Source organism: Gadus macrocephalus, chromosome 22, assembly GCF_031168955.1.
Source record: "Gadus macrocephalus chromosome 22, ASM3116895v1".
Taxonomy (NCBI): domain Eukaryota; kingdom Metazoa; phylum Chordata; class Actinopteri; order Gadiformes; family Gadidae; genus Gadus; species Gadus macrocephalus.
Window position 1 is genome coordinate 3645512 of NC_082403.1, and position 71232 is coordinate 3716743.

The 71232-nt window shown below is 42.4% G+C and overlaps 4 protein-coding genes and 2 long non-coding RNA genes across 9 annotated transcripts in view; 5 read left to right on the top strand and 1 right to left on the bottom strand.

The window, feature by feature from the left end:
- The first annotated feature begins 1366 nt into the window (after positions 1-1366).
- On the top strand, positions 1367-3481 carry LOC132451111 (sperm acrosome membrane-associated protein 4-like). Its single transcript, XM_060043403.1, has 3 exons — positions 1367-1481; positions 2003-2116; positions 3069-3481. Exons 1-3 carry the CDS (start codon positions 1430-1432, stop codon positions 3281-3283), a joined length of 381 nt encoding a protein of 126 aa, XP_059899386.1. The 5' UTR covers positions 1367-1429; the 3' UTR covers positions 3284-3481.
- Positions 3482-20140: 16659 nt separating this feature from the next.
- Positions 20141-30518, top strand: LOC132450833 (sperm acrosome membrane-associated protein 4-like). 3 transcript variants are annotated; one of them, XM_060042958.1, is made up of 3 exons: positions 20141-20289; positions 20723-20836; positions 21327-22161. In XM_060042958.1, the coding sequence occupies exons 1-3, from the start codon at positions 20238-20240 to the stop codon at positions 21536-21538; spliced, it is 378 nt and encodes a 125-aa protein (XP_059898941.1). In that variant the 5' UTR covers positions 20141-20237; the 3' UTR covers positions 21539-22161. The 3 variants fall into 3 exon arrangements, with proteins under 3 accessions (XP_059898941.1, XP_059898940.1, XP_059898939.1); XM_060042957.1 differs by lacking the exons at positions 20723-20836; positions 21327-22161 and adding exons at positions 28493-28606; positions 30065-30518 and having other exon boundaries at positions 20147-20289; XM_060042956.1 differs by lacking the exons at positions 20141-20289; positions 20723-20836; positions 21327-22161 and adding exons at positions 27837-27972; positions 28493-28606; positions 30065-30518.
- A 1783-nt stretch (positions 30519-32301) lies between these two features.
- On the top strand, positions 32302-39522 carry clic1 (chloride intracellular channel 1). Of its 2 annotated transcripts, none has more exons than XM_060042954.1 (7): positions 32302-32429; positions 32702-32767; positions 34037-34146; positions 34815-34940; positions 35776-35882; positions 36714-36895; positions 37251-39522. In XM_060042954.1, the coding sequence occupies exons 1-7, from the start codon at positions 32313-32315 to the stop codon at positions 37410-37412; spliced, it is 870 nt and encodes a 289-aa protein (XP_059898937.1). In that variant the 5' UTR covers positions 32302-32312; the 3' UTR covers positions 37413-39522. The 2 variants fall into 2 exon arrangements, with proteins under 2 accessions (XP_059898937.1, XP_059898938.1); XM_060042955.1 differs by having other exon boundaries at positions 32365-32522.
- Positions 39523-59593: 20071 nt separating this feature from the next.
- Positions 59594-63969, bottom strand: zgc:114119 (Mediator of RNA polymerase II transcription subunit 30-like). Its single transcript, XM_060043591.1, has 5 exons — positions 63790-63969; positions 62825-63174; positions 62190-62348; positions 61162-61251; positions 59594-60256 (listed from the first exon to the last, which is right to left on the bottom strand). Exons 2-5 carry the CDS (start codon positions 63047-63049, stop codon positions 60161-60163), a joined length of 570 nt encoding a protein of 189 aa, XP_059899574.1. The 5' UTR covers positions 63050-63174; positions 63790-63969; the 3' UTR covers positions 59594-60160.
- Positions 63970-67775: 3806 nt separating this feature from the next.
- On the top strand, positions 67776-70384 carry LOC132451261 (uncharacterized). Its single transcript, XR_009524019.1, has 2 exons — positions 67776-68080; positions 69064-70384. It is a non-coding gene; the product is annotated as an uncharacterized LOC132451261 (long non-coding RNA).
- A 90-nt stretch (positions 70385-70474) lies between these two features.
- LOC132451262 (uncharacterized) overlaps positions 70475-71232 on the top strand; it is a 1444-nt gene continuing 686 nt past the window's right edge. Inside the window, exons 1-2 of the long non-coding RNA XR_009524020.1 lie at positions 70475-70870; positions 71145-71232. The exon at positions 71145-71232 is cut by the window's right edge and continues 686 nt beyond it. This is a non-coding gene — a long non-coding RNA (uncharacterized LOC132451262). The remainder of the gene's footprint in view (positions 70871-71144) is intronic.

Sequence of the window (71232 nt, forward strand, 5' to 3'; positions counted from 1 at the left end):
ATACAGTATAGGCCTTACTACGGAAATAGGTTATGCTTTACAAAGTCTGTTTCTTCCTAAAAAGTCTTCATTTTGAATGATTAGACGTAAAATGTGTGGTTGTGCAGTATTTCTTTCACCTGGTGGAACGCCCGGGTAATGCAGGTGGCTCATGGGATTTTATTCTTTACGTACCCATTAACGACACCTGGGCATTTGTAATCATGAAAAATTGAAAATGAGTTATCAAGGTTCTACGTCTGTTTAATTTATTTCCCAATTCATGACATCACCCTTTCCCCTCTTTAGATTTGACCAGTTTTGTTTACAGAACTAAAGGCTGCGTGGACAACAACCAGTGCGATAGGTCGGGACTCCTGACCGGTTTCAACGCCACTGTTAGATTGAGCACCTCATGCTGCACGACAGACCAATGTAATGGAGCCACCTCCCTTGATGTTGGGCTGCCAGCTGTGATCATCGCCGCCCTGGTGGCAGTGTGGAGCAGCTAAAAGCAGTGGAACAAGAAGCTGCATCGCTGTGAGAGTCATGAAACAAGATTGACTCCATTTTCTGATTAGTAAATTAATGTTAATGCTCTGTTTTATTGCATATCAATGCAAAGGCAAATTGTAGCCCATTGTTAGCTTCGGGATCATGTGGTTTTCTTAAATCTTAAAAAATCTTTAAAATCTTGCTTTTATGTCTGAAGGAAAGACGATTTCCATCTAAAACAGATATATATATTAATGTTTCATTCACCATCTTTATTTGTGTTCATATTTGTATCTTTGGTGTCGTTCTGCATGCAAAAGGTACTTATTTTTGCTCCCTTAAAAAAATCAAACAATAAAGAGAAATTCTAAAACAAAGGCTCCTGTCATAAGCATCAAATAGTAACCAGACATCTCATACATATTGGGTTAAAAGCACGCAGCAGGCACTTTCATTCAAAGTCAATGTTCAGGTGGTTTATGGTCAATTGTGCTGTAAAACATAAAAAAGAGTAAAGCCATTCTGTACACTGAAACTCCACTGAGACGGTGAGGGTCATCTTGCCTTGTGAGACCCTCCTGATCTCCTGAGCTCCCATTCTGTCTCTCTGCAGATCAGTCTGGCCTCAAGCCTATGAAAGCGTCACAGTTTATCTTTAAAGATCTGTCCAATCAGCCCTCAGGGGAGGTTGTTTCAGTTCACGAAGGAGCAAGGAGTGCCCAAGAAAACGTAGAAATTGAAGGAGCAATCAAAACAGTTTTTTCACTGTGATAAGGACGGGTTGTCCCTCATTCCAATAAACCTGATTACCTTCATTCCTATATATTTTGTTTAATCTGTCTTTACTTCCTCGATGCGGGATAATAAATACAGAGACGAGCTGTTGAGCACCAGACTGTTGATCCTCTGAGTCCTGTTTGTGTCCAAGCCGTCGTCTTCTGATCTGCTGGGAAAAATGGCCGCTGTTTGGACCAGACTTCTTCTCCTGGGAGTGATTGTTGCCGTCGGTGAGCAAAGAATTCGGTTTTTGACTCAAAACCCTGGTCTGTATAAACAGACTTGGGGAATTAATATTCAGTATAATTTAAGATAATATTGAAATGTAATATTCAGATTTTTTTTTTCGAGGTGATCTACGTTGTATTTCATGAATATATTGTACCTTAATTCAGTGACAATTCTCTCAAAGTTAAATATATGTGGCCGTTGTTGGATGTTATTGAGATCTTTATATATAAGGTTCATCATTGGGGGAACAGGTAAGCTACAGGTAGTCCTTCTTCTTTTTCTGTTTACGGTTGTAAAAACTTTAAGAAGGAGTTTCTAGACTTGACCCCGGCCCGGTTAACCCTCTTTTGAGACAGTCTCTCCTAACTAGACTAACTAACTACGCGCCGCCTAACATTCCCCCCGTTGTCCTCATACAGCCTTTTGGTTCTCCGTTCACGGAGCACTCAGCAGGTATGCAGCCGGGCGCGTGCCATGCCGACAACGTTTCCTCTGATCTCTTCTTCTCTCTGTGCCGCAGCACACGGGCTGACGTGCCGCCGCTGTCCGATCGGGATCTTGGGGCGATGTCTGATCCCCAGCGATGATGTCCAATGCGACAACTCAACCAGCAGCTGCTTCAGCGGGTCTACGTGTAAGCGGCCCCCCACACATGCTACACACAAATCTGACTGAGTATGATATATATATATATATATATATATATATATTAGAGCTGTCAAGCGATTAAAATATTTAATCGTGATTAATCGCATTAATGTCATAGTTAACTCACGATTAATCGCGATTAATCGCAAATTATTTTTCTATGCTAAATATCCCATTATTTTTTTGTCCCATAATTCTTCTCATTTTAATTCTCTTATCAACATGGTGAAGTGCATCGGCTTGCCTTGTGCATATGATTTTTTATTGATAACAACATTGGCATATACTGATCAAAACAGGACGATACAAAAAAATAGCCTATAGTGCAATTAAACGACTGCTTTGAACAAATGTCATTTGAACATAGCAGTCAGGCTACTGCTTCTTTGTTTTGAGCCAAAGAATTTTTTATTTTTTTTTTATAAAATAATTACGTTAATCGCGCGATAAATTTTTTAACGCCGTTAAATTTGGTTTGCGTTAACGCCGTTAATAACGCGTTTAACTGACAGCTCTAATATATATATATATATATGTATATGTATATATGTATGTAGATCTACATACATAGAGATCTACATCCATATACATGGATGTATGTATCCTTTGATTTACTCGACAACCTCACCTTTAAGACGCAACAAAAAATCAAATCCAACAATAGGCCTATTGATGCAATGCATGCTTTCCGTGCCTGATTTGTTTTGCCGAAAGCGAAACTAAAGTACCAACACCTCAGTAGGGTCAAACTTTACAGGAGACAAGCCCAAGGAGAGAGAACATTAACTAAGTTAAGTAACCCAGTTAACTGACCAGTCGTAGAGTCGAGATAGGCCCACGTGTCCGTTTCCCAGCATGCAGTAGGGCAGACCATTGAGTTGTTGTTGTTGTGTTTTAAACTGATGTTTCAGCCTCTTTTACGTTTTTAATCTTGACAGCGTTCAATGGCACCTCTAGTGCATTCCGACTTCAAACCCGGGGGTGTGTGATTACTGCCGCCTGTGACCGGACAGTGGCCGGCACCTTCCTGGGAATCGGTTTTACCACCTCCATCGCCTGCTGCAGGACGGACCTGTGCAACGGAGGGACATCGGTGCAGCTGTCGCTCGCTGCCGCGTGCGCTGCCGTGCTGGCGTCACTGTGGGCTCGTTAGACGACTACTACGATGCTACACTGCGTTCTCTGCAGATAGAGCTATGAATAAATACATAACTGATTAAAGAGACCATAATATGGATTTGGATTTAAATGTGTTGATTTAAGTGTGCGGCATGTCAGAATATTGGTTTTATAAAGTTGACTATTGGTAACTGGTTTAAATAATATTGAAGAATTAAAGGGTGAAAACGTTTTTACCTGTGTCAAATTAATTGAACTCTTCCTATAATCTGTAATATATTTTAAGCCATTCTTTCAGAGCGCATTCTGAATTTAAAGCTCTTATCAGTAGGCCTATGTAGGGTGTGGGGCGCACGATGCAAAATCCCCGAACGGAATGCATACATTGACATTTAGGGCATTTAGCAGACGCTTTTATCCAAAGCGACTTACAATAGGTACATTTGTCATAAGAAGTGAAACAATATATCGCTGTCGGTACAGTAAGGATGTTAATGGAACCAAGTGCATGTGCTAACGATCGCTAGGCTAACCCGTTCCCCCGTGTACAGCAGTGAGAGCAGCTACTGCAGACGCTACACAATTAAGTACGATGAATAAATGCAATGTCGATTAAGTGCGTACAATAAGTGCGTACATTAAGTGTAAGCACGTACAACATACAATGGTGGCCACTGGCCGGAAGGGGCTGGGTGGATATGCTGAGTCGAGGTGAACTCTGAACAGGTGAGTTTTGCGTCTTTTGCGGAAGCCGGTGAGCGACTCTGCGGTCCTGACATCGGCAGGCAGCTCGTTCCACCACTGAGGTCCCAAAACAGAGAAGAGTTGTGACTTAGCTGACGGACCTTTGCTAGCTCTTAGCGATGGCGGTATCAGACGTCCAGCTGAGGTAGTTGAGCGGAGGGATCGAGCTGGGGTGTGTGGCTTTACCAACGCTTGGAGGTAGGCAGGGGCAGTTCCATCGACCGCCTTGTATGCCAGTACCATCATCTTGAATCTGATGCGAGCTACTACAGGGAGAACATGATGCACGCTGCCGCATTCTGGATGCGCTGCAAAGGTTTAATCGCAGAGGCAGGGAGTCCAGCCAGGAGCGAGTTGCAGTAGTCGAGGCGGGAGATGACCAGCGATTGGACTAGGTCTCTAGGACTCACGCAGGTCTGGAGTAGAAGGAACAGAGGGAGTCCAAAGGGGAGGAGAGGGAGGATTCCTCGGTGGATAGTTGAGAGAATCGTTCGACAGAAGGTAGTGAAGACAGAACAGTTGAGGCAAACGTAGAGGGAGGGAGAATGACGATGACGATGTGGCGCTGACGTTCATGACGTTTTGCCGATTTCCTGTCGGCCTCACCTCATTGGGACATCCTTCTCTCGTCCCCGCCAATGATATGAGGTTTGTAGCCTCCCTTCTGCCTGAATCGATAAGCTGTATTTTGTGCCAGTAACCTTGAATTCACACTACATGCACCCATCAACGGATCTCATTGACTTTGCATTGGGCGCTCTCGAAATGCATTGTGGGTCTGTCCGTTCTGTCGGCTCCGTGGCCTGCGTCAAAAGTTGATAAATGTTCAGACTTTTCGGGCAGCGACTGATCCGTCGTCCAATCAGATCGCGTTTTGCAAACATACGCAAATACACAGTCCAATGAAATCGCCTTTGTCATACAACCCGGGAAAACACATTGATATGCCAAAAAGCCTCCATACGTCGACGGACGCAAGTAGTCTGACGGTAGGGTAAGGCTGTAGGAAGTCAGGTGCCGAAGTATAAAGTCGTGGATGGTGGAATTTGGATAGGTTTAGGCAACACAACTACTTGGTAAGATTTAGGCAAGGAATTAGGAATTAGTTAGGAATAATAGTTATTTAGGAATAATTAGACCAATAGTTTCCCAAACCTTTTTGTTCTTCCCTTCCCAGCATTGCAACCGTATTAAATACTATTTCCTTGTCACTTTATACCAGGCCCATTATATTACAGACTTTGATTTAATGAACCCTAGAAGGATACTTTTTCTTTTTCAAAACTTAATGTTTTTGCCCTCATTATTGCTAAATGCATTTAGGCAGGCTTTACCTTTCATTTCGGTAACCGGCTGAAATTGTTTAACAGTAAAAAAATGTAGGTAACATATCAAATACAAATGTTATATATTCAATCTTATACAATGGGGGACCTAAATCCAGCGATCTGATTGGTTCCCAACTGTTGTATAAAGAGCGTATACATAACTGCTATGACGCCCGATCATTTTGTGAAAGTATCACTCCGCGCCTTGAAGAGGAAACCGTTACAAAGTATCGTAAGAAACTTTATCACACGGAGATTTAGCTTGACCATGGAGGAGGTCGTATTTTTACTAGTGTGTGTGTGAAGTCATTTTGCCATAATTTTAACAGTTGTATAAAAGCAATAGCACAGTTCACTGAAGTCTAAAATCGGCGAGTGAACTGCTCCATAGGATAAATTGCCGGCGAACCGCTCTATAATAATAATAATAATAATAATACATTTTATTTATACTGCACTTTATATTCAAGAATCTCAAAGTGCTTCAGAGAAAAAAATACCAAAAAACTATTAAAAAAGGGGGAACCTCAAAGAAAGTTTAGCTGAATGCTCTTTTAAAGAGATGGGTTTTGAGGTTCAGTTTAAAAAGAGCTGTAGTCTGTGGAGCCCTCAGGTGGTCAGGGAGGGCGTTCCATAGTCTAGGGGCAGCAGCAGAAAAGGCCCGATCACCCATGGTGCACAGCTTCGTATGTCGGATTTGGAGGGTGTGAGTGGATCCTGAACGGAGTGTACGTGAGTTTGTCGGGGGGGTGAGGAGTTCCTGAAGGTAGAGGGGGGCAAGTCCGTGAAGGCACTGGTGGGTGAGGAGGGAGACCTTGTACTCAATTCTGAGTGAGACAGGGAGCCAGTGCAGTGATTTCAGGATGGGGGTGATGTGGTCATGCTTGCGCACCCTCATCAGGACCCTGGCAGCACTGTTTTGAATGTATTGGAGCCTCTGGATGCTCTTGCCAGGGATCCCAATGAGGAGTGCATTGCAGTAGTCCAACCTGGAGGAGACAAAGGCATGGACGAGCTTCTCTGCATCAGCCAGGGTGAGTGATTGGCGGAGTTTGGCGATGTTCCTGAGGTGGTATAAAGCTGTCTTACAGAGGTGTTTGATGTGGGTGTCAAAATTAAGTTGTGGGTCCATTTTAACACCGAGGTTGGTGACGGATGTGGAAAGGGGGACGTTTTTGCCAGAGAAGGTGATATTGGTGATGGTGGGGGAGCGGAGCTGATGTGGCGTGCCAACAAGGATGGCTTCCGTTTTATGGCTGTTAAGTTGTAGGAAGTTGAGCTTCATCCACGCCTCTATCTCCTCCAGGCAGGTGGTCAGTGTGGATGTTGGCAGAGGGGCAGAAGAAGTGGGGGTTGTCCTGATGTAGAGCTGTGTATCATCAGCATAGCAGTGGTAAGACAAGCCATGCCTGCTAATGACACTACCCAGGGGGAGCATGTACAGTGAGAACAGTGTGGGGCCCAACACCGAGCCCTGGGGGACACCGCAGGTGACGTTGTTGGTGTGTGATTTTGCTTTGCCCAGGGCAACGTGCTCAGTTCTGTCAGTGAGGTACGAGGTGAACCAGTTCTTTACATTTCCTGATAGTCCAATGGTGTATTGCAGGCGGTGAAGGAGAATATTGTGGTCAACCGTATCAAAAGCAGCTGTTAAGTCCAGGAGGATGAGGAGAGATGGGGAGCCGGTGTCTGCTGCCATCAGGAGGTCATTTGTGACCCTGACCAAGGCTGTTTCTGTACTGTGGCCATAGCGGAAACCAGACTGGAATTTTTCAAACAAGTGATGTTGTATGAGGTGATCCTGGAGTTGTGCTGCAACTGTTTTTTCCAGAACTTTTGACAGAAATGGGAGATTTGAGATGGGCCTGTAGTTGGAGAGGACTTCTGGATCAAGGGTAGGTTTTTTTAATGTTGGTCTGATGACAGCAGTTTTTAATGCAGATGGGATATGGCCGGCCAGGAGGGAGTGGTTAATGATATTGGTGATGAGTGGAGAGACAGCAGAGATGTTGGCCTTCAGCAGAGCTGTAGGGAAGGGGTCTAGTGCACAGGTGGATGGCTTCATTTTCCTGATGACGTCCTCCACCTCTTCCTTTGTGATGCTGGAGAAGGAGCAGAGGGTCTGGACAGAGTCAATCGGTGGGTCAGCAGTTTGAAGGGGCAGGGCAGTAGTGATGGAGAGGTGTGAGCGGATGTTATTCACTTTTTGTTTAAAAAAGTTGATGTGCATGTTGCACCTCTCCGTGGTGACATCAGATTGGGATGGTAAAGGGGGTTTGAGAAGGTGATGGACAGTTGAAAAGAGCTGTTTGGAGTTACCAGGGCTATTGTTGATTATTGCGGAATAGAACCTGGACCGTGCATTATTCAGGGCTTCAGCATATGCCCTCCTGTGTTCCCTGTATGCCTGTTTGTGAACGGTCAGACCAGAGGCCTTGAGTCGCCGCTCAAGGACACGCCCAGCAGCCTTCATTGTACGTAGTTCACTGGTGTACCAGGGTGCGGAGCGCGAGAAGGAGACTGACCTCGATGTTAAGGGGGCGTGGAGATCCAGGAGACTGCTCAGGGACTGGTTGTATAAGTCCACTGAGTCAGCAACAGAGAGGGAGTCAGTTGAGCCAGAGGAGAGATGTTGAAGGTCCAGGGCCAGGGCATCCATGTTGATATTTTTCACATTCCTGAAGTGGATCTGCCGCTTTGGTTTGGTGTGGGAGGAAGGAAAAGGGAGCTCCATTGACACAACTCTGTGATCCGAGACGCCAAGATCATAGACCTGTAGGTTGCTGATGGGGGCGGAGTTTGAGATGACCAGGTCAATTGTGTGTCTATCGGAGCCTCTCTCGGAGGGACGCTAAAGTGTGTTGCATAGCGACCGTCGGCGTCGATGCATAGCGGCAGCCAGGAGGGACTACTTTTTTGTATTCTTTAACAAAACGGCTACTTTGACTTTCTTTGTTTCTTTTTAAATGTAGTGTGTCTATGACTTTCGTTTCGCCATAACAGTAACCATTGTATAAAAGCAATAGATCACTTCAGTCAGTGGTATGTGCTCACATTATACCACTGTGAAGGGGGTCGCCCAGTGTTGCCAGGTGGGAAATGTAGGATTATCATACCAGAGACATAAAATTATCGTATTTTGAGGGAAATTATCGTACACCCGTCATAATCAAAATAACAAGTCTATTGATGCGCTATATAGTCACTTGAGTGTTGAATAGCATCTAACAGGCACTCACGGCTTTACGTTGGTACGGAATGGATTGGAATGGAATGGAATGGAAACGGAATGGATTCATCAGCAGCCCCACAGTTGCGTTAGGCTAACGTGTCCCCCATAAACAATGACGGGTGGGAACTAATGAGCCAAATCATGAGGCCTGGAGGCCACCCACTGTTAGGAAATAGACATAGCACCAGGTTTAAAAGGGAAATAGTATTCATGATAACTGACAAGAAAATAAATATCTGGTTTCACATATTGAAATTTTATTTTCAGAGAAACAACATTGTCTCTGTCCTCAAAATGACAACAATTCATAAAATAAACAAAAACTGCACTTATGAAAACTTAAAAGTGCCTACACCAGGTTCTAACTTAAAATAAAGTGCAGTTCTATGTGATTTTTTGTTTTATGTTCTGTTCTGAACATAGTAAGGCAGCTAATTATGTTGACATGTTGCAGGAATGTCAAAGACCGTATTTCTCTTTGCTATGGTGCTTAAAACTCAAATAAAGATATTGTGGAAAAAATTAATAAAATAAAGTGCATATATAACCTGGCTATATAATAACCTGGAAAAGAGGTAGCCAAGATAACAAATGAATAGTAAAAAACAACAACAACACTCCAAGGGGTACATGTTTTTTTCCTGAGTTGTCTGTCCAGTCTGTGTCAGTCTCCGTCTTTGGCAGTTTTCTGAATGAAATGAAGAAGAGCGAGAGGAGACTATTGTTTGGATTAATTACATATTACATTTATGATAGATGACTAGAACTCTCCAGGTTCTTTCATTTTCTTTTCCGCGCTTCTCCAGACCGGGCCGAGCCGTCTCTGCTTCTTCTTCTTTTTTTTTTTTTTCTTTTTTTTCCTGGGGCGGGCGCAGCGGACTATTCAGCCAATCATTGCCGTTGTTCTGAGACAAGCTCACATTTAGAAAAGCACGATTGGCTTGAAATTTGTCACATGGAAAGAGATGCCTTCAGGGTTCACAAAAAAACAGTTGCGACAGGCTGATTACAACCGATTACAACCACACATTCACTGAATGGTCAAATTATCGTATTTTTGGCCTTTTTTGGGATTATTGATCGTACATCGTACAGAGGGCCAAATTATCGTACAAATACGATAATTATCGTACACCTGGCAACACTGGGGTCGCCGGCCCTCCGCTGCGCGTCGGGGCCGGACAACGCCCCTTAACAGTGGTATAATGAGCACATACCACAGCCTGGCGGGATCTATTGCTTAAAAATAATTTCAATGGAAAGAATCTAAAGCAGCCTTTTAAATTCGGTAAGCAGGCTCTGCTTCGTCTTCCTCCAGAAGTGGCTGCTCGGGTGCTTGATCCAAGATTACCCTTCAATCTCTATTTGCTCCTAAACGACAAATGATTTGACTGTAAGGAGCTTTGGATGAGAGCGATTGCTTTCAGTCAACAGTCAGTCGCTTGTCAAAAGTGCGACGGAGGATGTGTGTTTTTTTTATACCGCACGTTTTTTTTTACTGGAGGCGTGTATTTCTGAAAACACCGCCACCCAGTGGATGTATGGAGGACCACACATCAGCTAAATCTACCTAATTTGGCAGACGTGGTGACAAGCAAGTTATTCTTACTGGTAATTTGGGAGTGAATTGAAATAATAATTAATAAATCCTCCTAACCCTTTACATTCACTAAAATGGAAGGCTTAAAAAGGCATAGTCACGAACACAGGCCTATGTAGCAATGTAGAAGCATTTCTAAATAGTGTTGAACATAGTGCTCTTGAACACAGCATGAAAATGGCCCAGTCCCCTAATCAAGCCCCTTATATAAAGCAGGTGTGATGTGCCTCAGTATGGCTTTGTCTCTGCTGTGGCTGGTGACCATCTTTAGGATAGCCCCCCCTGTGACCGAGTGACTTTCATGCTTACCCCCAAACCCGTGGTGGTGAGTAGTTTGTAGTAGTGATGTTACGTTTTGCGTCGAGGCATCGAGGCGTGTGTCGAGTATCTCGGCTCCTCCCCCAGCGAAGCTCCGCTTCGAGTAGGATTCACGTTGGCAAAATGACGTAGGGTGTGACGTTCGAGGCTTCGCCTCGGGCTTCTGCTTCGAAATATGGGTTCAGTATTGGCGGGAGATTTCGACTATAAAGATGTCCCGTATACGATCCCAACCTTGTGGTATATTCAATATACCACTAGTCTGTGATCGTAGTAGTTTGAGCATTGCATTTTCTGTAGTATCAATCGAAACATCACACATTGTGTAAACATCACGTAGGGAGCTACGTGAAACATTACCCCCCCTGCACCTCCCTCCAAAGTTACACAAAACACTGTCCCCCACATCTCATCCACATTTCCCCTTTTACAAAATCAGTTCTATCATTCTGCCAAAAAAAATGCAATAACCACTGTCGGCTTAGCTCAGGAGGTAAAGTAGTTGACCTGTAGGTTGCTAGTTCAATCCCCAGCTAGCTCAGTGTTGTCTTCACCCTGTCACTTTGCTCCTGACAGCTGACTGTCGCCTTGCATGGTTGACTCTCCCGTCAATGTGTGTATTTACCGATGTAAGTCGCTTTGGATAAAAGCGTCTGTTAAGACACACTTGCCAAATGATTTATTTTCTAGCAGGAGCTCTGTGCCATTTTATGAATGTCACACTCACACACATGTATCACTGAAATGACTTCAATTCTCAAATGATTTAATGTTGTATCGGCACACGAAGCAAAAATCACATTTTGGGTTGGGTTGTCATAATTTCATTCACCACTAGATGTCCCTAGCGTACTCATTTGAAGCTTCGAGCACGAACCACTTTGGTGGTTCATCTGGCTTTGAGGCTTTGACGTTTCATGAGGCATCATCTCGGCACCACTAGTTTGTAGGCCACACCAATTGATCTACGTATGCAGCATAGTGAGCCGTACTTAATTATATTTTCCTCCATTTTGTAGGTTCACTTGCTGCTGTTTTGCCCTGTTTTGCTTTGCCTTATGGTTTTGTTTTGAGTATTTCAATAGTTATTGTTTATTTAGGCTGGAGCTGGGTGCCAAACTGTAAGGAGGCTAGGCACCCCTGGTGAGGTCCCGTCACTTGCATGTGAGTTAAAGCCCAGGGATATAACACGTTTTTCACCAGTTTTAGTGTGTAGTGACTGTTGATGTGAGGCACTTGTGGTGAGTGGTAGCACCCCTAGGCACTCTGCGTAGTTTGCCTCTCAGCAGTTGGCCTCAGCTTTAGTCTGGTTGGTTTTGTTTAAGTTTGGGACTGCTATTTTAGATATTGTGACTTTTAGACGTTCTATATAAATGAGTTTTAGCTGTTTGTAATAAAGATTTGGTTTATTTTGAATTCCCGTCTCTATCAGTTAAACGAATATGTTTGCCTTATCAACATTGTAAATATTATTTAACACAAAAGTTACATCTCTTTTATTATACTTTATTTCCAGGGGTGTAATTCCCCTGGTGGCGTTGTCGGTCCTCCCTCCCCCTAGACTTATCCCATGCAATATCGCCCCACGCGCTACACCTTGGTGATTGTAATGGCAGAGTATGGGCAATTAGATAGCAATTATCAATCATTAGTCAATAAGTCACGACCCAAAAATAAGAAATGTACTAATATTTCACCTATCAACAATGCCATCATGTAGGCCTACTGTTAAAAACCTTGAGAGAACAAAAATTCTGCAACAATCTATCCATCACCAAGCTTGTCACGTTGACACTAAGTTATTTCATGGGCTTCTTTCTCCGGATTAAGGTTTGCTCTCACCACCCACTTACAGGTCTCGACCCAACAGCCGGAGATCGCTGGTTGTTTGTATGCGGCCTACGATTGTATACTGTACCACTTGTTTGAGTACCACTGGAATACACTATAGTAGCACGGATAGCTTGAGAACAACCGGGGTCTACTGTAGTCTGTGTGTCTGTCTGTCTCTCAGCACTACGTGAGTGGAGCAATAGACCTCTAAGGAATAAGTCCCGCTTCCGAGGCTCTGGTTCCCTCGGCAAAATGTCCATGGTAAATAACATGTTTTTTTTAATGATCGTACAGAACAAACTCTGTAGGTGGCGAAAACGTAAAATCGACGTCATGTTTTGAACTACAAGCTTTTCCCATCTAGTTTCCACTCGTTTTTTTTTTTCGACCAGCAAGGCAGGCGATTGCTTTCATTCGAGCAGGGGAGAAGCCTAAGCCCAAGCCAAGGGGGGCAGCGGGACTCCTTGGAACCGCACCGGACTGGCAGATGAAGGCCGACCTGGGGAAGCAGCTCAGATTCCCAGAGCACATCGTGGAAACCACCCTGAGACCAGACATAGTTCTGTTCTCAGATTCAACCAAACAGGTGGTCCTACTGGAGCTGACAGTTCCCTGGGAGGAGCGCATGGAAGAGGCCAATGAGAGGAAGCGTGCCAAGTATGCCAACTTAGTGGAGGAGTGCCGCAGACGGGGGTGGCGTGCCCGGTGTGTGCCAATAGAGGTGGGCTGTAGAGGCTTTGCAGCGCGATCTCTCTGCAAAGCATACAGCATGCTTGGAGTCACAGGTGCACGTCAGAGAAAGGCCATCAAGACCACCACAGAGGCAGCTGAGAAGGCCTCTAGATGGCTGTGGATCAAGAGGGGCGATCCGTGGGTACATGCTACTGAGACACAAGTTGGGACTTGATCAATCCCGGCTGGGTCGCCTGGTTGAGGGTGTATGATGTTGCGAGACCCGAAACACCCACTGACCCCAGGTACCATCACTGGTGATGTGTCTAAGTGCTTCAATAGATGTATGTTAATCTAACTTGGAACGTGGTGTCGTTAAAGTAGCATTAATAATCGTTAACTACTTTAACGTCACCGACGATCCAAAAACCCATTCGAAACTACACTTCTCACACCAAAAAGAACCAAGAGCCAGTTCCGGGGTGGGGCTAGGGCCAGTTCAAAACTGGTTCCAGCCTTATCCCAGTTATGAACCAGTTGGTTTCACACCGGCCAGAGCCAGCCATGGAGCCGGCGAGAGCAACGTCATGACGTCACTGCAAACGTCTGCATACGTCTCCCCTTACAATAAACTTTTATTACGTCTTGTTTTTTAGGATTCCCTGCTGCTGTTTTTGTACGGTTTTAGTTGTTCTGTTGTAGCTGTGCTGTTTCGTACGGTTTTAGTTCTGTTTTAGCTGTGCTGTTTTGTTATGGTTCTGTTTTGGTTATTCTTTCCTATTTTGTTTTGATTATTTTAGTTCAGTTTGCTTTTGTGTTATTTCCCCTTTTTCTGTTTCATTGTTTGACCATTGGGTTGCTGGGTTACATAACTGCTGTTTGGTTTGGTTTTGCTCAAGTTTTCTTTATTTAGTTATTATTATTGTAATAAAAGAAACAATTAGTATATTTATTGTCTCTGCCTCTTTAGTTCTCGAACCTGTCCTTATTATTTCTGTAATATCATAGTTTAATTTTCTTTGTTCTATATTTCCTGGGGTGTAATTCCCCAGGTGGCGTTGTCGGCCCCTCTTTAGTTATTTCCCCCTCCCCCCGTTCATATTGACTTTTACACTGAGCCCCGCCTAGCCTAGAAATTTAGTTGCCCCTAGTATGGAGCCAGTTTCCTGCCATAATTCAAACCTGGAAAAAAAAAGTTTCAAAGGCTTGTAAGTCTGGGTTTGAAAACTCAACACCTTGTAAAAAAGGTTTTGCAACACTGAAAAAAGACCTAACCTGAAAAAAATTCAAACTGTAAACATGATTTTGTGTTCTATTTTATCTTCATCATTTTCACCACATTTTCAAAGTATTTTTCTTTTTCACAAACATGTTTTCAAAGTTCAAACAATATCACCAGCGCATTTGCAGAGTTTCAAATCTGGCACTGTTCTAATAGTATTTCATTGTTTCCCGGGTTTGAAACCTTGTAAATGGGATTCTGCAAACAGGTGTTCATACATTGAGAAATAAGTTTTGAAAGGTTGAATATTTATTTTTTAAAACTTGTAAAGGTGTACGTTTACGCCATTGCAATGTATTTTTTCAGAAGTGACTTTTCAGCACTGACTTTTCAGAGATTTGACCACACAGGCGCAAGCTTTGAGTCACGTGAATATTGGCAGTGTTCTGTCGCGCATTTGTTTTGAAACTCCTGACAGTCAAAGTCTGAAGAAAAAAAAAACCTTCCTGGGGGCGGGAGGACCATTTAGCTCTAAACCTATTGGTTGCTCTCGGCTGACGTACATTCCAATCACATTCTTGTCATCGGCAGAGCACTGTCAATCACGCACAGCCCGGTGAACGGCACATGTACATCTTTCGTCCCTCCCCATGCGGGTGTTGGCGCGGATGGGGGAGTCTGGGCGGTGGACTGCGACGGTATGATAGTTGTCTGACCCCTTGGAATGTACTGACGTACTGACGTACATTCCAATCACATTCTTGTCATCGGCAGAGCACTGTCAATCACGCACAGCCCGGTGAACGGCACATGTGATTAGAATGTACGTCAGCCGAGAGCAACCAATAGGTTTAGAGCTTAATGGTCCCGCCCCCAGGAACGTTTTTTTTTTTCTTCAGACTTTGACTGTCAGGAGTTTCAAAACGAATGCGCGACAGAACGCTGCCAATATTCACGTGACTCAAAGCTTGCGCCTGTGTGGTCAAATCTCTGAAAAGTCAGTTCTGAAAAAATACATTGCAATGGCGTAAACGTACACCTTTACATGTTTTTAAAAATAAATATTCAACCTTTCAAAACTTATTTCTCAATGTATGAACACCTGTTTGCAGAATCCCATTTACAAGGTTTCAAAACTGGGAAACAATGAAATACACTGTTAGAACAGTGCCAGATTTGAAACTCGGCAAATGCGCTGGTGATATTGTTTGAACTTTGAAAACATGTTTGTGAAAAAAAAATACTTTGAAAATGTGTTGGTGAAAATGATGAAGATAAAATAGAACACAAAATCATGTTTACAGATGTTTGAATTTTTGTTAGATTTTTTTTCAGGTTATAATCTCTTTTTTCAGTGTTGCAAAACCTTTTTTACAAGGTGTTGAGTTTTCAAACCCAGACTTACAAGCCTTTGAAACTTTTTTTTTCAGGTTTGAATTATGGCAGGAAGCTGGCTCCATACCCTAGCGGCAGCTAATTTAATTTGCAGCCAGGGAGGTCTAGCCAGAGCCCGTCTACTATCTCATATTAGACATTCTCTGGTCTAGCCTTCTGTCGTCGTTTTTCGCTGCTGGAAACAGAAAATGGGACAGGCCAATCAGATCGTCAGGGGCGGTATCGAGCCGAATGACGACAGAGCTGTGACGGTTCCTTGTTAAAGGTAAACAATAATGGCTGCTGCTTTTCGACTCGGCTTTGGCCGCGACTCTTCAAGACTTGAAGTTATCATTTTCTTTGAGCAATGAACAAAGAACTGCACTGAAGTCTTTCCTGGAAAAGAGATGTATTCAGAGTTTTGCCGACCGGATACGGTAAAAGTTTCGTCGTTGGTCTCCATTCTCTCAATCCACCATTCGCAACACTTCCCCATGGAAATTTCCGTCGCTCTGACTACGTCACCTTCTTCGTTGCTCTGATTGGTTGTAGCGCTATCCTATTGCGTGCAGAGGGAACTTGAAAGACAACCGTTTATCCCGCCCACACTGCCACCGTACGAGACCAGACCCAATATCTCTCCGATATGGGTCTGGCTTGCCAGTTGCCAGGCTATATGGAAGCATATATGTAGCAAAATTCAAATGGCAATGCAATTTGCAATTTGCAATTCAATAAGTAATTACGTTATGCAATTGACAATGCATTATGCAATTTCATAATGTAATTTGTAAATACGTTATTCAAAGTGTATTTTAATATGCAAAGTGACAATGCAATCCTCAATTAAATTTGCAAAAGTTATAACAATAAAAATACAATAACATTTGGTCAAATTCTTTGAGTTCCTTTATTCAAATTGAAAAGCTATAGCGTCCCCGTGATTGCAATCCACTTCGCCACGCTCCGTGTGTTGCGATATTCAAATGACATTTCAATCCGCAAAACGGAATCCAAAACGGAATCCAAAGAGGAAATCCAAAGAGGAATCCAAAGAGGAATCCAAAAAGTCAATATGCAAAGTGGCAAACGTATCAGCCAATCAGCGTCTGGGCGGGAACTACGTCACTTTCTATTGTGTCTGACTGTTTTATGTGTGGGGGGAGGGAGTTCCAGAGCCTGGGTGCTGAACAGCTGAATGACCGGGCACCCATTGTAATGAGTCGTGATGTGGGGATACATAGTAGTCCAGCAGAGGTTGAGCGGAGGGAGCGGGAGGGAGTGTATTCTTGGAGGAGGTCCCAGAGGTAGCTGGGGGCTAGGTTGTGGAGAGCTTGGGTGGGTGGAGACGGTGGGTCTCCCGACCCTATGTTTCGCACCCAGTGCCTGTAGCACTTGGGAAAACTTTGTGTTTACCACACTGGCGTCAAAACGTACCAGTGAGGATAAGTCGTCTATCCTATCTCCCAGAACACGCACTCTATCTACTACATTTGTGTCTTCAACACGATTGTTCTCCACATCAACGGCCAAACTTCGGAGCGTATCAATAATCTCCATTGGTGACCATGGACCTGACACATACGAACTAGAAGTGAACAAGGAAATTACGAGCAAGTGACGTAGTTCCCGCCCAGACGCTGATTGGCTGATACGTTTGCCACTTTGCATATTGACTTTTTGGATTCCTCTTTGGATTCCGTTTTGCGGATTGAAATGTCATTTGAATATCGCAACACACGGAGCGTGGCGAAGTGGATTGCAATCACGGGGACGCTATAGCTTTTCAATTTGTATCAAGGAACTCAAAGAATTTGACAAAATGTTATTCTATTTGTATTGTTATAACTTTTGCAAATTTAATTGAGGATTGCATTGTCACTTTGCATGTTAAAATACACTTTGAATAACGTATTTACAAATTACATTATAAAATTGCATAATGAATTGTCAAATGCATAATGTAATTCAAATTGCATTGCCATTTGAATTTTGCTACATATATGCTTCCATAAGGCTAAGCCCCGCCACATTTTGGTGCCAACTGTGCCCACGGTCCACTGCGTTTTCGTCTTCACGTCCATTGTTTACTTTGGTGTTTTTAAAACTGCCGGTCATCGTTGGTCTTCCTGTTTATGAAGGTAAGGATAAGCCCGCCCCCTGCCCCTGGCGTAAAGGCAGTTCTCGTTCTAGCCCATGGTTCTAGCCCAGCTCAATCCTGGGGTTGGAGTTGAACCGGTTTTTACAGGCCGGAGCCGGTTCTTTGGCGATGTGAAACCAAAACACTGGTTCTAGCTCCGAACTAGCCCGGAACGGGCTCCGATTTTGCGGCAGCGTGAAAGGCCCATCATATGTGACATCATGCTCGCTGCGACTGGCGTGGACATCCTCCCCTTAGAAAAAGCGGTGAAGTGGAGCAGAGAGATCGCCATGTCTGTACCAGAGTGGTGATGCAACGTATATAATTCGCGTTGAGAGCAGCAGGGGGCTGTAGTTCGCAAAGCGGGCTCACACAAAACCTAACATTATCAAACTCCTTCGCAATTTTAGTTTTCTTTGCATGACTTATCATTTAAATCCACGACAAACATATGTGTAATCAAGGACATATTAAGACTGGGACCAGAAAAGAATACTTTCTCTTCATTGAAACCCATTCATATTTTTCGATCTGGTAGGTCCCATGGGCTCTACAGGAAGGGGCGTGACTTCGCCACTCTATAGTCAGACCCTTCGCCCTGCAGAAGGGTCTGGAGAAGAGCAATACATTTCTTCCCCAGACCAATGTGCAATCTACGATTGAGCTTTGTCTGGCAATAGCAAGGCTACCGAGTTCAGTGATGACGCTCTCAACAAAAATCGCTGCGCCCATAAAGAGATGTACCACGTTGGACATTTTAGTGTCGATTTTAAATGCTCTTACACACTTGATTACATTGCTACTTTATTCTGGTCTCCAATTTATGCATTGCACGATCTTGCTGTGCTTGCAATACAATGTAAAGTTGTGCTGTTTGTTTTCAAGCTGGTTTGCCAAAGAGGCTAATTGCATGACACAACCACAAAGAGGAACGGGAACGCTATAAGTGCTTAGAGACCGGTGTGCGACTCGGAAGACTGGTGTCCGAGGCATCTGGATCACACCATGTGTGGATGTGACTGGATGGAGGAGTCACATGTCACTAAGCTATGGTGCTACACGTATCCTATCTTGCTGAATAATCAATTATTTCCAACCGCAACAATTGGTTCAAACAAATAACTCAGTGTCACAGGCTATAACTGTTGAATCACGCTCAATGCTAAATAAAGTAACAAAAGCGAGGTGAGTTAAAGGGGGCATGTTATGAAAACAACACTTTTCCTGGGATTAGGGGCTTTGGTTTTTGGTCTCTCGTGCTCCCACACGCATACAAACTTTGAAAAAGTCTGAACATGATTATTTGAGTGAGATATGCATTTCTGAAAGTACCCCGCCTACTGTTACCAAACGGGCAAGTCAGTTTCGGCGCCCCCTCCTACGTAGGAAGGGGGCGCATTTGAATATTACCTCCCACTTCCCCCCTCCCCTCCAATCAGAGCATGATTACAAAATCGGAATACAATCCCTTCCATGTTGCGGTTCATGGATATTATAGCTACAGACACCAGAAACTGCTCTTTCTGAAGGGACTGAAACAGAGGGGAATAGCGGTAGGCAAGATCTTTTTCCCTAAACGCTATTTCCAGCAAACAGCTTCATAAACATGTTTTCTGGAACTCAAATAGTATGTCAGTTGTTGGGAAAACACCATAATATGTCTTCTTTAAGACCCATCATTCCTCCCTCTTTCTTGCTAATTCTGACAAGATGGATACATGGAGTGTGATGAGTTAAGTCAACTGTATCTGCAGAGATAGACTTGATCCCAGGCCACGTTATCGTTGATAAAGCAGGATGCCGTCTGAGGTTGGAGCTGTGTGTGTGTGTGTGTGTGTGTGTGTTACTTTGTGCAGGCGGGGAGCGATGGCCAGTGCATCGGGAACTGCCCCTTCTCCCAGAGGCTCTTCATGGTGCTGTGGCTCAAAGGAGTGACCTTCGACGTCACCACCGTGGACATGACCAGGTCCGACGCGACCCAAGCCTCTCCACTACCTCCGCCTTCTCCACCTCCACCCTGCTCTTCCTCCACCTTCTTTCTCCTCCTCCTTGTCCCGGTCAACTCCTTCCTTCCACCTCCTTCTTCCTCTCCTCATCCTTCTCCCCCCCCCCCCCCCCCCTGTAATCCTCCTTTTTTCTCCTTCTCCTCCACCCTGCTCCTCCTTCCTCCTCCCTCCTCTGTCAGCCTCCCCCCTCCTCCGGCCTTCCACCCCCTCCTCATTTTGTGTTGATTAACTCGAATGACTGACGAGATGAGTTGTCCAGATGAAGATCTTGATTGAATGATGATGCCCTCATTGTTTATTCATTCAGTTGAACTACCTTGTAGTTTCAAGTGTGGGAGGGTGGGTCCTTCCTCATGCCAATAAACCTGATTCCCTTCATTCTAATATCTGTTGTTTCAGCCGTCTTTACCTCCTCGATGCGGGACATAAAAACAGTAGAGACGAGTGGTTGAGCATCAGACTGTTGACCCTCTGAGTCCTGTTTGTGTCTAAGCCGTCGTCTTCTGATCCGCTGGGAAAATGGCCGCTGTTTGGACCAGACTTCTTCTCCTGGGAGTGTTTGTTGCCGTCGGTGAGCAAAGAATTAGGTTTTTGTCTCAAAACCCTTTTCTGTACAAACTGCCTTGGGGATTTAATATTCTGTATTATTTTTTATATAATATTGATAATTATTGTTCAGATATTTTTTTAATCTACTATCATATTGGATCTTAATTCAGTGCAAATTCTCTCAAGGTAAAATATATGTTGCCTTTATTGAGATGTTATTGAGATATTTCTCTGTAAGGCTCATGTGGGAGTATAGGTAAACTACAGGTAGGTCTAGTACTTTGTCTGGTTAAGGTTGTAAAACTTTAGGAAGGAGTCTCTAGACTTGACCACCCTGTTAACCCTCTTTCGAGTTTTTTTTGGTTCTCCATTCACGGAGCACTAAGCAGGTATATGCGGCGGCCCGAGTGCCTGCCGACAACTTTTCCTCTAATCTTCTGCTCTCCGTTCCGCAGCACACGGGCTGACGTGTCGCCGCTGTCCGATCGCAATCTTGGGGCGATGTCTGGTCGCCAGCGATGATGTCGAATGCGACAACTCGACCCGCAGCTGCTTCACCCGGACTGCGTGTAAGCGGCCCCGCAGACATGCTACACACAAATCTGACTGAAATGGAAGGGAGTGCTGTCTATGTAGTCCTGAAGGGTATATATATATATATATATATATATATATGTAGATATACATGCATGTAGATATACATGCATGTATGCATCGTTTGATTTACTTGACAACCTCACCTTTATGCCTCAAAAACGAAAATCAAATCCAACAATAGGCCTATTGATACAATGCATGCTTTCGGTGCCTGGTTTGGTTGGCAGAAAGCGAAACTAAAGTGCCAACACCTCAGTAGGGTCACACCTTACAGTAGGCAAGCACAAGGAGAGAGAACATTAAGTTAAGCAACCCAGTAAACTGACCCATCGTGGAGGTGAGATTGGCCCGCTTGTCCGTTTCCCAGCATGCAGTAGGGCAGACCATGAGTTGTTGTTGTTTTTGTTGCTGTTGTGTTTTAAACTGATGTTTCAGCCTCTTTTACGTTTTGAATCTTGACAGCGTTCGATGGCATTGGTTTTTTCCGACCTCAAAGCCAGGGGTGTGTGCTCACGACCTCCTGTGGCCGGACAGAGGCCGGCACCTTCCTGGGCTTCGGTTTTACCGGCTCCAGTGCCTGCTGCAGGACGGACCTGTGCAACGGAGGGACGTCGGTGCAGCTGTCGCTCGCTGCCGCGGTCGTCGCCGTCCTGGCGTCGCTCTGGGCTCGTTAGACGACGCATGGCACTACGATACGTTCTCAGCAGACACAGTTACGCCTTGTTCACACTGCATGCGTCCGTCGACGGATGACCGAGGGCGTGTCTGACGTATAGGGGACTAGTCTTTGTAGACGCATACTGCAGCCAATCAAATCGCCTCCCTCTACAAAGCCAATATGTGGATATAAATACAAAAGATGACACAAACAGGTGACTAAAACAATCCTATCATTCCACATTTCTTTGAATAAATATGGCGGACAGATTTTTCCTGCTACTTTCTGCTTGTTATTGCAAAATAGATCCAGTAGACGCGTGAAGTTTATTTGCATAACCGCGATCTGATTGGCCGACGGATCTGGCGCTGCCTGAAAAGTTGAACATTTCTCAACTTTTTGACGCAGGCCACGGAGCCGAATGGACGGACGGACCCACAATGCATTTCGCGAGCGCCCCATGCAAAGTGACTTGAACACTAAACAGAAAACACAGCTGTCATTATCACTGTCACTGACAGCGATATACTGCTTCACTTATTATGACAAATGTACTGATTGTAAGTCGCTTTGGATAAAAGCGGCTGCTAAATGGTAATTTGTCAGCTGTCTATCCTCTATTAAACTGCATTGAAGTGACATGTTTGTTCCGTGCATTATTCATTTGCATTAATATGCATGCATTATTCCTTTGCACAACGTATTATTCCTATGCACAAAGATTAGTGAGCTAGGACCTCGGTTAGCAGGCATGTATCGCGCCTATTTTACAATAATCTCAAACGTTTCATTAATTCACAAACCAGACCAATCAACCACGCGTGCCTTTATGTTGCGATCTCTGAAATGAAGAGGGCTCGGATCGTACAACACTGGGTGCCCAGTTACAGTCAGCCACGATACATTTTTCAGTCGACATTTTGTAGTCAGCAGGAACCAAAAAAGTAGGTGGGAACCAAAGTGCCGGTGTTCGGTGTTTCCTGGGATCCACGCAAGTGAAGAGCGTCTACATTCCGATTGGCTGTCAGTGTTTTGCCGCCAAACGCGTCATAGTAATTTGCATACAGTTCAGCCGTCTTCAAGTTTTTTTGGTCGCTCTGGTCGCTCACCTTTTGCCGCTGGTAGCGTTTGACGCTTGTGTCGCTTTGGTCGCTCTTGCCCATAGAAAAATGGATATGGGCAAGAGCAAAACTTAACTTAACTCAACTTATCCAAAGAATGGTGCTGCTTGAATGGAAATTATTGATAAATGCAGTTAGGCAGGCTTTACCTTGCACATGGCTGAAATTGTTGAACAGAAAAAAAACAAAAAAAACAGCTTTGTCTTCCCCCAGAAGAACTGCTCTGGTGCTCGATCCGAGATTAGCATTCAATCTCTAATTGCTCCTAAACGACAAATGATATGACTGTAAGGAGCTTTGGATGTTGCTCGTCCACAGAGCGACAGAGGATTTGTGTCCTTTTTAAACCACACATGTTTTTTTTACTGGAGGCGTGTATTTTGCAGAAAACACTCCCACCCAGTGGATGTATGGAGGACCACACATCAGCTAAATTGACCTAATTTGGCAGACGTGGTGTCAAGCAAGTTATTCTTACTGGTGATTTTGGAGTGATTTCAAACTATATTTAATCTATCCTCCTAACCCTTTACTGAGACTTAAATGGAAGGCTTAAAAAGGCATAGTCATGAACACAGGGCTACATAGTTGATTGTAAGCCTAATGGCAGAGTATGGGCAATTAGTTATTAATTATCCATCATTAGTCAATAAGTCACAACCCAAAAATAACACAAATATTTACCATTATTGCACTTTAGAACGGCATTCTATCATTATAAAATCGCTATTGTAACATATAAAAAAAGTTTTTTTTTCCCCTCATTCTAACCCATGGACCTATTAAAGAAAGGACAGCGGACTAAAACATGGCCGCCCATTCATTCCTATGGAAACTGCTCAATGGCACAGAGGCATAAAGATACTAAAAGTGTACGTACGCCCAAATGCCAAGTTTTGCGTGCGCCAAGATATATTCAGACTTATAAAACCCTGGGTACGCACACGACACCTCTAAGCAATCTTTGCTGTATAAATCACAGAGGCCCTCATTTATCAAACGAACGTAGAAATGAGCGCAAATCTGAACGCATGATTCATCTTACGATAGGACCCACGTGAGATTTACGAAACCTTCGTATCACACCAATCCCAGCGTACGAAGGATCTTGGTGTTGATAAATACGGCGGCTGAGATCGATCGTAATTAACGTAACACGCCCATATAAAAGCACGTATTCAGAAGTCTCGCCCCTAACTTTTACGACATGGAGAAACGTCCAACGGTAAAATAGAGGAATTTTTCCGAGACCCAAATGGAGACGCTCGGGTCACTGGTGGATGCGAACCGTCTGGTTTTATTTGGTAGCCTATAGCTGGCATTAAAGCCCAGCAAAAGAATGCTATATGGAAGGAAATAACTGTTGCAGTGAATAGTGTTTCCAATGTTCGTCGGGCTACGGAAGAGGTTTGTTAATTAAATTAATTAAATAATAAATTAAATGTACAACTTCTGTTATCCAGCTTAAAACATTTCACATATATGCTATTGTTTGCATTCCGTTAAAGTTATTTAATTCCGAATAAGGTGAAGAAAAAATGGTCCGACATGAAGCTCAGCACCAAAAAACGTGTTGCGGCTGTGAAGCCGGCCGAGCAAGAAACGGGAGGAGGCCGGTGCAGTGCGACTGCAGCGTATCTCACCGAGATGACTCTGACCATGTAGTGCGCCCTGATGTAGACGATGCCCAACGTTGCTATTTTGGAAAATAAAAGAATCGTGCGTGCCCCCAGGCCATCGGGCTACCATGTTCAGGATTGACATTCTGGCATCGCAAATAATCGGAACATTAACTGAATGGTAGCTTTTGCGGTTGATGTAGCCTACGCGTAATCATTAATAGATGGTTCATACGCACATGGGTACAATCAACCGCACCAATCACATTTGGAAACCTAGCAATAGCATAAAAATCCCGTTTGATTCCAGTTTGCTGATCGTTATTATATGGGAATTTAATATAACGTTCGGAGAGGGACATTATAGCTGCCAAAACTGCTGGCATGGTTCGGCTAATACTTGGCTGGGAAATAGCAGACCTGTCCCCGATCTCCCGCTGCAAGATCCCGGTGGCCAAAAATCCCAAGGTAGAGCAAACCTGCACAGGTATTGCGTTTGATCGCCTAGTTTCTCGCCTTAACTGTGGCTCCAAAGCATTGCATAGCTCCATCAGGAGATGCCTTGGGAGACGAAAACGACTCAAGAGCCATTCATCGCCCTCCTTAAAAAAATCGGCGCGGTCTCGAAAAACTCTCTCGTCTGTGCGTTGAGGTCCTTAACAGAGCCAGATCTGCCATCGCTGAGACACGACCACCTATTTGGCAAAGCTCCTGTTAATATAGACAGCTGAATAAACATTTCACCTGTCACATTCTAATTATTTTCATAGCAATACTGTTTTTAATTAGGCCTGACTTGATTGTAATTGTTTGAACGCTGGGCTAATTCCAATTTATTTAGTAATTAATACAGATGTTGAACATGGGCTACTTGTGCTGCACTATTCATCATTGAAATACCCGTATGTTGCGCCAAAAAAACTTGCGTACACGAGCCCAGACCTGACGTGAGATTTCATCGCAGCCTGCGCTCACGTTCAAATTGATAAATGCCAAGCTCAACGTTGAAATGAGCGTACGTCCATTTTACGCACGTTTTCTGTCGTACGCTCGTTTGATAAATGAGGGCCAGAGTGCCTACAAGTGTGCGCAGCTGAATCAGCTTCACGTCCGCCCTGTACACGCCCCTTTTTTTTTTTTTTTTTTTACCATAAATGGTCAATGCAAACGCCCTTATGAATGCGATTTGCATATAAAACAGACTCAGATGCAGGCATTATGTCTTGTCGGAAACAATGGCAGAAGGACTGAGAAAAGCAAAAAAGCGAAATTTCGCGATGGTTGAAGTGGAGACACGTGTGGGTGAGGTGGAGGCCCGAAAAGTAGTTTGGTTCGGCAGTCACGGGATTGGGATCACTAAAATCAAAAAGCAGAGTGAGTGGCAACATGTTGCTGCAGCAGTGAACACTGTCAGTGGCACGGAGCGCACAGTCCCAGGATTAATACATATTTTTATGTACAAATCGTTATGGTCCCTGAAGACCCTCTCCCTCTGAATCGTGCCATTTGCATGGTCCTCCAGCAGTGCCATGGTACCATGGTGCAGCATTACGCACGGGGCTCACCGCTGTATTTATATGGTTACGGTATTAAGACTGACCGAGAACACCTTGGATAATCAGTTTGTAATCACCCACGAAAAATGTTTGTGAACATAACCCCTTTTTAATGCCTGATTTGTCATGAAAAGCATCAAGAGGAACGGACAAAAATATAACGATTGTGATGAGGAGTATGTGGCTTGGTTTTCCACACTTGGGATTTCATTGACATTTGATTATGTGTTTACAGTGTCACATAAGAATATTATGTTATTGACACATGTATGACAGATGCTTTATTTCATGCAGTCGCACCGTCAGTGGACAGTATGGAGTGACGGGATTAAATATAGAGATTTTTTTTTTCTTTCATTTCCATTCTAAGGAGATAGATTTAACGCATGATACGGGTTGAAATTAAAAAATTATCTCTTCTCACTCTACAATTCTTCTGTCTGACTTCAGTTCACCACCACACCGTCTGTGTCGCCAATTCTCCTTTTCCTCCAAACCATGCGTACGCATGGGTGAGTTTGCTTAGGGCTGCTTACATTCTCCCGTCAAGTTAGTTTTTATAGATCACAACCTTGGCGTGGAAATTCACGTACGCCAATTTCAGCCCCGTTTTGTGCGTACGCAACGGTTATCAATGAGACCCCTGGCTTAAAGAGAACAGCAAGATTAATCTGATTTAGCACACATTAAGATAATGGGACACAGGACTTTAATCTATGTTTAGCAAATTGGACGCGTGTATGCGTGTTGAAAGACAACATGTTTCTATGTACACGATCAGGTTTCTTATTCGTAAACTGAACAGGCTTCTCCATAATGTTTTCTGTGAGTGGATGAATGGCGACTCCCTTCCTCCTTGCTTCATAATGCCGTTGTCTTTTAGTATTCTGATGGTTATTGCATGGTGTCATTGTTATTTGATTCGGTCTACTATTTGATGTTTGTATGTATTTATTTATTAACTAAGTTATGGTGTTACACCATGTCATATCCGGCTGAAAAAAAACAATTATTTCCCTAAGTCCAACAGCAACCCTTTGTTTAAATAAATAACTCACAGTGCAACAGGCTATAACTGTTAAATCACGCTCCATGCTCAATTTCTCTGAAGTAACAACACGAGGTGTGTGTGCGCGTGTGTGTGTGTGTAACCATGGGAATCATCACCTAAAAAAAAAAAAAAAGTTTTGTCCGTCGTTACGGCATAATGTCTAAGTGGCTAATAAACATTTCTTAAGACCCATCATTCCTCCCTCTTTCTGGGTAAATCTGACAAGATGGATACATGGAGTGTGTTGTTAAGTCAACTGTATCTGCAGAGATAGACTTGATCCCAGGCCACGTTATCGTCATGTTCGCGTGTTCGATGCTGTCTGAGGTTCCCGCTGTGTGTGACCTGTGTGTGACTTGTGTGTGCAGGCGGGGAGCGATGGCCAGTGCATCGGGAACTGCCCCTTCTCCCAGAGGCTCTTCATGGTGCTGTGGCTCAAAGGAGTGACCTTCGACGTCACCACCGTGGACATGACCAGGTCTGACGCAACCCAAGCCTCTCCACGTCCTCCGCCTTCTCCACCTCCACCCTGCTCTTCCTCCACCTTCTTTCTCCTCCTCCTCCTCCCGGTCAACCCCTTCCTTCCACCTCCTTCTTCCTCTCCCTTCTCCTCCCTCCTCTACCCCTTTTACCCCCTCCCTGTAATCCCCCTTTTTCCTCCTCCTCCACCCTGCTCCTCCCTCCTTCCTCCTCTGCAGGCCTCCACCTACCTCCTCCTTCCATCCTCCTCCTCCTGACTTCCTCCTCCTCCTCATTCTGTGTTGAATAACTCAGAATGACTAACAAGATGGCAAATTATGAGACTTCCTTGTCCAGGTCTTCTTGATTGGATGGGGATGCCCTCATTGTTTATTCATTCACTTACACTCCCTTAACTGGGGGAGGTTGGTTTATACCTGATTCCCTTAATTCTTATATCTGTTCTTTCATCGCTCTTTACCTCCTCGATGGGGGACAATAAAAGCAGTAGAGACGAGGTATTGAGCACCAGACTGTTGAACCTCTGAGTCCTGTTCGTGTCTGCGCCGTCGTCTTCTGATCCGCTGGGAATATGGCCGCTGTTTGGACCAGACTTCTTCTCCTGGGAGTGTTTATTGCCGTCGGTGGGCAAAGATTTAGGTTTTTGACTCAAAACCCTTGTCTGTACAAACAGTCTTTGGGATTTAATAATCTGTATTTCTTTGTATAATATTAACATGAATAGTCATATATTTTTTAATTGACATAATCATATTGGATCTTAATTCAGTGGACATTTTCTCAAGGCAAATTATAGGTTGCCGTTATTGAGATGAACCTTGCCATTTTTTTGTGTATGGGATATTATCTTTCTCTGTATGGGAAAACTCATATTTGGGAGTACAGGTAAACTACAGGCAGGCCTACTACTTTGTCTAGTTACGGTTGTAGAACTTCAAGAAGGAGTTTATTAGACTTGACCCCCCATTTAGCCTTCTTTTGATACAGTCTCTCCTAACTAAACTAATTACGCGCCATTTAGCATTTCCTCCATCGTCCTCCTGTCTTTTAGTTCTCCGTTAACGGAGCACTCAGCAGGTATACGGCCATGCGATTGCCTGCTGACATCCTTTCCTCTAATCTCTTCTTCTCTCCTTTCCGCAGCACACGGGCTGACGTGCGACCGCTGTCCGATCGCAATCTTTGGGCAATGTCTGTTGCCCAGGTATGATGTCCATTGCAACACCTCGACCAGCAGCTGCTTCAACGAGACTATGTGTAAGCCGCCACGCACACATGCGACACACAAATCTGACTGAAATGAAAGGAGCGCTGTGTTTGTGGTGCCGACAGATACATACATGTATGTAGAGCTATATACATTCATGAAGATCTACCTAGACATACATACATGTATGTTTGCAGAGTTTGAAAGTAACTAATTACATTTTCTAAAGGAAGTGTATTGAGTCGATTTTTAAAAACTGTAATTTTAATTTTACTTAAGTAAGTTTTGGTTGAAGTATTGTACTTAGTTACATATTGAACCTCACAAGTTACTGAGTAAAAAATTGCAGGCAAGTATGTCGAGAATGACAAGAATCATTGGCCTGAAAGTGAAACGCAAAAAGCAAAACAAAACACCTCAGTAGGGTCACAGTTTCCAGTATAGGCAAGCACAAGGAGAGAGAACATTAACTAAGATAAGTAACCCAGTTAACTGACCAGGAGTGCGTTTCCCAAAACAGTAACAAATAATTACTTTTGTCCCAAATGCTGTGCAAGAGTCAAATGGCTGAGTGGTTAGAGCACTCGCCCAGAGAGTAACACGTTTTGATGTTTTTTTTGCCATGGGTTCAAGCCCTTCCAGATGTCTTGTTTCTTTCGTTCTAATGATAGATTTTTGATGTTTGAAGTCTGTCGATCTCTTGACAGTACCTAGGCTGTATATTTCCCTCCTCCTTTTGACAGGGGGGCAGCAATGGCGCCATGCATTAACCATCAGAATACTAAAAGCTACAACGGCATTATGAAGCAAGGAGGAAGGGAGTCGCCATTCATCCACTCACAGAAATCATTATGAAGAAGCCTGTTCAGCTTACGAATAAGAAACCCTTTGATCGTGTACATAGAAACATCTTTTTTAATTTTGTTTTAAATAGTAGGCAATCACGGGATTGACTTCTCTAAAAACCCGCTGCCCAGAATCTTATCACAGTGAGTAAAAGTAACAGGGTTATTAAAGAAAACATTCGTGAGTCATTAAACGTCCAGTGAAGATCCACACCCTAACATTTGGAGGTCGTACTGCGCTAATTCTGAACGCTAATTGCGTAAAAAATACAAAGAAGGCTGAAACTGGTCACGTGACCATCAATATCCAGGAAGCATGTGGCATAATATGGACCTACTTTGCCTTTTTACTATGTGAGTAAAAAGGACTCTATGACTATGTTGTTGGGAAACATCCAGGAAGCCTTACCTTACCGATGGGTACTTCGGGCCTTCCTATGTAGGTGAAATGGTTTTTGGGAACACTTTACTATTAACTGTTGAGTCCCTAAGAGGTAGGTTGCTAAGGAAGTTAGCAACTATGCTTTTGGGAAACTAACCCCAGACGTGGAGGTGAGATAGGCCAACGTGTCCGTTTCCCAGCATGCATTAGGGCAGATCATGAGTTGTTGTTGTATTTTAAACCGATTTTTCAGCATCTTTTACTTTTTTGAATCTCAACAGTGTTCAATGCCACTGATTTTATCCGACTTCAACGCCAGGGGTGTGTGCCCTCGACCGCTTGTGACCAGACAGAGGCCGGCGCCTTCCTTGGAATCGGTTACACCTTCTCCGTCGCCTGCTGCGGGACGGACCTGTGCAATGGAGGGACGTCACGGTCACACCCATACAGCGGAGGGGTGTCGGTGCAGCTGTCGCTCGCTGCCGCGTTCGTGGCCGTTCTGGCGTCGCTCTGGGCTCGTTAGACGACACATGGCGCTACGACGATACGTTCTCAGCAGACAGTTATGAATAAATCCATGATTCATTAAAGAGACCGTAATATATATTTCGATTTAAATGTGTTGATTTAAGTGTGCGGCTTGTCAGTTGTCAGGGCATGGGTTTCATAAAGTTGACTATTGTTAACTGGTTTAAATAGGCCTAATATTGAAGAATTAAAGGATCAAAAAGTGTTTACCTGTGTCAAATGAATTGAAGTCTTCCAATAATCTGTAAAAATCATGAACTACAATATATTTTAAGCACTGCCATTCGTTCAGAGCGCATTCTGAGTTGAAAGTTACAATCACTGTAGGGTGTGGGGTGTAAATCCACGAACGGAACGCATTGCGATATGTCGCTATATGTCGTTTTGCCGATTTCCTGCCAGCCTCATCTCATTGGACCGTCCTTCTCTCGTCCCCTCCAATGATATGAGGTTTGCAGCCTCCGCTCTGTTGGAATGGAGGAGTTGTATGTTGTGAAGTTCAGAAAGTCGGGTGCCGAAGTATAAAGAGCGACTAACCGGTTTGGAGAATGTATCATAAGATGAACGGGTCAAACACAGAACTTCCCCCCGTGGTTCGAGTCCTGTATTCATGATTGGCTGTTTTCAGGTGGTATTTGGATAGGTTTAGGCAACACAACTAGCCTACTTGGTAAGATTTAGGCCCCACAACGTCTTGGTAATGTTTAGGTAACACAACTAAAGTGGGTGGTTAGAAATAATTTGACCAATAGTTTCTATTGGTCTATTCCCTACTCAGTATCGTGTCACTATACCATTTCCGCACAACTTTATACCAGGCCTATTATAGTAAAGACGTTGAATGAATGAACTCTACAAGGATACTTATTTTTTTAAAACTGAAATGTTTTTGTCTTCATTATTGATAAATGCATTTAAAGGCGAAGTTTACCTTTCAATTAGGTAACCGGCCCAAATTGTTGAACAGTAAAAAAAATATATAGGAAACGTATTAAATACAAATGTTATATATTCGATCAAATAAATTCAATGGATAGAATCCTTTTTTCACATCGTTAGTAGGCTACAACAAACAGAATGTAATAATAGATATTTCTTCGAAAGCAGCCTTTTAAATTCGGTTAGCAGACTCAGCTTCGTCTTCCTCCAGAAGTGCTGCTCCGGTGCTCGATCCGAGATTACCATTCGATCTCTAATTGCTCCTAAACAACAAATGATTGGACAGTAATTAAGCAGCTTTGGATGAGAGCGACTGCTTCAGTCAACAGTCAGTCACTCGTCCACCGAGCGACGGGGGATGTTTTTTTTAAACCACCCATGTTTTTTACTGGAGGTGTATTTCGGAGAAAACACCGCCACCCAGTGGATGTATGGAGGACCACACATCAGCTAAATTGACCTAATTTGGCAGACGTGGTGACCATGGTGACAAGCAAGTTATCCTGATTGGTGATTTTGGAGTGAATTCAAACAATAATGAATATCCTCCTAACCCTTTACTTACACTTAAATAAAGGCTTAAATAGGCATAGTCATGACCACAGGACTACATGGTGATTGTTAGCCTAATGGCCGAGTATGGGCAATTAGTTATAAATTATGAATCATTAGTCAATAAGTCACAATCAGTCACGACCCAAAATGAACAAATATTTAGGCCTACTTATATTGAGGTAGGCTCATCAGCAATGCCTTCGCGTAGGCCTAGTGTTAAAACCTTGAGAGAATAAAAAGCTGCAACTATCTGGGGCAAAATCACCGAAATAGTTGAAAGTCAAACTTGTCACATTAAATTAATTCACGGGCTTCTTTCTCCGGATTAAGGTTCGCTCTCACGGGTCCCAACAGTCAGGGACCCTGGTAGTTTGTGTGCGGCCTACCATTACTATACTGTAGCCTTCCACTTGTTCGAGCACCACTGGAATACACTGTACACTGTACTAGCATCGATAGTTTGAGAACAACCGGGGTCTACTGTAGCCTACTTGAGTCTGTGTGTGTATGTCTGTGTGTCTGGAGACATATAGTGGCGAGCATGCAGGAAACGGAGCCGTGATGCGGGGCAGAGAGGGCGGGGACACGAGCAAGGCGTCGACGGCAACTTTCAGCGCTAGAAGGGTAAAAAAAAAAGCTTTACGAAAATAATTGTCGCAATTGTATCGCTCTTTTTCTCTTCTAAATTGGACTCGTATATGCGTGTCGGGGTTCCTGGTAGGTTTGCTGTGGTTTCACGATGGAGGTCTATAGCGCTTGGATGTTTGTTACTTTGTGGATGTTTGACGAGTCTGGAGACTCGATGGTTTATTTGCAATGTCCTGTGATGAGATAGTAACATCAACTGGAACTAAATACTCGTTTGTTAACGACTGGTTCCTTTTCTTTCCGATTAGAAACTCAGAACGGACATCGGCGAGATGAGTGACGAAAATCGAACCAAAGTGGAACTTTTTGTGAAGGTAAAGCGAGTGGATGTGACTGTATGGAGGAGTGAGTGTTTCAGCGCGGAGGGATAGAAGAAGGCTGTCACATACGCACACACGGGGAGATATGTTATCGATGGAGATAGTGAAAACCCACACACGCACACGCACACGCACACGCACACACACACACACACACACACACACACACACACACACACACACACACACACACACACACACACACACAGGGAGATATGTAGGGTAATCAATTGAAATAGTTTGGAGACACATACACATTGTGGAGTGTTATTCTAACACCTCACAGTAATTTCCAGTAAAGTTGCTGAGTCAACTGGTCTATAGAGAGCAGCAAGACTAATCTGATTAAGCACACATTAAGATAATGGGACACAGGACTTTAATCTATGTTTAGTAAATTGGACATGTGTGTGGTGAAAGAACATGTTTCTATGTACACGATCAAAGGGTTTCTTGTTCGTAAGCTAAACAGGCTTCTCCATAATGATTTCTGTGTGTGGATGAATGGCTGCTCCCTTCCTCTTTTTGCTTCATAATGAAAGATGCCGTTGTGACTCACGTTTCCTGTGAACCTTTACTGGCCACTTCTCTTGCCTCTCCACTGTAAAGGAAATATGCCGAGGGCTATTTGAGTCTTTTTTATAGCTATTTAGTTTACTGATGTTTAGGCAGTTAATGCATGGTGTCATTGTTGTTTGATTCTGTCTACTATTTGATATTTGTATGTATTAAGTTAGTTATTTAAACTAAGTTATGGTGTTACCCCGTATCCTTTCTGGCCACAACAATTGGTTTAAAAATCTGTCAGGCTATAACTGTTGAATCAGGTGCAATGCTTAATGTTTCTGAAGTAAAGAAAACAAGGTTTGTGTGTGTGTGTGTGTGTGTGTGTGTGTACCCATGGAAATCAGGCCCTCAAAACAAGTTTATGTGGTTTGCATCCGTGGTTACGGTATAATGTTGTCATGGTGACAAGTGGCTAATAAACCCTCTTTCCGGTTAAATCTGACAAGATGGATACATGGAGTGTGATGAGTTAAGTCAACTGTATCTGGAGAGACAGACTTGATCCCAGGCCACGTTATCGTTGATAAAGCAGGATGCCGTCTGAGGTTGGAGCTGTGTGTGTGTGTGTGTGTGTGTGTGTGTGTGTGTGTGTGTGTGTGTGTGTGTGTGTGTGTGTGTGTGTGTGTGTGTGTGTGTGTGTGTGTGTGTGTGTGTGTGTGTGTGTGTGTGTGTGTGTGTGTGTGTTACTTTGTGCAGGCGGGGAGCGATGGCCAGTGCATCGGGAACTGCCCCTTCTCCCAGAGGCTCTTCATGGTGCTGTGGCTCAAAGGAGTGACCTTCGACGTCACCACCGTGGACATGACCAGGTCCGACGCGACCCAAGCCTCTCCACGTCCTCCGCCTTCTCCACCTCCACCCTGCTCTTCCTCCACCTTCGTTCCGCCTGTGTTCTACCGCCTTCTCCTCCACCCTGCTCCTCCTGCTTCCCCCTTCCTCCTCCCCCCCCCCTCCTCCTCCTCCTCCACGCCCCTCCTCCTCCTGCTTCCTCCTCTCGGTCAGTCTCCCACCGCCTCCTCCTCTACCCTGCTCCTCCTTCTTCCCCCTTCCTCCTCCTCCACCCCCGCCTCCTCCTCCTCCTCCCCCCTCCTCCTGCTTACTCCTCCTCAATCTTTTTTGTATGACTCAGAGTTCAATCATTTTTTCAGTTTGGATTCAACGTTTCGCTCTCAATACTCAAATTCCCTAATCCTATCTTGGTTTGTTGACTGACTCTTCGTCTTTTTCTCTTCTTCAATCAGTACAATTTGCGTAGATGGTATAAAGTTGTATGTGTGTCTCTCTCTCTGCCTCGAGCTCCACCTCTCCCATCCTCTGACTCTCAGAAGACCCTCGTTAAAGCCCTCTGCCTCTATCTCCACCTCTCCCATCCTCTGACTCTCAGAAGACCCTCGTTAAAGCCCTCTGCCTCTATCTCCACCTCTCCCATCCTCTTACTCTCAGAAGACCCTTGTTAAAGCCCTCTGCCTCTCCGCAGGAAGCCTGACATCTTGAAGGCCCTGGCGCCCGGCGCTCAGCCTCCCTTCCTCGTCTACGGCAGCGACGTGAAGACCGACACCAACAAGATAGAGGAGTTCCTGGAGGACAACCTCTGCCCCCCAAAGTAATCCTTCCTTCCATAGTCCTCTTGAACCACTTCCATATTAGTCATCTTAAAACTTTGTCCACACCATTGCTGCCATATAACTTAGAACGTATCATCGTCCTCTTTAAGGTGACGTATTTTACCACCAGGTGTGAGTGTGTGAGCTGTTACAAGTGGGCGTGGCCACCTAGATGTATGACGGATACATGAGCGACGTTTGCTACAGTCCACTTGGTGTTTCTGGTAGACTGATCTATCCGTCATACATCTAGGTGGACACGCCCACTTGTGATGTCAGAAGAGGCAGATTTTCAAAACGGCTTGTAACACTCATACCTGGTGGTATAATATGTCACCTTTAAAACACCTTTCATACCATAGTCCTCTTAAACCACCTTCATAGACCCCTTAAAACCACCAACGCACCATAGTCGTCTTAAAACCACTTCCATTCCTTAGTCCTCTTAAACCACTCTCATAGTAGTAATCTTAAAACCACTTCTATAAAATAGTCCCCTTAAAACGAATGTCATACCATAGTAACCTTATGACTATTGTCATACCATAGTCCACTTTTAAAACCACTTCCATGCTATTGTCCTCTTAAAACCACTTCCATACAATAGCCCACTTAAAACCATTTCCATTCAATAGTCCTCTTAAAACCAATTTCTACAATAGTCTTCTTAAAACCACTTCCACACCATACAAAAATGCTCTCAACTTTCCAATATCTTCTATGAGACGGAACAAAAAATTGTCGACATGGTTTCCGGTTCTCCAGGTTCTGATTCCCCAGTTGACGTTAGACTACCCCCAACCCCGCGGGGCTAATCCTGTGTTTGTTGCCCAGGTACCCCCGCCTGGCGGCCCGTAACCCGGAGTCCAACACGGCAGGGATGGACGTGTTCTCCAAGTTCTCCGCCTACATCAAGAACTCCAACCCCCAGCTCAACGACAGTGAGTCAGCACGCCCACACACCTTGACTTCCAGACAGACGGGTCCAACAGAGTTCCTTCTGTGAGGCAGCTTTAAAGGGCCAGAAACCTCAAGACCTTACTCAGGAAATATCTGTGAAGGATATAAGCAACTGTCATCATGGGTATTGATCCTGAAGGAAACATAAATAGGCAACCACTATTCTCAAACAATATTGGCAAATAATTTTGGGCCGATATTGTCAATTGGCCAACCAATTTTAGAAACCGATATTGGTACCGACCATTTTGGCAGATTACTGTTTAGAAACACCAGAAATATTCTGGTGTGTTCTGTAGTTTTTGTCAAAGGAAAATGTGTCTAAGGTTGAGAGTTTTAGGAAAGAGGCGGGCGTGATATCTCCTTGGTTACGGCAACTTTGTGATACCTTTTTAGTACGTTGTTGTATTTGAAAGTTATAATGAGCGATATGAAATCTGCCACACACCGCAGCAATGTACTATACGTGTCCGGAGAGCCTCTCCCTCGCTGGGACACGGACCACGCCCAGACAGAGCTCCACCCGTCCAGCCACACGGCACGCCCCTTTGAGGAGTGTTTTGGGGAGGAACATCGGATTCTACCCCTTTTTTCCACTAAATTGGGAACCTATTTCAGTAACATTGATACAGTGGCATTGATTACTATGTTGACAATCATTTAAGACAAATAACCACGTGTGTGTGTGTGTGTGTGTGTGTGTGTGTGTGTGTGTGTGTGTGTGTGTGTGTGTGTGTGTGTGTGTGTGTGTGTGTGTGTGTGTGTGTGTGTGTGTGTGTGTGTGTGTGTGTGTGTGTGGGGGGGGGGATCAGACTTAGAGAAAGGGCTCCTTAAGGCGTTGGCCAAGCTCGACGCCTTCCTCGGCTCGCCACTTCCTGACGAAATCGACCAGAATAGCGCGGATGATGTCACTTCCTCGTCCCGCCCCTTCCTGGACGGCTCAGAGCTGACGCTGGCCGACTGCAACCTGCTGCCCAAACTGCACATCGTGAAGGTAATCCGGGGTAATCCCTCCCCGGTGAAGACCCCTCGGGGTGGAGGGTGGGGCTAATCCGTCTGTTTACCCTGCTGCAGCCTGCCTGGAGTTAAGAACACTTTAGTATGATTACAATCATATTATAATCAGGAATGTTTTGTGAAATTAATCATTATTATGATTCGCAGATATTAATTTGCCTCACCTTTTCTTTCTCTCTCTCTCTCTCTCTCTCTCTCTCTCTCTCTCTCTCTCTCTCTCTCTCTCTCTCTCTCTCTCTCTCTCTCTCTCTCTCTCTCTCTCTCTCTCTCTCTCTCTCTCTCTCTCTCTCTCTCTCTCTCTCTCTCTCTCTCCCCCTCCCCCTCCCTCCCAGGTGGTGTCTCTGCGTTACCGTGGTTTCAGCGTGCCTCGCGACCTGGCCAACCTGTGGCGTTACCTGGACATGGCGTACGGCCGCGAGGAGTTCTCCTCCACCTGCCCCGCCGATGCCGAGATACACATGGCCTACGCCTCCGTGGCCAAGGCCCTCAAGTAGGACGGGGGGCGTGCACGGGAAGCCAGCACCTTAGCCAGCGGGACACTATACTGGAGATGAAACACACACAGACACACACACAAACTGGGAGTGGCAGATGAAGAGCATTCTTCCAAAATACATACACTGCATGGGTAAACAAACGCACACCTAAACCGACAACCGCCACGTGTAAACTGAACCTTTGCTAACTGCTGTTACGTTGAAACCCTTGACAACCTTTTGGTGTTTTTTTTTTTTAAATGCTTTTCGAATCCAGAGTCGGTTTGGATAACCAGTGTTCCTCTTTTGTAATGATTGGATGAATGGATGAACGCCATATCCCGTAATTTACTGTATCATTATCCTGCATGTCTCTCTGCTTATCACAGTACTCCCCCCCCCCCCCCCTCCCGTGTAGAAGAAAAAACTGACGCGTTAGTTAAAAAATGGTTCAATCCTGTAAAATTTTTTATTTCTTCAGTAAAAATAAATGCCGAATTCGGAAAGCAAAAAAAAACATTAATTTCCATAAAAAATGAGTTGGTTTAGGTTTAAAAAAATCGGTTGATTTCACAAACCACAGCTAGATCATAGATCTACTGATCATGTGTCTTTTTAATTGCAGCCGTGTAATATTCTATATAATATGTCATGACAAATTACACGTAATTTGTCATGCCACACACTAAAGTGACTTAGCTAGCTAACAAAATGCTAACATGACGTGTCTTCTTGGAGTCGGAACACAATCGCAGTGAGGCGGGGGGCAGCTTCTGCACATGCACAGCAACAGAGACCGTATTCAGACACAGGAAATGACTTCAACGGAGCGCCACTTCCTTCCTCTGTTCTCCTACTTTGCGAGCAGCGCTGGATCCGTCCAGATTATGGCGGTTGACCTCATGTGGTCTTTCTGTGCGTGTTTGGTTGGTTGAGGTTCTCGCCGTGCTACTGTGTGTACGTTTCTCTGTGCTGGTCTGCCACACCAGACCTCTTTCCTTCTCACCTTTCATGCGAGAGAAGCCTGCCTTCCACTCTCTCACTCACTCACTTATTGTTTCAACAACAAACCGACTTAAAAGCCCTTCCAAAACCGTTTTGGTCTCTCTCATACTTCATCTTTATGGAGTGTCAGGGTAATACTCCTATCTCCCTCACGGTTGAAAGAAGTTCCCATTTTCCTTCTGTTCATTTCCATGCGTCGTGCTCTGTCACAGCAGGATCATTTTACTTCTGGATTTCCCTGTCGGCCATTGCTGTTCTCGATCCCTAAAAGATATGTTGAACAAAGCGCTTCATGTTCTGTCTGGATTTTTCATGCATAGCTTTTATAGAAAATGAAGAAAGGAAAATAAGAGTTGACAGAGACAATTAGTTTAAAACTTAGTTTTATAGTATAATTGAATAAACTTGAATGTGAGATATTGTCACAATATAATGACATTAGATAGTGATAGTTGCTCTACATTTAAATTGTTCGTTTTATCGTCTAAGTAAATATCCTTGTATGTGAATATTGTCAATATAATGGCAATAGATTGTGATAGTCATGCTACGTTAATACAGTGTTTCATATGACCAGGGAAAAGATTTTAAGGCAATTTAACCAAGTGCAATTGAATAATTCTGGGATAAATGTTACCTAACAATACGTCTATTGCGAACGCTGCCTGTTTCATATTTTAAAACCGTCCGAGGATGGTGGAGGGAACGTCTCAGTATCTCGACTGTAAGATAAACTGTTTTTACGCTGTTTGAAATACCGATAAACTGCGGCCAGGATGCTAGCTCTTGCTGTGTTTTTGGTCCTCCATGTTGTGTTTGTAAAATGCTTTTGGTATTGGGTCTGTCCATTTCAATCCACTAAATCTTTCATTTCAGTCTCAATGCTTGCAACCTTCTTTTTGTTTTAGTTTTTTTTACCGTAGCTTTCCGGGTGCTTAGCGTGTGCTTAGCGTGTCTGCTGGTTTTCTCCTCTGTGTACAACCGTTCACAGTTGTAACTGACAATCAAACTAAGAGCTAAACAAATAAGGCGGTTGTGTAGATGATTTTGTGCGTTCAAATATGTTCATTTTTCCAAGACACGTTCCAGTCTTCCCGAGCTGATTAAAAATGAATTGATGCAACATTGTGTCTTCTGTATTTTTCTTTTATCGGTTTTATTTTCTGTCGATGACCCAGATTAGCATGATGATTTTTTTAATGCAGAACTCCTGGAGTTTTTGTTGAACGTAAAAGGTATAAACCAGGGGTTCTCAAAGTTTTGACAGCTGAGGAACAATTTAGGAACCCAGAATTTGACTGAGGGCCGACAAAGGAAAAGAAATTAGGCATGCACTTGACAATTTTGCTTCTATCATTTCAGCGCAGTTGGTGCAAAACACATTCACACACCCATGTTTCATAATCTGAGAACATGCACAAAATTTGTGCATTCGTAAACCCAAATGTGAACTAATGCATCAGAAGTTGCACATCTGTGAAATATTTCCTCATAAATGAAATTATATAGCTCGCTATGTTCAATGAACAATTTAATGAGCGAGCACAAGTCCATCGGTTACACAACTGCTCGAATCTGCTGCTACGAGTCTCAGCTGTTTTTCTTGCGGATTCTTTTGCAACACGTCTATGTGGTGCAAGTGTAGCAAAAGTGTTTCGTATCCGTATGAAGCAGATCGTCCGTGGGCGGGACAAAATTGCAGCATTAACCAATGAAAGTCGCCGGCAGGGGGTGCATTTTTCAAACTACACTGGGATCATCCAAGCAAACTCTTACTTCTGGAGTCTTTAAAGCAGACAAGAGGGCATCCTACACAACAGTTGGGTATCTTACATTATGTCAAATTAAATTACTTAGTACTACTGAATTCTCCCCAAATGATTGCATTAACATGCCGCAAGTGTCCTTCAATTTTAAGGGACTACTTGGATGGTCCAAGTTTAGTTTGAAAAATGCACCCCCTGGTGGTGACTTTCATTGGTTTCTGCTGCAAATTTGTCCCGCCCACGGACGCTCTGCTAGCCTGGTCCTACCAGACTCTCGTACTTAATTTAATTTGTACAGAGAGTCTGGACCTACTCAATTGACAACCGTTAACTCACTTGAAGGCGGGTGTCTGTTGAGGTTTAAAACTATTGGATCTGCCCAGTGCCACTCTGGATCTGCCATAACCAATCGCTAACGTTTTGCCGGGAATCACGTTGCGCGCAGGCTGTAAGCAAACCAAACACCGTGCGTGAAGATGTCCGTCAACGAGAGCTGACTTTAAAGTCATCGTTCTCAGCTCGCTGATTGAACGAGAAGGGTCCAGCTGCAGGCTTGGGCGTTTCCGTCATGACACAAGAACGCCCTTTAGGCGTTCCTGGTAGCGTTTCATCGACAAATCACGTGGTGTTTCGAAAGGCATACTGCGAAGCACAGTCGCAAGGCCTACAATGCTTTCCTTCCTTAATGGCAATTTTACCTCTCTCATTAGATTTAGCAATCATGGAGCTGTCACGTTAAAATTGTACCGGGGGCGAAAATTGTACCGGCCTACGTCATCGTTTGTTTACATCCTGACAACCTGCCCGGCAACAGACGACGCGATGCAGAAAACATGTTTCCAAACGACGAAATAACATAATACAGATAGCGGATCGCTATCTGTATTATGATAGATAGCGATAACACTTGTTTTTACTTTATATTTGTATTGTATTTAATTGTTTAATCGAAACAATAAAAAAATTTGCCCGCGAAACCGGCGATCGCCTCAAATGACAAATGTTTTGCCCGCGAAACGGGCGATCGCGTCAAATGACGTAGGAGGGTTCTTGAAACATAATACAGATAACGGATCGCTAGATAACACTTGTTTTTACTTTATATTTGTATTGTATTGATTTGAGTGTTTTAAGCAGGTTTCATAGTCTAGAATGTTCAAGAACCTTCCTACGTGATTTGACGCGTCATTTGACGCGATCGCCCGTTTTGCTACCCGTACTTGAAACTGCTGTTTGAGAAAATCTAACTAGCGTATGTTTCGGATGTTGACAGCTGTGCGAAGAAGAAGGGGTTCGGTGTTGACGGTGAAAGTTAGGCCGGTTTACAGCAGAGTTTCCGTTGTCGGTTATTACTGGTCAATGACCGGAAAAAAATTAGGAGGACCGACAATTCTAAATGCTTCTTCCGGCTTAGTTCGTCTGGAGGGGCAAGAGGGGCTCTAGCCCCACCAGCCCAATGCAACGTGTATTGGACTTGAAACATTGAAATGCGCATGCTCAGTGTTTCTCTGTTGAATTTAACGGAGATTATTTTACTTACTGGTGGGGCTAGCCCAATATGTCCATGGTGTGGACTTGGGACCATTAAATATCCCAGGATCCATTTCGCATTCCTGTTTTAAAATATCAGTGTGTAAGCTATAAATATATAGGAACATTTTAAAAGTATAACAAAGATGGAGGCCTATTCAACATATTTGCATACTATTATTTTAAAATAAAAGAGGGGTTTTGTTTTATATAATTTGTTTATTGTATAAGTCGCTGATGGAGGAAACCCATCGCAACGGAAATCCCGGTCGGATCCGTGTGTGTGTGTGTGTGTGTGTGTGTGTGTGTGTGTGTGTGTGTGTGTGTGTGTGTGTGTGTGTGTGTGTGTGTGTGTGTGTGTGTGTGTGTGTGTGTGTGTGTGTGTGTGTGTGTGTGTGTGTGTGTGTGTTTCTATTCTATTCTATTCTATTCTATACAGTGTTACCCTTTAGGTTTAATTTGATAAAAACAGTGTTAACCTTTATGATTTTTTTCATGACGACCAATAAAAAACAGTGTTACCCCTTGTGTTATTTTTCATGACGACCAATAAAAAACAATAGTGTCACCCCTCATGTTTCATTTGGTAAAAACGACAGTTACCCCCTATGTTTTATTCGATACATTTCGACAGTGTTACCCCTTATGTTTTTTTCCCATGATGACTGATGAAAAACAACAGTGTTACCCCTTATATTTTATTTGACAAGGACACATTTCCTTTTTTTTTTTCAAATGTTTTTTTTTCATGACGACCAATAAATAACAGTGGTACCCCTGTCAACGTTTTTGCGTGGATCCGAACCTGAGCTGTTTAGAGTGTTAACCTCCGAACATATCAATGCACCATCAAGACACCGAATAAAGTCATCACAATGGTTATACTTGACTTTATAATTTGCATGAAATAGAAATTAGACACTTCTAACAGAGGACATCAACCAGACTTGAACGCCGGTCTCCAGGGGGTTAGCTCACAGCTCTCTCCACTTCCCACTGAGATTTGTAATTTAATTAAGTCTGAGGTTATATATGACTATAATGCTATCAATAGACATGATAGCATTACGTTTCAAATTAAAGATATTGTGTTTTCCACAGAAATTGAGCCGCGGTCGCCAGTGGGTTAGGCAGAGTGCACTCCAATGCACCACTGAGGCGATGAAAATTCACAATGATCAATGATCAATAAAGAGGATATACATGACATTAAAATGTATGTGTGTATTTCTATTATTTCCTTCATGTTTTTTTTCATGACGACCAATAAAATACGACAGTGTTACCCCTTATATTTTATTAGACAAAAACAACAGTGTTACCCCTTATGTTTTTTTCATGACGACCAATAAAAAACAACAGTGTTACCCCTTGTGTTTTTTTTCATGACGACCAATTAAAAACGACAGTGTTACCCCTTATGTTTTTTTTCATTTAGACCAATAAAAAATGACAGTGTCAACCCTCATGTTTCATTTGATAAAAACGACAGTGTTACCCCCTATGTTTTATTCGATACATTTCGACAGTGTTACCCCTTATGGGATTTTCATGATGACAGATAAAAAACGACAGTGTTACCCTTGACGTATCTTTTGATAAAAACGACAGTGTTACCCCTTATGTTTTTTTCCCATCATGACTGATGAAAAACAACAGTGTTACCCCTTATATTTTATTTGACAAAGACAACAGTGTTCCCCCTCATGTTTCTTTTCATGATGACCAATAAAAAACAACAGTGTTACCCCTTATGTGTTTTTCATGACGACCAATAAAAAACAACAGTGTTACCCCTTGTGTTTTTTTTCATGACGACCAATTATGTTTATTTCATGACGGCCGATAAAAAAAGACAGTTACCCCCTATGTTTATTTCATTACATTTGATAAAAATGACAGTGTTACCCCTTATGTTTTTTTTCATGACGACCAAAGAAAAACGACAGTGTCACCCCTCATGTTTCATTTGATAAAAACGACAGTGTTACCCCCTATGTTTTATTCGATACATTTCGACAGTGTTACCCCTTATGGGTTTTTCATGACAACAGATAAAAAACGACAGTGTTACCCTTTACGTTTCATTTGATAAAAACGAGTGTTACCCCTTATGTTTTTTTTCATGACGACCAATAAAAAACAACAGTGTTACCCCTTGTATTCTTTTTCATGACGACCAATTATGTTCATTTCATGACGGCCGATAAAAAACGACAGTTACCCCTTATGTTTTTTTTCTTGACGACCAATAAAAAACAACAGTGTCACCCCTCATGTTTCATTTGATAAAAACGACAGTGTTACCCCCTGTGTTTTATTCAATACATTTCGACAGTGTTACCCCTTATGTTTTTTTTCATGACGACCAATAAAAAACAACAGTGTAACCCCTTATGTTTTTTTTCACGACGACCATTAAAAAACGACAGTGTTACCCCTTATGTTTTTTTTCATGACAGCCATTAAAAAACGACAGTGTTACCCCTTATGTTTTTTTTCATGACGCCCCTTATGTTTTTTTTCATGACAACCAATAAAAAACGACAGTGTTACCCCTTATGTTTTTTTTTCAGGACGACCAAAGAAAAACGACAGTGTCACCCCTCATGTTTCATTTGATAAAAACGACAGTGTTACCCCCTATGTTTTATTCGATACATTTCGACAGTGTTACCCCTTACGGGTTTTTCATGACAACAAATTAAAAACGACAGTGTTACCCTTTACGTTTCATTTGATAAAAACGACAGTGTTACCCCTTGTGCTATTTTCCCATGATGACTGATGAAAAACAACGGTGTTACCCCATATATTTTATTTGCCAAGGACAATTTCATTTTTTTTTTCAAATGTTTTTTTTCATGACGACCAATAAAAAACAACACTGTTACCCCTTATGTTTTTTTTCATGACGACCAAAGAAAAATGACAGTGTCACCCCCCATGTTTCATTTGATAAAAACAACAGTGTTACCCCCTATGTTTTATTCGATACATTTCGACAGTGTTACCCCTCACGGGTTTTTCATGACAACAGATAAAAAACGACAGTGTTACCCTTTACGTTTCATTTGATAAAAACAAGGTTTTTTTTCATGATGACCAATAAAAAACGACAGTGTTACCACTTATGTTTTTTTTCATGACGACCAATAAAAAACAACAGTGTTACCCCTTATGTTTTTTTTCATGACGACCAATAAAAAACAACAGTGTTACCCCTTATGTTTTTTTTCATGACGAACAATAAAAAACAAGTGTTACCCCTTATGTTTTTTTTCATGACGACCAATAAAAAACCAGTGTTACCCCTTATGTTTTATTTCATGACGGCCGATAAAAAACGACAGTGTTACCCCTTGTGTTTTTTTTCATGACGACCAATAAAAAACGACAGTGTTACCCCTTATATTTTATTTGAAAAAGACAACAGTGTTACCCCTTATGTTTTTTTTCATGACAGCCATTAAAAAACGACAGTGTTACCCCTTATGTTTTTTTTCATGACGCCCCTTAAGTTTTTTTTCATGACGACCAATAAAAAACAACAGTGTTACCCCTTATGTTTTTTTTCATGACAACCAATAAAAAACGACAGTGTTACCCCCTATGTTTTTTTTTCAGGACGACCAAAGAACAACAGTGTTACCCCCTATGTTTTATTTGCTAAATATCGACAGTGTTATACCCCATGTTATTTCCATGTTGACCAATAAAATTCAACAGTGATACCCCGATCAACGTTTTTGCGGGGATTCGAATCTGAGCTGTTTTGAGTGTTAACCTCCGAACTTATCAATGCACCATCAAGACACCGTATATAGTCAACGCAATGGTTATACTTGACTTGATAATTTGCATGAAATAGAGGTTTTTGTCTTCCAACAGAGGACATCAACCGGACTTGAACCCCGGTCTCCAGGGGGTTAGCTCACAGCTCTCTCCACTTCCCACTGAGATTTTTAATTTTAATATGTCTGTGGTTATATATGCAATAGACATGATAGCCTTACGTTTAAAATTAAAGATATTGTGTTTTCCACAGAAATTGAGCCGGGGTCTCCAGTGGGTTAGGCAGAGTGCTCTCCACTGCACCACTGAGGCGATGCCAATACACAATAATCAATTATCAACCCCTTATGTTTATTTCATGACGGCCGATAAAAAACGACCGTGTTACCCCTTGTGGTTTTTTTCATGAAGACTGATAACAAACGACAGTGTTACCCCTTGTGTTTTTTTTCATGACGACCAATAAAAAACAACAGTGTTACCCATTATGTTTTTTTTCATGACGACCAATAAAAAACAACATTGTTACCCCTTACGTTTTTTTTCATGACGACCAAAGAAAAAAAACAGTGTTACCCCCTATGTTTTATTTGATAAATATCGACAGTGTTACCCCTTATGTTTATTTCATGACGGCCGATAAAAAAACGACCGTGTTACCCCTTGTGGTTTTTTTCATGAAGACTGATAACAAACAACACTGTTACCCCTTGTGTTTTTTTTCATGACGACCAATAAAAAACAACAGTGTTACCCATTATGTTTTTTTTCATGACGACCAATAAAAAACAACAGTGTTACCCCTTACGTTTTTTTTCATGACGACCAATAAAAAACAACAGTGTTACCCCTTATTTTTTTTTTCATGACGAACAATAAAAAACAACAGTGTTACCCCTTAAGTTTTTTTTCATGACGACCAATAAAAAAGGACAGTGTTACCCCTTATGTTTTTTTTCATGACGACCAAAGAATAACAACAGTGTTACCCCCTATGTTTTATTTGATAAATATCGACAGTGTTACCCCTTATGTTTATTTCTTGACGGCCGATAAAAAACGACAGTGTTACCCCTTATGTTTTTTTTCATGACGAACAATAAAAAACAACAGTGTTACCCCTTATGTTTTTTTTCATAACGACCAATAAAAAACAACAGTGTTACCCCTTATGTTTTTTTTCATGACGACCAATAAAAAACAACAGTGTTACCCCTTATGTTTTTTTTCACGACGACCAAAGAAAAAAAACAGTGTTACCCCCTATGTTTTATTTGATAAATATCGACAGTGTTACCCCTTATGTTTATTTCATGACGGCCGATAAAAAACGACCGTGTTACCCCTTGTGGTTTTTTTCATGAAGACTGATAACAAACAACACTGTTACCCCTTGTGTTTTTTTTCATGACGACCAATAAAAAACAACAGTGTTACCCATTATGTTTTTTTTCATGACGACCAATAAAAAACAACAGTGTTACCCCTTACGTTTTTTTTCATGACGACCAATAAAAAACAACAGTGTTACCCCTTTTTTTTTTTTTCATGACGAACAATAAAAAACAACAGTGTTACCCCTTAAGTTTTTTTTCATGACGACCAATAAAAAAGGACAGTGTTACCCCTTATGTTTTTTTTCATGACGACCAAAGAATAACAACAGTGTTACCCCCTATGTTTTATTTGATAAATATCGACAGTGTTACCCCTTATGTTTATTTCTTGACGGCCGATAAAAAACGACAGTGTTACCCCTTATGTTTTTTTTCATGACGACCAATAAAAAACAACAGTGTTACCCCTTATGTTTTTTTTCATGACGTCCAATAAAAAACAACAGTGTTACCCCTTGTGTTTTTTTCATGACGACCAAAGAAAAACAACAGTGTTACCCGCTATGTTTTTTTTCATGACGACCAATAAAAAACAACCGTGTTACCCCGTATGTTTTTTTTCATGACGACCAATAAAAAAACAACAGTGTTACCCCCTATGTTTTTTTTCATGACGAGCAATAAAAAACGACAGTGTTACCCCTTATGTTTTTTTTCATGACGAGCAATAAAAAACGACAGTGTTCCCCTTTATGTTTTTTTTCATGACGACCAATAAAAAACAACAGTGTTACCCCTTATGTTTTTTTTCATGACGACCAAAGAAAAACAACAGTGTTACCCCCTATGTTTTATTTGATAAATATCGACACTGTTACCCCTTATGTTTATTTCATGACGGCCGATAAAAAACGACAGTGTTACCCCTTGTGGTTTTTTTCACGACGACTGATGACAAACGACAGTTTCACCCCTTATGTTTTTTTTCATGACGAGCAATAAAAAACGACAGTGTTACCCCTTATGTTTTTTTTCATGACGAACAATAAAAAACAACAGTGTTACCCCTTATGTTTTTTTTCATGACGAACAATAAAAAACAACAGTGTTACCCCTTATGTTTTTTTTCATGACGACCAAAGAAAAACAACAGTGTTACCCCCTATGTTTTATTTGATAAATATCGACAATGTTACCCCTTATGTTAATTTCATGACGGCCGATAAAAAACGACAGTGTTACCTCTTATGTTTTTTTTCATGACGACCAATAAAAAACCACAGTGTTACCCCTTATGTTTTTTTTCATGACGACCAAAGAAAAAAAAGTGTTACCCCCTATGTTTTATTTGATAAATATCGACAGTGTTACCCCTTATGTTAATTTCATGACGACTGATAACAAACGACAGTGTTTTTTTTCATGAAGAGCAATAAAAAACGACAGTGTTACCCTTTGTTTTTTTTCATGACGACCAATAAAAAACAACAGTGTTACCCCTTATGTTTTTTTTCATGACAACCAATAAAAAACGACAGTGTTACCCCTTATGTTTTTTTTCATGACGAGCAATAAAAAACGACAGTGTTACCCCTTATGTTTTTTTTCATGACGCCCCTTATGTTTTTTTTCATGACGCCCCTTATGTTTTTTTTCATGACGACCAATAAAAAACAACAGTGTTACCCCTTATGTTTTTTTTCATGACAACCAATAAAAAACGACAGTGTTACCCCTTTTGTTTTTTTGTCAGGACGACCAAAGAATAACAACAGTGTTACCCCCTATGTTTTATTTGATAAATATCGACAGTGTTACCCCTTATGTTTATTTCTTGACGGCCGATAAAAAACGACAGTGTTACCCCTTATGTTTTTTTTCATGACGAACAATAAAAAACAACAGTGTTACCCCTTATGTTTTTTTTCATAACGACCAATAAAAAACAACAGTGTTACCCCTTTTGTTTTTTTTCATGACGACCAATAAAAAACAACAGTGTTACCCCTTATGTTTTTTTTCATGACGACCAATAAAAAACAACAGTGTTACCCCCTATGTTTTGTTTGATAAATATCAACAGTGTTACCCCTTATGTTTATTTCATGACGGCCGATAAAAAACGACAGTGTTACCCCTTGTAGTTTTTTTCACGACGACTGATGACAAGCGACAGTTTCACCCCTTATGTTTTTTTTCATGACGAGCAATAAAAAACGACAGTGTTACCCCTTATGTTTTTTTTCATGACGAACAATAAAAAACAACAGTGTTACCCCTTATGTTTTTTTTCATAACGACCAATAAAAAACAACAGTGTTACCCCTTATGTTTTTTTTCATGACGAGCAATAAAAAACAACAGTGTTACCCCTTATGTTTTTTTTCATGACGACCAATAAAAAACAACAGTGTTACCCCTTGTGGTTTTTTCATGACGACCAAAGAAAAACAACAGTGTTACCCGCTATGTTTTTTTTCATGACGACCAATAAAAAACAACCGTGTTACCCCTTATGTTTTTTTTCATGACGACCAATAAAAAACAACAGTGTTACCCCTTATGTTTTTTTTCATGACGAGCAATAAAAAACGACAGTGTTACCCCTTATGTTTTTTTTCATGACGAGCAATAAAAAACGACAGTGTTCCCCTTTATGTTTTTTTTCATGACGACCAATAAAAAACAACAGTGTTACCCCTTATGTTTTTTTTCATGACGACCAAAGAAAAACAACAGTGTTACCCCCTATGTTTTGTTTGATAAATATCAACAGTGTTACCCCTTATGTTTATTTCATGACGGCCGATAAAAAACGACAGTGTTACCCCTTGTGGTTTTTTTCACGACGACTGATGACAAGCGACAGTTTCACCCCCTATGTTTTTTTTCATGACGAGCAATAAAAAACGACAGTGTTACCCCTTATGTTTTTTTTCATGACGAACAATAAAAAACAACAGTGTTACCCCTTATGTTTTTTTTCATAACGACCAATAAAAAACAACAGTGTTACCCCTTATGTTTTTTTTCATGACGAGCAAAAAAAACAACAGTGTTACCCCTTATGTTTTTTTTCATGACGACCAATAAAAAACAACAGTGTTACCCCTTGTGGTTTTTTCATGACGACCAAAGAAAAACAACAGTGTTACCCGCTATGTTTTTTTTCATGACGACCAATAAAAAACAACCGTGTTACCCCTTATGTTTTTTTTCATGACGACCAATAAAAAACAACAGTGTTACCCCTTATGTTTTTTTTCATGACGAGCAATAAAAAACGACAGTGTTACCCCTTATGTTTTTTTTCATGACGAGCAATAAAAAACGACAGTGTTACCCATTATGTTTTTTTTCATGACGACCAATAAAAAACAACACTGTTACCCCTTATGTTTTTTTTCATGACGACCAATAAAAAACAACAGTGTTACCCCTTATGTTTTTTTTCATGACGAACAATAAAAAACAACAGTGTTGCCACTTATGTTTTTTTTCATGACGACCAATAAAAAACGACAGTGTCACCCCTTATGTTATTTTTCATGACGAGCAATAAAAAACGACAGTGTTACCCCTTACGTTTTTTTTCATGACGACCAAAGAAAAACAACAGTGTTACCCCCTATGTTTTATTTGATAAATATCGACAGTGTTACCCCTTATGTTTATTTTCACGACGACCAAAGAAAAACAACAGTGTTACCCCCTATGTTTTATTTGATAAATATCAACAGTGTTACCCCCTATGTTTTATTTGATAAATATCGACAGTAAAAAACGGCCGATAAAAAACGACAGTGTTACCCCTTGTGGTTTTTTTCATGACGACTGATAACAAACGACAGTGTTACCCCTTATGTTTTATTTGACCAAGACAACAGTGTTACCCCTTATGTTTTTTTCATGACGACCAATAAAAAACGACAGTGTTACCCCTTATATTTTATTTGAAAAAGACAACAGTGTTACCCCTTATGTTTTTTTTCATGACGACCAATAAAAAACAACAGTGTTACCCCTTATGTTTTTTTTCATGACAACCAATAAAAAACGACAGTGTTACCCCTTATGTTTTTTTTTCAGGACGACCAAAGAAGAACAACAGTGTTACCCCCTATGCTTTATTTGCTAAATATCGACAGTGTTATCCCCCATGTTATTTCCATGTTGACCAATAAAAATCAACAGTGAAACCCCTATCAACGTTTTTGCGGGCATCCGAACCTGAGCTGTTGAGAGTGTTAACCTCCGAACTTATCAATGCACCATCAAGACATCGAATAAAGTTAACGCAATGGTTATACTTGACTTGATAATTTGCATGAAATAGAGCTATGTGTCTTCCAACAGAGGACATCAAACGGACTTGAACCCCGGTCTCCAGGGGGTTGGCTCACAGCTCTCTCCACTTCCCACTGAGATTTGTAATCTAAATATGTCTGTGGTTATATATGACAGTGCAATAGACATGATAGCATTACGTTTAAAATTAAAGATATTGTGTTTTCCACAGAAATTGAGCCGCGGTCTCCAGTGGGTTAGGCAGAGTGCTCTCCACTGCACCACTGAGGCGATGCCAATACACAATAATCAATCATCAACCCCTTACGTTTTTTTTCATGACGACCAATAAAAAACAACAGTGTTACCCCTTATGTTTTTTTTCACGACGACCAAAGAAAAACAACAGTGTTACCCCCTATGTTTTATTTGATAAATATCGACAGTGTTACCCCTTATGTTTATTTCATGACGGCCGATAAAAAACGACCGTGTTACCCCTTGTGGTTTTTTTCATGAAGACTGATAACAAACGACAGTGTTACCCCTTATGTTTTTTTTCATGACAACCAATAAAAAACAACAGTGTTACCCCCTATGTTTTATTTGATACATATCGACAGTGTTACCCCTTATGTTTATTTCATGACGGCCGATAAAAAACGACCGTGTTACCCCTTGTGTTTTTTTTCATGAAGACTGATAACAAACGACAGTGTTACCCCTCATGTTTTTTTTCATGACGACCAATAGAAAACGACAGTGTTACCCATTATGTTTTTTTTCATGACGACCAATAAAAAACAACAGTGTTTCCCCCTATGTTTTATTTGATAAATATCGACAGTGTTACCCCTTATGTTTATTTCATGACGGCCGATAAAAAACGACCGTGTTACCCCTTGTGGTTTTTTGTCATGAAGACTGATAGCAAACGACAGTGTTACCCCTTATGTTTTTTTTCATGACGACCAATAAAAAACAACAGTGTTACCCATTATGTTTTTTTTCATGACCACCAATAAAAAACAACAGTGTTACCCCTTATGTTTTTTTTCATGACGACCAATAAAAAACAACAGTGTTACCCCTTATGTTTTTTTTCATGACGAACAATAAAAAACAACAGTGTTACCCCATATGTTTTTTTTCATGACGACCAATAAAAAACGACAGTGTCACCCCTTATATTTTTTTTCATGACGAAGAATAAAAAACGACAGTGTTACCCCCTATGTTTTATTTGATAAATATCGACAGTGTTACCCCTTATGTTTATTTCATGACGGCCGATAAAAAACGACGGTGTTACCCCTTATGTTTTTTTTCATGACGACCAATAAAAAACAACAGTGTTACCCCTTATGTTTTTTTTCACGACGACCAATAAAAAACAACAGTGTTACCCCTTATGTTTTTTTCATGACGACCAATAAAAAACAACATTGTTACCCCCTATGTTTTATTTGATAAATATCGACAGTGTTACCCCTTATGTTTATTTCATGACGGCCGATAAAAAACGACCGTGTTACCCCTTGTGGTTTTTTTCATGAAGACTGATAACAAACGACAGTGTTACCCCTTATGTTTTTTTTCATGACGACCAATAAAAAACAACAGTGTTACCCATTATGTTTTTTTTCATGACGACCAATAAAAAACAACACTGTTACCCCTTATGTTTTTTTTCATGACGACCAATAAAAAACAACAGTGTTACCCCTTATGTTTTTTTTCATGACGAACAATAAAAAACAACAGTGTTGCCACTTATGTTTTTTTTCATGACGACCAATAAAAAACGACAGTGTCACCCCTTATGTTATTTTTCATGACGAGCAATAAAAAACGACAGTGTTACCCCTTACGTTTTTTTTCATGACGACCAAAGAAAAACAACAGTGTTACCCCCTATGTTTTATTTGATAAATATCGACAGTGTTACCCCTTATGTTTATTTTCACGACGACCAAAGAAAAACAACAGTGTTACCCCCTATGTTTTATTTGATAAATATCGACAGTGTTACCCCTTATGTTTATTTCATGACGGCCGATAAAAAACGACCGTGTTACCCCTTGTGGTTTTTTTCATTAAGACTGTTAACAAACGACAGTGTTACCCCTCATGTTTTTTTTCATGACGACCAATAAAAAACGACAGTGTTACCCATTATGTTTTTTTTCATGACGACCAATAAAAAACAACAGTGTTACCCCTTATGTTTTTTTTCATGACGACCAATAAAAAACAACAGTGTTACCCCTTATGTTTTTTTTCATGACGAACAATAAAAAACAACAGTGTTACCCCTTATGTTTTTTTTCATGACGACCAAAGAAAAACAACAGTGTTACCCCCTATGTTTTATTTGATAAATATCGACAGTGTTACCCCTTATGTTTATTTCATGACGGCCGATAAAAAACGACAGTGTTACCCCTTGTGGTTTTTTTCATGACGACTGATAACAAACGACAGTTTCACCCCTTATGTTTTTTTTCATGATGACCAATAAAAAACGACAGCGTTACCCCTTATGTTTTTTTTCATGACGACCAATAAAAAACAACAGTGTTACCCCTTATATTTTTTTTCATGACGACCAATAGAAAACGACAGTGTTACCCCTTATGTTTTTTTTCATGACGACCAATAAAAAACAACAGTGTTACCCCCTATGTTTTATTCAATACATTTCGACAGTGTTACCCCTTATGGGTTTTTCATGACAACAGATGAAAAACGACAGTGTTACCCTTTACGTTTCATTTGATAAAAACGACAGTGTTACCCCTTATGTTTTTTTTCATGACGACCAATAAAAAACAACAGTGTTACCCCTTGTGGTTTTTTCATGACGACCAATAATAAACAACAGTGTTACCCCTTTCGGTTTTTTCATGACGACCAAAGAAAAACAACAGTGTTGCCCCTTGTGGTTTTTTCATGACGACCAAAGAAAAACAACAGTGTTACCCGCTATGTTTTTTTTCATGACGACCAATAAAAAACAACAGTGTTACCCCTTATGTTTTTTTTCATGACGACCAATAAAAAACAACAGTGTTACCCCTTATGTTTTTTTTGATGACGACCAATAAAAAACAACAGTGTTGCCCCTTATGTTTTTTTTCATGACGTACAATAAAAAACGACAGTGTTACCCCTTTTGATTTTTTTCATGACGACCAAAGAAAAACAACAGTGTTACCCCCTATGTTTTATTTGATGAATATCGACAGTGTTACCCCTTATGTTTATTTCATAACGGCTGATAAAAAACGACAGAGTTACCCCTCATGTTTTTTCCATGTCGACCAATAAAAAATGACAATTTATGCGGGGATCCGAACCTGAGCTGTTTAGAGTGTTAACCTCCGAACTTAACAATGCACCATCAAGACACCGAATAAAGTCATCACAATGATTATATTTGACTTTATAATTCGCATGAAATAGAAATTAGAGACTTCTAACAGAGGACATCAACCGGACTTGAACCCCGGTCTCCAGGGGGTTAGCTCTCTCCACTTCCCACTGAGATTTGTAATATAATTTTGTCTGAGGTTATATATGACAATAGACATGATAGCATTACCTTTCAAATTAAAGATATTGTGTTTTCCACATAAATTGAGCCGCGGTCGCCAGTTGGTAAGGCAGAGTACACTCCACTGCACCACTGAGGCGATGACAATACACAATAATCAATCATCAATAAAGAGGATGTACATGACATTAAAATGTATGTTTGTATTTCTATTATTTCCCTTATTTTTTTTTTCATGACGACCAATAAAAAACAACAGTGTTACCCCTTATGTTTTTTTCATGACGACTGATAAAAAACGACAGTGTTACCCCTTATATTTTATTTGACAAAGACAACAGTGTTACCCCTTATGTTTTTCTTCATGACGACCAATAATAAACAACAGTGTTACCCCTTATGGTTTTTTTCATGACGACCAAAGAAAAATGACAGTGTCACCCCTCATGTTTCATTTGATAAAAACGACAGTGTTACCCCTTATGTTTTTTTCATGACGACGGATAAAAAACGACAGTGTTACCCCTTATGTTTCATTTGATTAAAACGACAGTGTTACCCCTTGTCTTTCATTTGATTAAAACGAGTGTTACCCCTTGTGTTTTTTTCCATGAAGACCAAAGAAAAACAACAGTGTTACCCCCTATGTTTTATTTGATAAATATCGACAGTGTTACCCCTTTTGTTTTTTTCATGACGACCAATAAAAAACAACAGTGTTACCCCTTATGTTTTTTTTCATGAGGACCAATAAAAAACAACAGTGCCATAGATCGCTAACTAGCAGAGAGTTGTAAGCACTTTCCACCCTTTTCAGTGGAGGAATTGGACTCCCCAAGCAATGTTATACTTAAAAGGAGCAAGTAAGTTACATATTAATTGAGTCTTTCGGCCTGTAGCATATAAACAAAATGAAGCAACTGTCCCATATTTCTAACTGCATTTGAAGTAGACATTGAGACTCACAAAAAATGGACGCTATAGGACAGTGATCATGATTTGTCTCAATATCAGAATAACAATTATCGGTCAAATAGCAATGGCTGGTGGAATGGCAATGAAGTAGGTCTGTATATGCAGTGTAAGCTTGTCCAGGCCCTGCAAGTCAGGATGTAGGCTATGAATCTGAATGAAAAGCAGGTAAATAGGTAGTGGCCATCCCCAAATTGCACCAGAATACAGGACATCAAATCTATTAAATTCCCAAAAAAATATGCGGGGGGGGGAGAACCTCAGACCCCCTGTCTATTACTGTGCCCCACCAACATGTTTTCTCTGCACAATTTGAGTTGTGTTTAAATATGCTACAGTGGTCATTTGTTTAGCCAATTCATGTTAAACAATGAGGGTTTTGATTGACCCGTGGGAGAGGGGGCCTTTGATTGAGCGTTTGTGTTTTCTTTGTTTTTGTTATCATTGGTTTATTGGCCTAATCTGAGGAGAAATCTATGCCATAAACAGACATTTTATAGGCCTTTATCACACGGGTCTTCTCAATGCCGTGGAACGCTCCGTTCACTTGCATGGAGTCCGGTAACTTGTCAACCCCAGCGTCTTCGGCTACGAATGCTGGTAACGAATAAATTGTAAAATGACACACCATGTGAAGTTATTTTCCAAATAAGATTTGAAAAGCTTTGGAAGTTTGTTTACAACACTATTTACATGGTTTCGGAGTAGTACACTTTGACATTTTAATACAGTTCAGCGAGAAAGGCGACGAAGAATAAGAAGGGGGCGTTCCAGTTGGCGTAAACGGGAATCCCCACCACACGAGAACGCCCATTTGTGTCTGCAGTGGGATGATATTGGATTGAACCGCCAAAAATCTGGCTTCCAAGGAACCCATGCGCATATGAAGCAGACCCAGACCTAGTACTGAAGTGAAATGAAAATTGAGCTGAAGTAGGTAGGTGGGCGGTGCCAGGCTAACGCGCTGCCGCCTACGGATACAAATCACTTTTGCTACACATGACATGTACCACATAGACGTGTTGCAAAACTACCTGCAAAAAAACCCACAGCTGAGACTTGCAGAATCAGATTCGAGCAGTTGTAACGATGGACTTGTGCTCGCTCATTAACGTGCTGAATCAACATAGCGTTCGATATCATTTTATTTGTGAGGACATTTTTCACAGATGTGCAACTTCTGATGTATTAGTTCACATTTGGGTTTACGAATGCAAACATTGATTTTGGGCATGTTCTCAGATTTTGAAAAACAAGTGTGCGAATGTGTTTTGCACCAACTGCGCAGCAATGATTGTAGCAAAAGTGTCAATTGCATGACTCTTTGAAGTTGTGATGCACAGGATAGGATTTGTGCACCTGTAACACAGACTTGTGAACTCGTAGACCCTGTTTTGTGATTACAATGGTAGAAAAAATATTTACGACTTCAAATAAACCGATATTCTCAGTTATGAGTACACATGCAAAATAAATATTTACGACTTAGAATTTACTGTTACACTTTTGTGACTTTAGTGTACGCATACAAAATCTGCAGTTACAGGTGTTAAAGACTTTTGCTACAATAATACCATCATAGCAATGGGCAGGATTGCACAGGTCGGTGTCAGCAGAGTAGCTGTGGTTGAAGCCCGCCTGTCACTCGGGCCGCCCACACCACACGAGATTAAATGTTGTTTCCCTTACCCTGCGTTCACACCAAAAGATGCAAAAAGTTGCCGCGCAGCACGATCCCATTCAAAGTTAATGTAGAGACGCGTTGCTGCTTTGCTGCCGCAGCACTTGCTGCCGAGAAAACCGGCAGCAATATTTGATTTGCGGCGCGGCAAAATCTGATTTGCAGCGCAGCACGCCCGTGCCCGGCGGCAGGCGCGTTCACGTATTTTGCGGCGCGTCAAATGCTGCTCGAGTTGAAATATTTCAACTTTTCGGCAGCAAACGCGTGATGACAGCCAATCAGCGTTCAACAGCGTTGCCACTGAGGCGTTGCCACTGAGTGACATGCCGTAACAGCCAATCAGTGTTACTCCCTTGGAGTGACCTAGAGTTCACTACCGTTACATTTATTTAGTAACTCGAAAAAACCCACAAATCAGCATTTTGTAGTGCAGTTGTGTTTACAGTTAAACTAAACTATTAGTATGCTAAAGGACTAGAATAACAACCCCAAACAAAACCCAGTTGGGTGCCAGGCAGCACCAGCCTTCCAGGCTCCGAATGGTCTCATGAACCCATAAACGACGGGCATTCCGACGTCTCTCCCTCTTCCACAACAGGTAAAGACATGCAATACTCGTAATGTCGGCCATGGTTGTGAATGAATTCAGAAGCACCGCGGGCAGCGAATTTTTTTTTTGCAGGGTGGTAGCGGGAAGCTCGTGAATATTCATGAGGGAACTGATCCCTGATTGGCTGGGACTTGTTGGCTGGGACTTGGCTCGCTGGAACTTTGTCAGAGGGCTTGTGTGAAAATCACGAACGCAAATGAATTAAACGTTGTTATAAATCAACACGAATAATGTGACACATAATACCTACTACACGGCAACTCTATAGCTACCTTTCTGTAAGTAGGCCTACAAACGTTAGCTCACTCGTCTAAAAGCCCCTGTGAAACTGTTATGTGTCACGGGGGCTACTGTAGTAAATCCTTTTTGTATTTATTATATTTTATAACGTTATGTATAGCGCATCGGCAAATGAATTAAACGTTGTTATAAATTAACACAAATCATTTTAGCAATAATGTGACACATGATACCCACCTTCGGCAACTCTATAGCTACCTTTCTGTAAGTACAAACGTTAGCTCACTCGTCTAAAAGCCCCATGTGTCACAGCCTGGGCTACTGTAGTAAATCATTTTTTTATTTATTATATTTTATAACGTTATGTATAGCGCAGTGCTTTCGGCAGCTGGTGATTGTTTCCAAGTTTTTTTTTTCTAATTGTTGTCCATCCATGTCTTGATATTTCCATTAAGATTCCATTCTGTTCTGTTTCTAGAAGTAGTGAGCATAATGGCAGGATTTATTAAAGCTTGCAACATTTGCCAGACCCATGTCAACTTTGAGGAGATGGAGCTGCTGGAGGTTAGGTGTAGATGGATAAGAATAAACCGTATGATTTCTGATATTTGTTCATAGTGGTTCTGCCACACCCCACAACCAATTACATTATAGAAAGAAGGGCCATAAAATCTGTAGGCCTATCCATAGAATATTTTCACGTAGGGCTAAATTAATTTGAATTTAAATTGATTTTCACCTATCAATCCACCTACTACACGGCAACTCTATAGCTACCTTTCTGTAAGTGCCAAAACAAACGTTAGCTCGTAATGCTAACTCGTCTAAAAACAACTAGGCTACTGTATAACATGTGTCACACTATTGATACAATGATTTGTGTTGATTTATAACGTTTCATTTATTTGCGTTCGTGATTTTCACAAGCCCTGTTTTCACAAGCCCTCTGACAAAGTCCCAGCGAGCCAAGTCCCAGCCAATGAGGGATGAGTTCCCTCATGAATATTCACGAGCTTCCCGCTACCAGCCTGCAAAAAATAAACTCGCCCGCGGGCAAAACTTGCCGTGCCGCGAAAATTCCCGCGCTGCAAAACTGCGTCGCAGCAAAACTTTTGCTGCGCGTCAAAACCTTTGCTGCGCCGCAAAACTTGATTTGCTGCGCCGCAAAACTTCGGCGACAACGCGTTCGGGCAGCATGCATCTTCTGGTGTGAACGCAGGGTTACGGCTAATGTCATAGAAATTCTTAAATAAGAAATTGTCGCAATGACGCATTCTGTTAAAGTCTGATGTTCAAAGAAACAGCTTAATTTTCATTCTGAATAGTCCTAATTGTGTTAGTCCCAAACAAAATAAATAGACGGCTATGCGTAAATTGATCAAAAATGTGGTTATGATTGAGGAAATGAACAAATTCCATCTATTGTTCTTCGTTTTATTATAATGTTTTCATACAAAAGAGGAACCAAGTCGTTTACAACCAGCTTACAAAAATAATACAGTGGCAGGCAAATCCCTGGAGGAAAGCAGGTGTGGTTCACGGGCCACTGGACAGGAAGCCTTCATCTCATTGAACACCAGTCATGCAAGTCAAGGGGGCGGAGCTTAGACTGCAGATAAGCATAGCTGCCGTAGGGCGGGAGACACCCCGCCCCCTACCCTGTACTGTTGAACCAATGAGGGCTCAAGGAGGCTGAAGGATAGTGGGGGACATGTTTGTTGTCAAACAAACGACACCAAAGGTCACAAGGACATTAGTTCCTTGTGTGAGGAATTGAACCACAACGCGCGAGTGAGAGTCTTGCTGCCGGTGTGTCCGGGAGGAGCCAATCGGACGAGACAGGAAGTGATGTAGAGAGGGGAGACGAATGACTCCGTTGGTCCCAAAAACAATCCTTAGCGCGTCCACATTCGCGCGTCCGCGAATGTGGCGCCCCCGTGTGTCCGAACAGGATGTGGCGGCGGCGGCGGCGGCGGCTGGGTGCGGGTCATTTCCTGAGGCTGAGCATGGCGTTGACGTCCCAGAGCAGGTTCCTCATCTGGTCCATCAGCGTCTTCATCTCCTGGTTCTTCTGGCGCACCTTCTGGGGGGGGGGCGGGAGCCACACACACACACAAGGTTAGCATGACCAGAGCACACACTCTTCAAACCACAAACCCATTCACGGTGGATGATCAACAACTTTCTTCATCCAAAGCCTCACATTAAATACTGTCTTTCAAAATGTTACAAAATTTGACCAGCTTAATAATAGTTTTCTAAAGGGGACGGATGATTAAAAGGCACCTACTGAAAAGGCACAAAAAAAGCACATAGGGTTACTGAATACAATGGATGCAAGCCGGGTCGGCCTAGCTCAGGAGGTGGAGCAGTTGTCTTGTAACTGAAAGGTTGCTAGTTCGATCCCCAGCTCCTCCTAGCTGAGTGTTGATATGACCCCTGAGCAAGACACTTAACCCTGACTGCTCCTGACGAGCTGGCTGTCGCCTTGCATGGTTGACTCTGCCGTCGGTGTGTCAATGTGTGTGTATTAACCCATGTAAGTCGCTTTGGATAAAAGCGTCTGCTAAATGCCCTAATTAGAATTGTAATGAAAAATGGTAAAACATGATACATTATGTAACACTGTAATGTACATTTCAACCACCATGGCCTTTCACATGACTGTTTCTGCCATCTAGTGGCCACAGGTGGAATATATATCAATATAGTGGCCTTGATTCCATCTTTTCACATTGAAGCAAAAAGATCATGAAAGCCATATAATACGGGACGTGTGAAGCCCTCTGAGGCTGTGGCTGTGATTAAGGGCTTTACTAATTACTGTGTTTTAGTAACAAATAAACAAAGCCTCAAGTAACGGTGAGTTCCGACTCGTTACGGTGCAGGTAGGGGGTTACCCATCTCGCCCCGCTATGGGTTCACATTGAGCTGGCGGGTGTGGAACCGAGAACCTTCCGCCAGACCAACGCATAGAAGGAAGCCCACCTCCAGGACCTCCTGCCTCTCCTGCAGGACGGCCGGGCTGCAGGGCTCCACGGGCACCGACCAGGTCTCCTCCGTACCGTACGGCACCAGCTGGGCAGAGGGGAGACCCCCACAGCAGCAGGGGGGGTCAGCGTGTGTTAGTTAGGGAACAGAGGTGGTGCTGAGCACGCTCTCCCTCCCTTCCCTGCCATTGGAAGGTCGGGATGCTTTGTGGGGACACAGGCCACACACAGCAGCACCGGCCAGCACCACATCACCAATTTAATATGATGTGCATACCTGTGTGTCAGTTATGGCACCCATTGCACTCCTGACCATCCCTGGAAGAAGGGATCCACTACTTTGCGTTTCTTCTCAAGATTTCCTCCTTGCTAATTTAAAATTGAGTTTTTTCTTGCCCTTGTGGGGGCCTGGGTAAAGGGGGGTGTCATACATATCTGCCCTGTTAAGCCCTTTGAGACTGTAATGTTGATTAAGGGCTATACAAATCAAATTGATTGAATTGAATGGACAAGGGGTTTGCTAGATGATGTTGTCTTTCGACTGGCCTTCTTGCGGAACATGTTGTGTCTAAAGGGGGCGCTGACACCGTTTGCTCAGCCACTGCGTGTGTATTGATCTATGGTTTGCAAATAAGGCGGTCCGCTAAAAGGTCTTCATGACAATTTAGTGGCACACCTAAAAGTCAAAGGTTGTGAACCATTGAGATAATGACAATTCTTAGTGCCATTATTATTTATTGACATTGTTTAGTTATCTTGGTTGCTTTGGCGATGGGAGGGGGGGGGAGAGAGATACAGACAGACGGACAGACAGACTATCTCAAACATAAAATAAACAAAAAGCTAAACACTTCCCCCTTCTTTCTTCAATATCAATTTCAGAAAAAAAGATCCACACCTGTTTAAACATTCAAAATATCTGGGATAAAACTTTTAGGCTATATTACATTTAGGGTCTTGCAGACATGCAGAAAAACTTGGCTATTTAAAAGGACCCATTCATACTTCCTGGATCCTTTGGCTCACCTCTGCTGGCCCTTCGTGAAGGTCAAAGGTCATCTCCATGCAGCGCTCGTAGAGGAGGCGGAGCTTGCGGAAGAGCAGCGCCAGCTGTCTGAGGTGCTCCTGCAGCTTCCCAAAGCGGTCCTGGTACATGGCCTGGCTCTGGGTCACCCCGTTCGGCAGCTAGCCCAACACAACACACAGACTCTGGGTGACTGACAGCCTGGCTCTGGGTCACCCCAACACAACACACAGACTCTGGGTGACTGACAGCCTGGCTCTGGTTCACCCCAACACAAGTTGCACACAGACTCTGGGTGACTGATGGGGTTGAGCTTTGGCTATTTGTTTGTTTTCGCTGAGTGAGAATAGCCTCCTAGGAAGTACGACAGTAGGTTTATGATGGCCAAAGGGTGGTGAATACAAGTGTTTTCTGTTAAACATGTTTTTCCGGCTAAGTGCTTCTTATAAAACACATGTTTCCTGAAAAGTGTTTCCTGTAAATCTCACAACATGATTGAACCAAAAAATAGGAAGACGCCCCTGGTGGCCCTACGTTGACAGTGACAGGGTGATCAACATAATAATTAAAAGCAACAAAATAAAACGATTAATGACATAACGATTTCAGAAATGGAGCAGGACAGAGAGACGAGTACCTGTGTGGCACGGGTGATCTGGAATATCTCCATGGTGCGCGTGACGATGTCCTGGACGGTCTCCTGTCCGATGCGACAGAGGAACACGGGAGAGATCTCCCTCAGCGCGCCCTGGGGGGGCAGCGGGGGCTGCCCCGGAACCCCCCCGCCGGGGGGCAGGTGGGACTGCTGCTGCTGAGGCTGGGGCATTCCCGCCATGCCCTTAGGGGGCAACGAGGCCGACATCACGGCAGGCCAATTTAAATGACGTCGGACCGATTTAAACGACGTCGGACCGATTTACATGAAGCCCAACCGGCGGTGTGTGGGCGGGTTCCAGTTCTAACGATTAGGATTCAGCTTTCTTGAACCTGCAAAACAACAAATAAGCACAGCATCAATATGTGTCGATTATTATTATTAGATGTTTGCGCTGATAGAGTGAAGACCTGGACAAGGATAGAATAACAAAGTGGATATGGAAAACATTTGTGATGCAGGGCTGCTGGAGCCATGCTGAAGGCAGGGCTGTGCACACAAAACACAAACAAGGCAGGGAAACACCAACTTAAAAGCATCAGATATCTTCTAAATTTCTTCTGACAAATGCACTTATTGTGAGTCGCTTTGGATAAAAGCGTCTGCAAAAATGCCTTAAATGTAAATGTAAAAATACGCAGAACAAACATCACAGAGTGACGTAGAGGCGCCAGAGCCCAGACTGGTGGACTCGGACAACATAACTCGGGAAACGCGCACCACCCATCGGCGGTTTGGTTCTCCACCAAATGTTCAATGAAACAGTGGAACAGAGGACGTTATGAATCTACACAGGAGAGGTGCTTGTTATATACGTGAAAGAAAAACGTGCCTAGTGAGGATATAGTGGCAGAAGGTATGGCTAGCTGGCTAGCCGATTCAATAAAGAGATGCGCTGAGACTAGCAGCATGCTTGGTGGTGGAGTTATGAAAATAACCTTACATACCGGCGTATCGCTCCGATGTGTAATCCGGATTAGTTTCAAAATGCATATGCTACTAGGAACGAGTGAATTAGTGAATCGCCAAGCTGACGATATTCCACAACATTTCCCCTCCAAGAAGGAAAAGCATTGGCCATTTTTTAGGACGTCATTTCCTGCCTGAGAATAAATGTTGCAACACTAGAGGGCGACAAAGACAAACGAGAACACTGCAGATACCGACGGATGTAGAACATTTCGCACACGTATTTATTTAATCATTTCATGAATATGAACACGTATGAAATTCTGAATTAAATATTGAATCATACACCACTAATGCACAGGGCGATATGGTGATCTCTTATGACTGATAACAATGTACTGTGAAAATAATACATGTAGCAAAATAACATTTATTTATTTTTTTACTTTTTTTTTGTACTACAACGTTTTGTAAAGGAATATAAATGACGTATGGGATCCAAACAGGAGCCAGGCTGTGTTTTTATCACATTTAGTTGAATGATGATAACAGCAAACTATAGGGGATATCAGGATTTACACAAGGGTCAACCGCGGCTCTCAGATTTGCTGTCTGAACTGGTTTATTTTACAGGAACTAGGAATGTTTTTTCCCCCTTAAGAACCTGAAATCCCCCAATCTCTCCAGAGAGGGTTGGTAGACATCACCAGGCCCCGGTGACATTTTTACTGCTCCCTTTTAAAGCGATTATTGATTGCTGCTCCTTGTTTAATGTACAAAATAAATACACTCTAAACATATGATATCCATCCATCGATTTTCTTCAAGCTGTCCGTGTGACCCTCCATCAAACAATGTTTAATTAAAACATTATACAAAGGGCGATTTGTGGATTTCCATTGACTGGTTATGACTAAGCTACCACAACAGTAAGAACTAACACAAAGAGCAGAATCACTAAAAATAAGTAGTAGAAAGTAGAAATGGATGGAAAAAAGGCACTACCTTGCATGAACTGGAGAGAGAGAGAGAGAGAGAGAGAGAGAGAGAGAGAGAAGAGAGAGAGAGAGAGAGAGAGAGAGAGAGAGAGAGAGAGAGAGAGAGAGAGAGAGAGAGAGAGAGAGAGAGAGAGAGAGAGAGAGAGAGAGAGAGAGAGAAAGAGAGAGAGAGAGACAGAGCAGGACTGAAGGTAGATCATTGTATTGCCACCTGTGGCTTCTGCTCGATGTTACATCAATGCATACAAGACAATAACTTGAAACCTTAAACTCTATTTACCTATCCATCAGTACTTCCATCCATCCATTTTCCGTTTGTTGATCCGGCTGAGTTTCTAATCCGATGAAACTTACCCCCGTCCAGGTGACTCTTTTACAGTGAAACCCGATCAAACAGTCCCATTGTGTCACAATCAATGCTTATGTAAATATAGCCTCCTTTATTTTATAGCTGTTATCACAAACCAAATATCACTGCAGAACATTCTTTCTGTTTTGTGATTACAATGCTTTCTGTGCCAAAACACTTTTCAAGTGGGTGCATTTTGCCAGCCCAAGCCTGGCAGAAGCATCGATCTCTCGTCACAGGTCGCCAAGGAGATATTCCGTCTGCATGGACATAGCTGAGATTCCTCGATGGCTTGTGGTCACATTGGTTCTTTTTTTTGTCGACGCAGATTTTCAGTATGACCCATTATCTCGCCCAAAAACTGATGATGTGGGAGTGCGATGTGTGCAACAGTGCTTACAGACCGTCTGTTTGACAGAATGACTATAATTGACATTAACCTGACCGACGCCACGTTAACAATTAATTGTCATCCTTAATTACGTCTCTATTGGGCCTTATTTACCTGGAGGCCATCTTGTTCGTGTGAACGCTGGCTGGGTGGGTGAATCGGAAAGCAGAGTTTCGAATGAAGATGAAACAGGATGGCCGCTAGGTAAATAAAAACATATTGATAGTTGCCGTGCGCAGCAGCGGCGTCAGGCCTGGCTGTGCGGGTCTAAAGACAGGCCTAAAAAAAAAAATTTGTTTGGTTCCGGTTTCCGACCGACCCTGTCAATTTATGTGCGACCCAAATTATTTTATGAGCTTTAAAAAAGTTTTTTTATTTTTTTTTATGCAAACTATAATCACGTTTTTGGTACAGCACCTCTTCATTCTGTACAAGGATGATGCGAATTTTCTCGTTTTTAATGAAAACAACCTATCTATCATTCGCTGCCGCTGGAAAAAATAAAATAAAAAAAATAAAATAAATTCCCTACCTACCCATGACCTCAACTGACAACCAACAGGAACCAAACTTTTTATTTTTTTAGGCCCAGGGGTCTCATTTATAACCGTTGCGTACGCACAAAACGGGGCTGAAATTGGCGTACGTGACTTTCCACGCCAAGGTTGTGATCTATAAAAAACCAACTTGACGGGAAAATGTGCGCAGCCCTAAGCAAACTCTGACCCATGCGTACGCCTGGTTTAGAGGAAAGGAGAATTGGCGACACAGATGGTGTGGTGGTGAACTGAAGTCCGACCGAAGAATTGGACAGTGAGAAGAACAATTATGTTTTATCATCGCCCTTCATAAATTTAATTTCAACCCGTATCATGCGTTAAATCTATGTAATCAGAATAATTTAAGTCAACTGCGTTATTTCTCAGTTATAACTCCAGAAACATCTCCTTAGAATAGAAATAAAAAAAAATCTCTATATTTAATCCCGTCACTCACTGACGGCGCGACTGCATGGAATAAAGCATCTGTCCAACATGTTTCAATAACATAATATTTTTATGTGACACTGTAAACACATAATCAAATGTCAATTAAATCCGAAGTGTGGAAAACCAAGCCACACTCCTCATCACAATCGTTATTCTTGATGCTTTTCATGACAAATCAGGCATTAAAAGGGGTTATGTTCAAGAACATTTTACGTGGGTGATTACAAACTGATTATCCAAGGTGTTCTCGGTCAGTCTTATTACCGTAACCCTATAAATACAGAGGTGAGCGCCGTGGTAAAGTTGCACCATATGGCACTTCTGGCGGACCATGCAAATGGCAGGATTCGGAGGGAGAGGGTCTTTAGGGACCATAACGATTTATTGGTAGGCTACATAAAAATATGTAACTTTATGTCAGACCACTTCTTTTTTAATTCTGGGACGTGTGGCGCTCCGTGCTACTGACAGAGTTCACTGCTGCAGCAACATGTTGCCACACACTCTGCTTTTTGTTGTTGGCATCCCAATCCCGTGACCGCCGAACAAAACTACTTTTCGGGCCTCCATCTCACCACAAGTGTCTCCACTTCAACCTCCGTGAAATTCGCTTTTTTGCTTTTCTCAGTACTTCTGCCATTGTTTCCGACAAGACATAATACTTGCATCTGAGTCTGTTTTATATGCAGATCGAATTCATTGAGGTCATTTGCATTGACCATTTATGGGCGTGTACAGGGCGGAACGTGAAGCTGATTCAGCTGCGCACACTTGTAGGCAGTCTGTGATTTATAAAGAAAAGATTGCGTACGGTGTGCGTACGCAGGGTTTATAAATCAGATTATTTTTTTGGCGCACGCAAAACTTGGCTTTTGGGCGTATGTACACTTTTAGCTGCGATCCCACGCACAGTTTTATAAATGAGACCCCAGAACGATTTATGTACAGCACCGGATCTAGGTTAATTAGAAAAACTAAAAAACATAACCATGGATATTTCCTTCATTTTGATCATGTGTTGAAGCCCTCATAATCAAAAACTAGGTACATTTTGGGTGCTCTTGTTGTCTCATGAGAGAGAGAGAGAGAGAGAGAGAGAGAGAGAGAGAGAGAGAGAGAGAGAGAGAGAGAGAGAGAGAGAGAGAGAGAGAGAGAGAGAGAGAGAGAGAGAGAGAGAGAGAGAGAGAGAGGAGAGAGAGAGAGAGAGAGAGAGAGAGAGAGGGGGGCCCAGGGTATTGGGGGGCCTAGGCTATTGGGGGGCTTAGGGCATTATGGGGGCCAGGGTATTAGGGGGCTCAGAGTATTGCGGGGCCTAGGATATTCGGTTACCTAGTAAGGCGACCTTGAGTGAACTAAAGGGCACCAAACAAATACAATGTATTATTATATTAGCAGTGAGATGCTCTCTGATTGTGCTTTTTCTCAAGCACTCCTTGCCGGCTAGACTGTTATCAGCCAGGAAAGTTGGAGTGTATAAAAACAGCGAGACACGTCGGTGCCCGGCCACACAGCTGGAGAGAAAACCAGTGCAACACCATGACGTGGACAGCAGGGAAGTGGACGCTCTTTGTGGGCCTGATGTCCATCTTACTGGGCAGCCTGGTAGGATATATAATGTTTAACAATGTACTTTATGAGCCTAGGATTATGGAAACTTGCATGGAAATGTAAATCCAGACAAAACAGCTTTCGGGTTATGTGCACGCAGTGGACACAGGCAAATGAGCCATTTGCCTAAATGTCAGAGCGGGAAAAATCAATTGGACAGGAGACAGACAATCAGGCCAAAACAAAGTGGTAGCCATGCCATTGGGCAAATTGATTTTCTTAACAGGTTCAAAAGACTAATGTCCTGTTTTGAAATTAACCATCGCGTTGCCACGATAGTTTACTAGCACGCCTGCCATGACTGATATCTTTCTGTCTCTCAGGTGACGCAATGTTAATTTCACTCAGACTATTTGAACAAGCTAATCGCAAAGCCAGAGTAAGCTGAGAGAGTGTTTCACAATGTCACTATCGGGAAATCACCGGACCGGAGAGCTCTGAAAGATCGAAAGCTGATTTCTAGCTTGAGTGGAAAAGGAAAAGCAGGGATGACAATCTTATATTACAGCAGCATGCAAACTGTGGTCCCTGCATCGCTTAGTGCGGTCCTGCTGCAGCTTTGCATGGCATGACCACGGACGCTTTCCGGACTTAGTGACTTACTCTATGACGAGTGTTGTTGGTTCGGTACGGACAGGCAACAATGCCTTTGTGTTCTACCCCGACCATCCAGCCAATGGGTAAACCGATCGGCTGATAACATTCAAAGTGTCTCCACCGACCGGGTGGGAAGGAGGAAGGGACTTTATTCGACCATCCAGTGTTTTTTCATAATTCTGGGCTCAATTTCTTGTGGAAAAGTTATAAAAAAAATAATATTATACATCAAATGCATTAAAAAAAGAAAGGATATATGGTTATATTTTCTGTCAACTGAAATAAACTGACAGGAATCAATTGCCCCGGTTTGACATTGTCTCTTAAGTTCTGTAACCTTCAGTTGGATTTTAAAATATTTTTTTTTACTTCTTCGACAGGAGCGAGCGGAAACCGCTGCAGTTATCTCCTCGTCTGGCAATCGTACCGACAACGTAACTGCAGCAACAAAGTTTCCCAATACGACCCAGGCCAGTAGAAATGTGACCAGCGCCACGACGACCACCACAACCAATCTCCCGGAAGAGTCTCCCGGGATCACCAATGCCACAACAAAGTGTACCAGTACCCGCCCCCCCAATCCGCCCCCCACGACCAAAACCGGCAGATGTTGCACAAAGACCACACCACCCAGCGGCTCGACGTCCTCGTTGGGGTCACATGACCAACTGCTGCCGCTGGTCGTTTCCATGGTGATCGGACTGATGGCGAACTGATTGTTCGAAGCTTCTGAGGGTCCTTTGTTTCATCGCGAGTAATTATTTGCAGAAGCCCACTTGAGGTCCGAGGATGACGGCCATACTGCCAAATCCATAGGTATACACGGTACAAAACACCGCCCGAATGAAGAATAGGATTCTTATTATAACGCATTCAAATAAAGAACCACAAATCCCTTTAATCTGTGTTTGATTGGCCTCTTTGTAAACTTGTAGAAGTCACCGTCATCATCATCATCATCATCATCATCATCATCATCATCATCACGCCCATAGTCAAGAAAACTTAACTGAATCGACATTCCTACATCCATACTATAACAGGAAGCATTGACTGTAACGTGTTAAAAAAATAATGGAATTGGAAGAACCACGTTTGACTAACTACATGTAATGATATTGTCATTACCAAACGTACATTAGGTCAACAGTCGTTTTGGTTCTTGCGCTTGATTGTCTATTCTTTGTTTTCAATCTCATCTCATCCAACGTCTAGCATATGGTGAGCAGCTGTTGTACTCAACACATTGACCAAGCAGGGCGATCCCTGTCAGAAATATGGCAATAACTTAGTTTAGGTACATTTTACACCGTATTTGCATTTCGGTTGTTTTCACGCACAAGCCGGAAAGTTGTAAAAACTTTGATTTGAGTATGGCTACCATTAACATGGAGTATATGCTAGGGTTAGGGTTAGGTGGACATAAGTCATAAACAGTGGTAGATTGATAGGTAGATTGAACATTACACATGATATCTTCGGTTCATGTAAATTTAAAGCGGTTGTGCTCATGGGATTAAACTAAGGAACAAAAGGTATCCTATAATCAGTAAAGTTATGTCAGTAAATATAAGTGCATTGTGTGGCAATTGACTTGCCTCTGAAATAAATGATAAGACAATGAGGCTACCATAAAATAAAATATACTGAGACTACTGAGACATACATCCTGACAAGCACAGACCGATACACACACACACACACACACACACACACACACACACACACACACACACACACACACACACACACACACACACACACACACACACACACACACACACAAAAATATTTGACACAAACGATGAATCCATAAATCATCCTCATTGCTCTTCCATGACGAGAGTGGGATGCTCTGATTGGTTGTCTCGGTCACTTTGCATCACGGGGTGGGGATAGATCCTGGACCACCTGTGTGTGTCATATTGGGAGTCGAAAGGCTATAAAAGCCCTCAGCAAACAGATAAGAAACACAATCGTTTCAAACTGCCCAGCTTCATGCACACGCGCACATGAACACAAATCCTGTGACCACTGGTACTCAAAGGCGGAGAAGCACCTGAACGCTGAGGATATATCAGGAGAAGGAGATTTCTTTATTTTATTTTCATCTTCTTCATCATCATCATCACCTTCAGAGCCATGTTCCTGTCATTTTGGCTATGTTCGTTGGCTCTTCTCGCGCAGGTAAAGACCTGAGTTTGTAACCTTTACAAAGGCAGCTCTCATTCATGTCTGTTCTTTTCTACACAAGGAAAATAGTGTTCTGTCAAAACGGGTTTATCAGCTGCCATACTTTCAATACAATATTTGCTGCGGGTGGACAAGTTGTTTGAGCAGCCAATTGATCGCTTGATGTACAGTGTACCCACCACTTTGTGATATTCTATCCTAGATCCACCATGATTAATATGTCCTCTATCCAATATTTATGTTCTAAATTTCCTTTGTCTGTTTGTAGTCTTTGTCATCAGTATCCTCAGAAGCAACTACACAGAGCGACAAAATGACCACCGCCGTGTCCTCCGAAACTACTCCAACGACAAGTC

Excerpts from the sequence above, each read along its gene's own strand:
- LOC132451111 (XM_060043403.1), top strand. The coding sequence starts at position 1,430 with ATGGCCGCTGTTTGGACCAGACTTCTTCTCCTGGGAGTGATTGTTGCC. Across the intron at positions 1,482-2,002 it reads GGGAGTGATTGTTGCCGTCG|CACACGGGCTGACGTGCCGC; the intron begins GTGAGCAAAGAA and ends TCTGTGCCGCAG. Across the intron at positions 2,117-3,068 it reads CTGCTTCAGCGGGTCTACGT|CGTTCAATGGCACCTCTAGT; the intron begins GTAAGCGGCCCC and ends TAATCTTGACAG.
- LOC132450833 (XM_060042957.1), top strand. The coding sequence starts at position 20,238 with ATGGCCGCTGTTTGGACCAGACTTCTTCTCCTGGGAGTGTTTGTTGCC. Across the intron at positions 20,290-28,492 it reads GGGAGTGTTTGTTGCCGTCG|CACACGGGCTGACGTGCGAC; the intron begins GTGAGCAAAGAA and ends TCCTTTCCGCAG. Across the intron at positions 28,607-30,064 it reads CTGCTTCAACGAGACTATGT|TGTTCAATGCCACTGATTTT; the intron begins GTAAGCCGCCAC and ends GAATCTCAACAG.
- clic1 (XM_060042954.1), top strand. The coding sequence starts at position 32,313 with ATGTCTGTGTGTCTGGAGACATATAGTGGCGAGCATGCAGGAAACGGA. Across the intron at positions 32,430-32,701 it reads CAACTTTCAGCGCTAGAAGG|AAACTCAGAACGGACATCGG; the intron begins GTAAAAAAAAAA and ends CTTTCCGATTAG. Across the intron at positions 32,768-34,036 it reads AAGTGGAACTTTTTGTGAAG|GCGGGGAGCGATGGCCAGTG; the intron begins GTAAAGCGAGTG and ends TACTTTGTGCAG.
- zgc:114119 (XM_060043591.1), bottom strand. The coding sequence starts at position 63,049 with ATGTCGGCCTCGTTGCCCCCTAAGGGCATGGCGGGAATGCCCCAGCCT. Across the intron at positions 62,349-62,824 it reads AGATCACCCGTGCCACACAG|CTGCCGAACGGGGTGACCCA; the intron begins GTACTCGTCTCT and ends GTGTTGGGCTAG. Across the intron at positions 60,257-61,161 it reads AGAGGCAGGAGGTCCTGGAG|AAGGTGCGCCAGAAGAACCA; the intron begins GTGGGCTTCCTT and ends CCCCCCCCCCAG.